This window comes from Bubalus kerabau, chromosome 8 (genome assembly GCF_029407905.1).
Source record: "Bubalus kerabau isolate K-KA32 ecotype Philippines breed swamp buffalo chromosome 8, PCC_UOA_SB_1v2, whole genome shotgun sequence".
Classification (NCBI taxonomy): domain Eukaryota; kingdom Metazoa; phylum Chordata; class Mammalia; order Artiodactyla; family Bovidae; genus Bubalus; species Bubalus kerabau.
The window spans coordinates 67,994,531-68,066,619 of NC_073631.1; the positions used below are offsets into that span (position 1 = coordinate 67,994,531).

The 72,089-nt window shown below is 41.0% G+C and overlaps 1 protein-coding gene across 1 annotated transcript; it reads right to left on the reverse strand.

The window, feature by feature from the left end:
* Positions 1–30,809: 30,809 nt before the first annotated feature.
* On the reverse strand, positions 30,810–49,092 carry PPP1R17 (protein phosphatase 1 regulatory subunit 17). The gene is made up of 4 exons (XM_055590474.1): positions 49,029–49,092; positions 43,341–43,447; positions 38,054–38,206; positions 30,810–30,889 (listed from the first exon to the last, which is right to left on the reverse strand). Exons 2-4 carry the CDS (start codon positions 43,420–43,422, stop codon positions 30,810–30,812), a joined length of 315 nt encoding a protein of 104 aa, XP_055446449.1. The 5' UTR covers positions 43,423–43,447; positions 49,029–49,092.
* Between the last annotated feature and the right edge of the window lie 22,997 nt (positions 49,093–72,089).

A 72,089-nucleotide genomic window follows, 5' to 3' on the forward strand; every position in this document is an offset into this window, starting at 1 on the left:
GTGCTCAGGAGGACTCCTGTACGTGCCCTGGCCTCCCTAGCACACCACCAGTATCAGAATATCTTCACTGCTCCTCAGTTTGTCAGCTTTATAACCTTGAACAAGTGACTTAATTCTTCAAGAAACCATTTCCTCTGAAAATGTGCTGTGTGTGTGTGTGCATGTGTGCGTGTGTGTGTGTGAGTGTGTGTATATTACTGTTGAGTGCTAGTCAATGGAATCAATGAACAGGAAATCTTTGAAAAAGAATCCTAAGAGATGTCAATAGATTATAGTACAGCATGAGCAGAAGGTTGCCACTGAGTTTGGAGGCCAATGATTTGAGGATGGCAGGCTGGCAGATGGGGCATCCATAGAGGTGAGCGATGAGGTGAAATATGCATTTATGTTTTGGGGGCTCGGGAGTGAGACCAGGGTTTGGGGAGACACCTGGTGTTTTCCAAAGAGGACAAACACATTTTGAACTCTTCCTGTAAGAAAGTCTCTATGGGACAGGATTTCACATGTTAGTTCATTATATCCTCACCTTGTCATGAGTAGGAATGACCATCCCTGTTCTACACAGGAGAAAACAAAGGCTCAGAGGATCCAGTGCCCTGCACGAGGCCACAGGATTGATGACAGCTGAACCCTGGCCTGTCTTAGCCCAAAGCCCTGGCTTCACCCCCTCCCCAGGGACCGGTGGATTTGATGTCTTCCTGGCCCTCTAAGGGCCTCTTCTGAAGTGCTTGGTGCCGTGGAAATTATTCCCCTTAGAGTGTATGTGTCAGTCGCTCAGTTGTGTCTGATTCTTTGTGACCCATGGGCTGTAGACCGCCAGGCTCCTCTGGCCATGGTATTCTCCAGGCAAGAAAACTGGAGTGGGTAGCCATTCCCTTTTCCAGGGGATTTTATCCTGGGTCTCTGGCATTGCACGCAGATTCTTTACTGTCTGAGCCACCAGGGAAGCCTCCTTAGAGTGGCCTTTCAGAAACGTCTCCTCTCCTGGCTCTGTTTCTTTTCAGGCAAAATCTATTTGAAATGAGATTACTTTTATCCTTGCTTTCCCTTACTCCTCAGCTCACACAATTCCTCCTCCCGACCTGCTTGGCTGAGTTGCTGGAAGAAATTGTGAACTGATAACTCCCTGGGACCCACCTCATCACCTGCGGCATCTAGTATGGCCTTGGCTTTCATGGTGGTGGCAGGGAGGCCATGGGGCCGCGATGGGGATGCAGAGAGAAATCCCAGCCCACTGAGAAAGCAAACAAATTTCTATGGAGCATCTACTATGTTTTTCAGGCTTTGAATTGTCTTATTTAACCAACATTACAGTTGTTTGATTCAGGCAAGGCTTAAGTCAACTGTTCATTGCTCTTCTTATTAATAATGACCAAAATCAGTATTTCAGAATAGTTGTGTCAGAAGAAAGAGATACAGGTTTAGACTTTAGAGTTTCTGTGGTACATTCTCATATCTTTGGAGAAGGGGTGACATTTTATTTGTGAGAAAATGAATTTAGGCTACTATTTAGGGGAGATCAGTTTGAGCTACTGGAAAGCTAAATTCTTAATTCTAGGCTTCAACAGGAATGGTTTTTATTGTACATGAAGACAAAGAGATCAAACTAGGTTAATGGTGGTGGGGTTCATTTAATTTTTTCCTGCAGCGATGTCTACAGTTAGAGGGGTTGTTATAAAGAACAAATAGTTAGTGATGAGAATGTCAGCTGCGTTAAATGACCACCTCTACAACGCGTGGAGGCTGACCTGGTTCGGTCTTGGCCTTGGTGTCCTTTCACACCATTCTCACCATTTGCATTGTTATCCTGGTTCTTTTTCTCTTGTACACAATTTTTGTGCAATCTAAATCTTAATTCTATTACATTTTGATCTCCCAGAAAAAAACTTGACAAAGCAGAAAATAAACCTCAGTCTTGTCTAAAGGATCACAAAAATCCGAATACTGTATTGCAAAATCAACGTTTGCTGAGTATCAAAGGCCCAGAAACTGCAATGTGACAGTTCTTCCAGCAGGTGGCAGTGCTGTGTAGGAAGAAAAGCTACCCTCTGGCTAGAGGTGGTTGGAGGCTGCTGCTGCTGCTAAGTCGCTTCAGTCGTGTCCGACTCTGTGCGACTCCATAGACAGCAACCCACTAGGCTCCTCTGTCCCTGGGATTCTCCAGGCAAGAACACTGGAGTGGGTTGCCATTTCCTTCTCCAAAGCATGAAAGTGAAAAGTGAAAGTGAAGTCGCTCTGTCGTGTCCGACTCCTAGCGACGCCATAGACGGCAGCCCACGAGGCTCCTCCGTCCATGGGATTTTCCAGGCAAGCCTACTGGAGTGGGGTGCCATTGCCTTCTCCGGCTGGCTGGAGACAATTCATGTAAATTGACAAATTAGCCTTCCCAGGCACTGTCCTAGGTGTGCAGTGGAGCCAGCCAGCAGGCGTGAGGCAGGCTGTCCCAGCGTGGGGAACTCCCAGTCTTAGGGGTCATCCTCAACTATCAGACTGGGCCATTCATTTGTGCTGCTCTCAGAAAAGAACTTAAAGAGTTTAAAACACAAACGCCACACCTTTTGTACTGTTGATAGGAATGTAACGTGGTGGCCAGCAGCAAGGTTGTTCCTCAAAATATTAAAAATAGAATTGCCGTACTACCCAGCAATTCCACTTCTGGGTATATACCTAAAAGAATTAAAAGTAGGGTCTTGAAGAGATGTTTGTACATCATGCTCATAGTACCACTAATCAAATAGCTAAAATGTGGAAACAACCCAACTGCCTATGGATGGGTGTATGGATAAACAAAATGTAGTATATGTGTATCAATTCAGTTCAGTTTAGTCGCTCAGTTGTGTCTGACTCTTTGCGACCCCATGAATCGCAGCACGCCAGGCCTCCCTGTCCATCACCAACTCCCGGAGTTACTGAGACTCACGTCCATCGAGTCAGTGATGCCATCCAGCCATCTCATCCTCTGTTATCCCCTTCTCCTTCTGCTCCCAATCCCTCCCAGCATCAGAATCTTTTCCAATGAGTCAACTCTTCACATGAGGTGGCCAAAGTATTGGAGTTTCAGCTTCAGCATCAGTCCTTCCAATGAACACCCAGGACTGATCTCCTTTAGGATGGACTGGTTGGATCTCCTTGCAGTTCAAAGGACTCTCAAGAGTCTTCTCCAACACCACAGTTCAAAAGTATCAGTTTTTCGGCACTCAGCTTTCTTCACAGTCCAACTCTCACGTCCATACATGACCGCTGGAAAAACCATAGCCTTGACTAGATGGACCTTTGTTGGCAAAGTAATGTCTCTGCTTTTGAATATGCTATCTAGGTTGGTCATAACTTTCCTTCCAAGGAGTAAGGATTTTAATTTCATAGCTGCAATCACCATCTGCAGTGATTTTGGAGCCCCCCAAAAATGAAGTATATGTGTATAATTCAGCCTGAAATAAAGGGTGAGCATTCTGATATATGCTGCAGCATGGATGAAGCTTGAAGGCACTATGCTGAGTGAAATAAGCCACTCACAAAAATACAACTGCTGTGTGATTCCACTTTTATGAAATACTTGGAGTCCTGGAATTCACTGAGACAGAAAATAGAAGGCAGTAGTTGCCAGAGAGTAGGGGAATGGGAAGTTAGCGTTTAGTTACAAAGTTTCAATTTTACAAGTTGAAAAGAGATCCAGGGATAGATGTTTGCACAAAATGAATATATTTAATACTATGAACTGTACAGTTAAACATGGTTAAGGTGGTAATTGCTGTTATGTGTAATTTACCACACACACAAAAACTCACCACAAGTTCTCTGCCCATGGGCCTGCCTGCAGTGTATACCCTCACTATAGGACACAGCAAAATCCCTAAGGCAAAACTACTCGTATTTTCAGGCAGCCTTCTGGGCTGGAGACCTGCCAAGAGAGTGTGTTTTTTCACTTGCTTGGCTATTATGGCAGGTGTGGTCATCAATCCAATGACCTCCTATGAAATTCCACTTCTCCCTCCCACAGTTGTGACCTTTCAAAGGTGCAGAAAAAGAAGACAATCGTCTGCCCTAGAGCCACAGACCCAGGAAGCAGAAAGAAACGACAGTTTATTGTTCTCCTCCGGGCCAGGCATCAGGGCCAGGCATTCTCTTTTGTAAGCATTGTCTCATTTAACCTTTATTTAATCACCTCAGAGAGTCAGGATCAGCCATCATTCTCACTTGGCGAGTAAGGAAATTGTGGCTCAAAGTTACAATGTTACCCAAGATCCATAACTAGAAAGTGTCAGGATCTGAATTCTGACTACATCGATGGATACTGTGTGGCCTGATGAGGGGAGAGCAGACCTGGGCTGCTTGCTTATACCGTACTGCCCTTATGATGCTTAAATACAGTGCTCTTCAAAAGTGAATCAAGTATGCATTTCTAATAAGCTCCCAGGGGAATGGAAGGTGCTGGTATCACTTTGACTAGCAAGACTTTAATCTGCACAATTTCCCAAACTTTCTCACTGTCTCAGCAGCTTTTTCTCAGAAACTTAGGTCAAAAGAAATTCTTATTCCATTTTTTGTTAGATCAAAACACCTTACTAAATATTATGTTCTAACAGCTGGGTAGCCATTAAGCAATTATGTATATAATAATTGAAGAAAACTATAATATTTTTATTTTATTCTTAAATAAGCACCATTACTTACAAGTGGGATTTATGCCTACCCCTGCCCTGCACAACTTCTCAAACCTTGAGATCATTGTGGATGCCACGGCCCTCCTTTCCTGTTTCATATTGATCTTTTATGATACTGGCTTCTTAGGACAGCAACACCCAGTTTCCAAAAGATATGACATCATCAAAAGAAATTCAGTGCACTGTTGAAATTGTGAACTACTGGAATTCATATTTCGCACAGAGACTGACAGATATCAAGCATTGCTGGATTTCCTTTGAAATCTATCCCAAGGCACTCCACAATTTGGGAACTGTGGCTTTTGGGCACCCTGCCTGTGTTAGAGAACAGCAGCAATCTAACATTGCTAGTCTGTGATAGGAGCTTAGAGACTCTTTCACTAAATCACTGTGAAAGGTTGCCAAGGTCTTGAGGCCTTTTTCTGACTAGAGAGGGGACCACATGAAGTGACCTCTAACATTTCAGATAGAATATCTGTGGTTCTTATGATCTGTATACATGTCTCAGCTCTCCTGTAAGATTAAGCTCTTAGAAGGCAGGGGCTGAGTCTTATTCAGAATCAAACCCCATATCACCTTCCTCATATGTTGTTGTTCAATAAAGACTTTTACAGTAAACGCCTTTTGAAAGTCTTGATCAATTCCCAGGGGGTTGGGAGTGGGGTGGGGTGGATGGAGATTTTATTAATTCTTTTATATCCAAAAAATTTTCAAGTTTGGTAAAAGCATTTTAGTGGCCAGTGTTTCATCAGTTATTTTATTTTTTTGTATTTTTGGCTGCACTGGGTCTTCGTTGTGGCACTCCGTCTTTCTCTAGTTGCAGAACATGGGCCCTAGAGCTCGCGGGCTCGGTAGTTGTGGTGTGTGGGCTTCTAGTTGAGGTGCAAACTTAGTTGCCCTGCAGCATGTGAGATCTTAGTTTTCCAACCAGAGATCAAACCCACGTCCCCTGCATTGGAAGGAGAATTTGTAACCACTGGACCACCAGGGAAGTCCCCACCAGTAATTTTAAAAGGAGAGACATATGTACCATGGGATTCCAGAAGGGTGGGAAGGGAAATAGCAATGGAGAAGGACAGGATTCCAATTCTAGAACAAGTGCTTACTACCTGTGTGGATTTGGGCAAGTCACTTGATTCCTGTACCTCAGTCTCTGTATCTGTTTAATGGGAACCACGACAGCTACTCTCTGCCTATGGAGTAATTGTGAATATTTTAACAGGTGCCGTGTGTGAGTGTGTTTTGTGAGTTAGGCATCCCCGTCATCCCACCATAGCCCACTCACTGCCCCCTCCACAGAAGAGTGACTACCGCTGTCCACTCTGTCCAGTAAATGCCAGCAGCTTCCCAAAACCATAACCAGGAGTAGAGCTCCCTGCCCAGCATCACTACTTTAATTACAGGGTTCAGATGTGATCCAGGTAATCAGAGAGCTATCATGAGGAGAAGCCAAGGGGACCCTCAGTCTCTATCCATGGGAGGGGTAACAAATAAGGCATTATAAGTCAATTTATTTCATATTTATGTGTCCTTTGAAATAGAATCTTAATGGACATCAGCAGAAGGTCAAATATTCTTATCCTTTCCTTGGAACAAATCAAAGTGTGGAATGGCTTTCCCGACACTGATGTATAGAACAGTCTTATGGACTCTGTGGGAGAGGGAGAGGGTGGGAAGATTTGGGAGAATGGCATTAAAACATGTAAAATATCATGTATGAAAAAAAAAAAAAAAATGAAAATTCCAAGCTCAGAACCTGATACTATTCCTTAAAACAATTGAACCATCTTCCAATCTCACCTCAGTATCAAGATGAATCCCTTTATCCATCCACATAAGTCAGTTGTCCTCCTGTCCCCTAATTGATGAGACCTCAGGGCTCTACTAACTCTCTTTTGGGAATCAGATTCAAGAACATCTGCCAGTGAATCCTCAAGGTGCCGCTTAGGTTTATAGTTCTTCATTATTGATTTTAGCTGTTGTTGTTGTGCTAGGCATTCTGTTCTGCTTGACTGTTTGCAACCCTGTGAATTGTAGCCCACCCTCTGTCCATGTAATTCTCTGGGCAGGAGTACTGGAGTGGATTGCCGTTCCCTTCTCCTGGGCATCTTCTGGACCCAGGACTCAAACTCAAGTCTGCTGCATTGCAAGCAGACTCTTGACCATTTCAGCCACCAGGGTGGCTCTGATTTTAGCTGTGTTGGTTATTAAATCTAAAATAGACCAGACACATTCTGTGGAAATGAAAAACTCTGTGTGTATGGGTACATTCATCAGAATTATTCAGAGAAATGGAACCAATAACACAGAGACAGAGAGAGAAGTTTTGAGGAATTAGCTCAAGCAACTGTGGGGTTTTGCAAATTTGAAATCTGCAGGGCAGGCTGGAAGCCTCTGAATTCAGACAGGGTTTCTATTTTGCAGCCTTGAAGCCAAATTTCTTCTTTGGGAAGCCTCTGTCTTTGTTTTCAGTGCCATCCACTGATTAGATGAGGCCCACCCACATGCTTTACTCAAAGTCTGCACATTTAAATGTGAGTGGCATCTAAAACTTACCCCCTAGTGCATCTAGACTGGTGTTTGAACAAAAAACTGAATATGTTAGCCTATCCAAGTTGACACATAAGTCAAGCATCAGAACTGGTGTCTAAAAATGACTAAGGCCATCCATAACAGCCTCAAAGTGGCTGTTTATTGTAATTCAACTGGTACCACCAGGAGATGAATAAAATCAAGTGGGAGAAAAGACTCAGGATAGAGGAGCTTTCCCAGGCAGCTGTCTTAGGAAAACGAAATACCAGTGTTCCTCCTCTAGCACCCCCTGTCTGTGTTTCCTGGCCCCACACACTGAATGGGAACATCTGGGTAGGTGTGGAAACATCTGCACAGGTGTGTTCACTGCAAGGCAATCAATCTTTGGGTTGATGCACCCTTTTCATCAACATTTCCTCCTCCACTGGGGTGAGTCCTTTCTGGGTAACACTGCTTTATCTGAACCAGAGGAGGGTTGGAACTCTGCTGAAATAAACAATGCAAAATTGTCACTCAGGGAAAGTAATGTCCTTCTACCCCACCCCCCACCCCACCTCCCCTCTCCCTCAGCCAGAACATGGGTTAGATCAGCCTAGTGGGAAGAGGTTAACTTGTTGGAAGGTTGACCGATGCCTGGAGTATTGTGGAAAAGCTACCCCTGGAAATATTTTGCCTGCTTATTGAAAAATGTAATTCCCTCTCCCCATCTCCCCCAAAATGTTGTGCTTGGTTGTACTAGGAGGTGACTTCTTTATTAAAAAATATGTATTTTCTTATTTTTGGCTGTGCGGGTCTTTGTGGCTGCAAGGACTTTTCTCTAATTGTGGTGAGCAGGGGCTACTCTTCTTGTGGTGTGAGGTTTTCTCAGTGTAGTAGCTTCTCTCGCTGTGGAACACAGATTCTAGGGTGCATGGCTTCAGTAGCTGTGGCACATGGCTCAGTAGTTGTGGTTCCCAGGCTCTCTAGCACAAACTCAGTAGGTGTGGCACACAGAATTATTTGCTCCATGGCACATGGGATCCTCCTATCCCAGGAATCAAACCCATGTCTTCTGTATTGGCAGGTGGATTCTTTACCACTGAGCCACCAGGGAAGCCTCTAGGAGGTGATTTCTAGCCAGTGACTAGATGGTGCTTCTGAGAAGAGCTAAAGGAACCCACCCATTGGTCCTCAGGCTCCCTTTCCATCCTTAAGGTCCTACAGGTTCCAGTGAGCTTAGCTTGCGAGCTGTGGTTCCTGATGTCCTTAACTGCCTCCCTTAGGCACTGACTCCCTGTCCACCCCCAGCATGCAGTGAGACACAAACCACACGGTGTCATCTTGTTCTGTAGTGCCATTCCACGGCTGACGGTCGAGGGGTGATGAAGGTCCACGTCCTGTACATGGTCTGCAAAGCCCTCCGTGGTCTGCCTCCATATTGTTTTCTCATCTTATTCTCCCTAATCTTCCATTTTCTGGTCTAGTTAGATTTTCTGACCGGCCAGGAGATTTGGGGGTCTCCTTTATTAATGTTGCTTCCTCCCTCCCTCTGCAGTGTCATTTTCTTTTTCTGTCCATCCTTCGTGGGGTTTCTTTGCCTGGTGAAGATGCTGAGAAGGAAGTAGAGTGAAGGGAACAGAGCTGGGAATGGAGAGCAGTGATCCTGAATTGTTTTGATTGAGCTGAAAGAATGATATGTGTGTGTGTTGAATGTGCACTTGTGCACACACACACGTGAGTTTGTGCAGCACAGTATCTGTTGGTGAACCACCTAACTGATGTAAACAAGGTCTCGGACACCAAGAGGAAAGTGATGGGAAAGAGAGGTGAACTAAGATTGAGTAAAAGTCTAGGGAAACCAGAGGCTTTAAATGCATTATCTGAACTACTTGTCACATCAACCTGGAAAGGTGGGATAGCCCAACTGTTTTCACAGATAAAGACACTGAAGCTAAGAAAGTTAGAGAAACTTGCCACATAGGCAAAGCTAGTAAATGACTGAGCAGTTAGTGATACCCCACAAGTCTGGTTCCAAAGCTCATTGTACCACACACCCTCCCCAGATGTGCATTTGTACTCTCAAATTATGTTTGCATGCTCTCTATGCAGAAAGTCCTGAGGACAGTTTAAAATATGTTGTCTCCCAAAGGTGACTCAATCAGAGAAACAGGTCTCATGTATCATCAGGGAAGACCCATGGCTCAGTGGTAATCCACCTGCAATGCAGGAGACTTGGGAGACACAGGTTCAATTCCTGGGTTGGGAAGATCCCTTGGATCAGGTAATGGCAACCCACTCTGGTATTCTTGCCTAAAGAATCCCATGGACAGAGGAGCCTGGCGGGCTATAGTCCATGGGATTGCAAAGAGTCAAACACAACTCAGCAACTGGTGGATCCTGGATTACATGGAGATGATCTCCTGAGATCCAAGCCCAAGCAACCTTCACTTGCCAGATCCTTTTTTCCTTACTGGACTGAGCATAACATGGACCTGGCCTCCTGTCAACAATCTGGGTGGGAATCATCTGGGAGGTAGCCCTGTCTTTTCTTCAACACTCTTGCTGTGAGCAGTTCTTCTCCAATGGAAACAGGGATGTCACCTACTGAGTGCTTTAGATTCAAAATCTGCCAGCATCTATGAGATTAAATTTACTACTATTGTTCAGTTTAAAAAGTATCCTGCAACAGGGAAAATCTTCAAAACTGCAAAACTTATCATACTCCTTTCTCTCACTGGTTGGGTCCTCACCAAGTGCCTACTCTGGGCAGCCGTGTGCTGCGTCAGGAGTTGAGTTTTTATGAAGTTTGTCATTCCTGCCGGAGCAAATCTTTTGAGACTGAACAAATAGAATCCACTGAACCCAAAGTAACCCCAGACAAGACCTGTCACTGTGTCATATTTCTAAGAAAGGCCCCCTGGAAACTTACTTGTACAGTGCACTGAAGACAGAAAATTCACTTTTGTCTTTCCTTCACATATGTTTTTATTTATTTACTTATTTGGCTGTGCCAGGTCTTAGTTGCAGCATTGTGGAAACTGCAATCTTCATTGCAGCACACAAACTTAGTTACTGCATGGGATATCGGGTTCCCTGATAAGGAATCAAATCTGGGCCCTCTGCACTGGGAGTGTGGAGTTTTAGCAATCACAGTCAGCCATTGGACCACCAGGGAAATCTCCACATATGTTTTTTACATTTAATCCTCACCAAAGCCTAACAAAGTCTGTATTTATCTTTTTTTTTTTTTTCCCAGTGAAGAAGCAAGATGCCCAAGGAAGTAAAGACTCAAGTCTAAGGTCAAATGTCAAGGCAGTGATGTGGGGCCTGACATTGAGCTAAGTCCACCTGATCACAGGCACAAATCACAGGCTCTAGATGGGAAAGATTTATCCCCATAGGAGATGGAATAGTCTTTTACTTCCATCTGTCTTTGTTTTCATTTAGGTGTCCTTAGATCTGGACACCTAAGTATTAAATGAACAAATAAAATCCATTGAACTCAAGGTAACTCCACACTCCCAATGCAGGGGGCCTGGGTTTGATCTCTGGCCAGGGAGCTAGATATCCCATACTGCAACTAAGAGTTCATGTGCTACAGTGAAGACTGAAGATTTCACAGCATTGCAGCTAAGACCTGGCACAGCCAAATAAATAAATTAAATAAATCAAGACTGACACCTAGTATTTCAAATGTTAGATCGAAATACTCTCTATTTTCCATGCTTTTTCAAAGCTTGGAAAAGTCTTTTCCAAATTTTACCTTCTTTATGAAATCTAAGATGCTCCTGGTAGCACTTAGCACCCCCTGCCCCCAACTCTTCTGGGCTCTGGGACTGACATTTATTTAGCACTGAACTTAGTAGGTCAGTATAATGCAGTATTATCCTACAGTATTATGTATGGTACTTGGGGGTGGTTCCCTCCCAGATGGTGTAAGCTCAGGGAAGCCTGAGACTGTGTCTGATTCTATCTCTGAAACTCCAGAGCTCAGAAAACAATGGATGGTCCACATACACCTGAATTAATATAAATTACCAAGCACCAGAACAGAAAATTGACAAGGATCGTGAAATAACTGCCAAAATAACACTGTAAAAAACCAGAACCAGATAAAAGCAATGCTGCATCTCTCTACTTGGTTGGCCTAGGATGACCCTTATTAGCAAATGGGAGAAACAGGTTGGTGGCCCCATGTGCCTTAGGAGATCTTCACCCAACAGAGAAGTGCTGGCTTATTTCCTTTCCCAGAGGACAGGTGGCAGCTCCAGGCTCTCCTGGGCCATTGGCTATAGGATTAATGCCAAAAATTCTTGTCCACCGTGGCCTGAGAGCCTGAGTACAAGACCATTCCAGAGAACATCAGCCTGACTGAGGACTTTACCCCTGTGATGGTCTCTACAATTTCAGTGGTTATGAGCCAGGCAAAATGGACAGGACCTGAAATGTTAAATTGATTGATTGTATGTGCTCAGTGTGTGTGTTTTGAGTTGTGCTCAGTTGTGTCTGACTCTTTGTGACCCCATGGACGACAGCCTACCAGGCTCTTCTGTCCATGGAATTTTCCAGGCAAGAATACTGGAGTGGGTTGTCATTTCCTTCTCTAGGGGATCTTCTCAACCCAGGGATTGAACCCATGTCTCTTGAGCCTCCTGCATTGGCCAGGGGCTTCTTCACCGCTTCACCACATGGGAAGCAATTGGTTATATACACATCTCTAGTTGTAATCTCAAAAAAATTTTTTTACAGCCTTCACTTACAAGAAACATAGGTCTTGAATCTGTTTGCATTTGGACAAGTCACTTTCTGTCTCTGTCCCTCAGTTTCCTTCTCCATAAAATGAAGAGACAGATAAAATGCATCAAGGACCTTAAAAACTTGCACGCTATTTGTCTCAGAAATTCTACTTCTATGCCTCTTACCTGAGGAAATGACCAGAAATATTTTTTTTTTTTTGACTTTTAATTAGTTTTTTTTTTTATTTTTTAAATTTTATTTTATTTTTAAACTTTATATAACTGTATTAGTTTTGCCAAATATCAAAATGAATCCGCCACAGGTATACATGTGTTCCCCATCCTGAACCCTCCTCCCTCCTCCCTCCCCATTCCATCCCTCTGGGTCGTCCCAGTGCACCAGCCCCAAGCATCCAGTATCGTGCATCGAACCTGGACTGGCAACTCATTTCATACATGATATTTTACATGTTTCAATGCCATTCTCCCAAATCTTCCCACCCTCTCCCTCTCCCACAGAGTCCATAAGACTGTTCTATACATCAGTGTCTCTTTTGCTGTCTCGTACACAGGGTTATTGTTACCATCTTTCTAAATTCCATATATATGCGTTAGTATACTGTATTGGTGTTTTTCTTTCTGGCTTACTTCACTCTGTATAATAGGCTCCAGTTTCATCCACCTCATTAGAACTGATTCAAATGTATTCATTTTAATGGCTGAATAATACTCCATTGTGTATATGTACCACAGCTTTCTTATCCATTCATCTGCTGATGGACATCTAGGTTGCTTCCATGTCCTGGCTATTATAAACAGTGCTGCGATGAACATTGGGGTACACGTGTCTCTTTCCCTTCTAGTTTCCTCAGTGTGTATGCCCAGCAGTGGGATTGCTGGATCATAAGGCAGGTCTATTTCCAGTTTTTTAAGGAATCTCCACACTGTTCTCCATAGTGGCTGTACTAGTTTGCATTCCCACCAACAGTGGAAGAGGGTTCCCTTTTCTCCACACCCTCTCCAGCATTTATTACTTGTAGACTTTTGGATCGCAGCCATTCTGACTGGTGTGAAATGGTACCTCATAGTGGTTTTGATTTGCATTTCTCTGATAATGAGTGATGTTGAGCATCTTTTCATGTGTTTGTTAGCCATCTGTATGTCTTCTTTGGAGAAATGTCTATTTAGTTCTTTGGCCCATTTTTTGATTGGGTCATTTATTTTTCTGGAGTTGAGATGTAGGAGTTGCTTGTATATTCTCGAGATTAGTTGTTTGTCAGTTGCTTCATTTGCTATTATCTTCTCCCATTCTGAAGGCTGTCTTTTCACCTTGCTAATAGTTTCCTTTGATGTGCAGAAGCTTTTAAGGTTAATTAGGTCCCATTTGTTTATTTTTGCTTTTATTTCCAATATTCTGGGAGGTGGGTCATAGAGGATCCTGCTGTGATGTATGTCAGAGAGTGTTTTGCCTATGTTCTCCTCTAGGAGTTTTATAGTTTCTGGTCTTACGTTGAGATCTTTAATCCATTTTGAGTTTATTTTTGTGTATGGTGTTAGAAAGTGTTCTAGTTTCATTCTTTTACAAGTGGTTGACCAGAGTTCCCAGCACCACTTGTTAAAGAGATTGTCTTTAATCCATTGTATATTCTTGCCTCCTATGTCAAAGATAAGGTGTCCATATGTGCGTGGATTTATCTCTGGGCTTTCTATTTTGTTCCATTGATCTATATTTCTGTCTTTGTGCCAGTACCATACTGTCTTGATAACTGTGGCTTTGTAGTAGAGCCTGAAGTCAGGTAGGTTGATTCCTCCAGTTCCATTCTTCTTTCTCAAGATCGCTTTGGCTATTCGAGGTTTTTTGTTTTTCCATACAAATTGTGAAATTATTTGTTCCAGCTCTGTGAAGAATGCTGTTGGTAGCTTGATAGGGATTGCATTGAATCTATAGATTGCTTTGGGTAGTATACTCATTTTCACTATATTGATTCTTCCAATCCATGAACATGGTATATGTCTCCATCTGTTAGTGTCCTCTTTGATTTCTTTCACCAGTGTTTTATAGTTTTCTATATATAGGTCTTTAGATTCTTTAGGTAGATATATTCCTAAGTATTTTATTCTTTCCTTTGCAATGGTGAATGGAATTGTTTCCTTAATTTCTCTTTCTGTTTTCTCATTATTAGTGTATAGGAATGCAAGGGATTTCTGTGTGTTGGTTTTATATCCTGCAACTTTACTATAGTCATTGATTAGTTCTAGTAATTTTCTGGTGGAGTCTTTAGGGTTTTCTATGTAGAGGATCATGTCATCTGCAAACAGTGAGAGCTTTACTTCTTCTTTTCCAATTTGGATTCCTTTTATTTCTTTTTCTGCTCTGATTGCTGTGGCCAAAACTTCCAAAACTATGTTGAATAGTAATGGTGAAAGTGGGCACCCTTGTCTTGTTCCTGACTTTAGAGGAAATGCTTTCAATTTTTCACCATTGAGGATAATGTTTGCTGTGGGTTTGTCATATATAGCTTTGATTATGTTGAGGTATGTTCCTTCTATTCCTGCTTTCTGGAGAGTTTTTATCATAAATGGATGTTGAATTTTGTCAAAGGCTTTCTCTGCATCTATTGAGATAATCATATGGTTTTTATTTTTCAATTTGTTAATATGGTGTATTACATTGATTGATTTGCGGATATTGAAGAATCCTTGCATCCCTGGGGTAAAGCCCACTTGGTCATGGTGTATGATCTTTTTAATGTGTTGTTGGATTCTGTTTGCTAGAATTTTGTTAAGGATTTTTGCATCTATGTTCATCAGTGATATTGGCCTGTAGTTTTCTTTTTTTGTGGGATCTTTGTCAGGTTTTGGTATTAGGGTGATGGTGGTCTCATAGAATGAGTTTGGAAGTTTACCATCCTCTGCAATTTTCTGGAAGAGTTTGAGCAGGATAGGTGTTAGCTCTTCTCTAAATTTTTGGTAGAATTCAGCTGTGAAGCCGTCTGGACCTGGGCTTTTGTTTGCTGGAAGATTTTTTATTACAGTTTCAATTTCCGCGCTTGTGATGGGTCTGTTAAGATTTTCTATTTCTTCCTGATCGAGTTTTGGAAAGTTGTACTTTTCTAAGAATTTGTCCATTTCTTCCTCGTTGTCCATTTTATTGGCATATAATTGTTGATAGTAGTCTCTTATGATCCTTTGTATTTCTGTGTTGTCTGTTGTGATCTCTCCATTTTCATTTCTAATTTTATTGATTTGATTTTTCTCCCTTTGTTTCTTGATGAGTCTGGCTAATGGTTTGTCAATTTTATTTATCCTTTCAAAGAACCAGCTTTTGGTTTTGTTGATTTTTGCTATGGTCTCTTTTGTTTCTTTTGCATTTATTTCTGCTCTAATTTTTAAGATTTCTTTCCTTCTACTAACCCTGGGGTTCTTCATTTCTTCCTTTTCTAGTTGCTTTAGGTGTAGAGTTAGGTTATTTATTTGACTTTTTTCTTGTTTCTTGAGGTGTGCCTGTATTGCTATGAACTTTCCCCTTAGGACTGCTTTTACTGTGTCCCACAGGTTTTGGGTTGTCGTGTTTTCATTTTCATTCGTTTCTATGCAAATTTTGATTTCTTTTTTGATTTCTTCTGTGATTTGTTGGTTATTCAGTAGCGTGTTGTTCAGCCTCCATATGTTGGATTTTTTAATAGTTTTTCTCCTGTAATTGAGATCTAATCTTACTGCATTGTGGTCAGAAAAGATGCTTGGAATGATTTCTATTTTTTTGCATTTACCAAGGCTAGCTTTATGGCCCAGGATGTGATCTATCCTGGAGAAGGTTCCATGTGCGCTTGAGAAGAAGGTGAAATTCATTGTTTTGGGATGAAATGTCCTATAGATATCAATTAGGTCTAACTGGTCTATTGTATCGTTTAAAGTTTGTGTTTCCTTGTTAATTTTCTGTTTAGTTGATCTATCCATAGGTGTGAGTGGGCTATTAAAGTCTCCCACTATTATTGTGTTATTGTTAATTTCTTCTTTCATACTTGTTAGCATTTGTCTTACATACTGCGGTGCTCCCGTGTTGGGTGCATATATATTTATAATTGTTATATCTTCTTCTTGGATTGATCCTTTGATCATTATGTAGTGCCCATCTTTGTCTCTTTTCACAGTCTTTGTTTTAAAGTCTATTTTATCTGATATGAGTATTGCTACTCCTGCTTTCTTTTGGTCCCTATTTGCATGGAAAATCTTTTTCCAGCCCTTCACTTTCAGTCTGTATGTGTCCCCTGTTTTGAGGTGGGTCTCTTGTAGACAACATATGTAGGGGCCTTGTTTTTGTATCCATTCAGCCAGTCTTTGTCTTTTGGTTGGGGCATTCAACCCATTTACGTTTAAGGTAATTACTGATAAGTATGACCCCGTTGCCATTTACTTTATTGTTTTGGGTTCGAATTTATACACCATTTTTGTGTTTCCTGTCTAGAGAATATCCTTTAGTATTTGTTGGAGAGCTGGTTTGGTGGTGCAGTATTCTCTCAGCTTTTGCTTGTCTGAAAAGCTTTTGATTTCTCCTTCATACTTGAATGAGATCCTTGCTGGGTACAATAATCTGGGCTGTAGGTTATTTTCTTTCATCATTTTAAGTATGTCTTGCCATTCCCTCCTGGCTTGAAGAGTTTCTATTGAAAGATCAGCTGTTATCCTTATGGGTATTCCCTTGTGTGTTATTTGTTGTTTTTCCCTTGCTGCTTTTAATATTTGTTCTTTGTGTTTGATCTTTGTTAATTTGATTACTATGTGTCTTGGGGTGTTTCGCCTTGGGTTTATCCTGTTTGGGACTCTCTGGGTTTCTTGGACTTGGGTGATTATTTCCTTCCCCATTTTAGGGAAGTTTTCAACTATTATCTCCTCAAGTATTTTCTCATGGTCTTTCTTTTTGTCTTCTTCTTCTGGGACCCCTATGATTCGAATGTTGTAGCGTTTAATATTGTCCTGGAGGTCTCTGAGATTGTCCTCATTTCTTTTAATTCGTTTTCTTTTATCCTCTCTGATTCATTTATTTCTACCATTCTATCTTCTAATTCACTAATCCTATCTTCTGCCTCTGTTATTCTACTATTTGTTGCCTCCAGAGTGTTTTTAATTTCACTTATTGCATTATTCATTATATATTGACTCTTTTTTATTTCTTCTAAGTCCTTGTTAAACCTTTCTTGCATCTTCTCAATCCTTGCCTCCAGGCTATTTATCTGTGATTCCATTTTAATTTCAAGATTTTGGATCAATTTCACTATCATTATTCGGAATTCTTTATCAGGTACATTCCCTATCTCTTCCTCTTTTGTTTGGTTTGGTGGGCATTTATCCTGTTCCTTTATCTGCTGGGTATTCCTCTGTCTCTTCATCTTGTTTAAATTGCTGAGTTTGGGGTGTCCTTTCTGTATTCTGGCAGTTTGTGGAGTTCTCTTTATTGTGGTGTTTCCTCGCTGTGTGTGGGTTTGTACAGGTGGCTTGTCAAGGTTTCCTGGTTAGGGAAGCTTGTGTCGATGTTCTGGTGCATGGAGCTGTATTTCTTCTCTCTGGAGTGTAATGAAATGTGCAGTAATGAGTTATGAGATGTCTATGGTTTTGGGGTGACTTTGGGCAGCCTGTATCTTGAAGCTCAGGGCTGTGTTCCTTTGTTGCTGGAGAATTTGCTTGGTATGTCTTTCCCTGGAACTTGTTGGCCCTTGTGTGGTGCTTGGTTTCTGAGTCGGTATGGAGGCGTTTGATGAGCTCCTGTCAATTAATGTTCCTTGGAGTCAGGAGTTCCCTGGAGTCAGGGTTTGGACTTAAGCCTCCTACTTCCAGTTATCGGTCTTAATTTTACAGTAGTTTCAAAACTTCTCCTTCTATACAGCACCACTGATAAAACATCTACGTTAAAGATGAAAAGTTTCTCTACTGTGAGGGACACTCAGAGAGGTTCACAGCGTTACATGGAGAAGAGAAGAGGGAGGAGGGAGTTAGAGGTGACCCAAATGAGATGAGGTGGAATCAATAGTGGAGAGAGTGGGCTAGCCAGTAGTCACTTCCTTATGTGCACTCCACAACTGGACCGCTCAGAGATGTTCACGGAGTTATACAGGGAAGAGAAGAAGGAGGCAGGAGACAGAGGTGGCCAGAAGGATAAAAGGGGGAAATGAAAAGGATGGAGACAGATCCAGCCAGTAATCAGTTCCTTAAGTGTTCTCCACCGTCTGGAACACACAGAAATTCACAGAGTTGGGTAGAGTAGAGAGGGGTTAGGGAGGAGATACAGGTGACCTGGTGGAGAAAATGGAGAGTCCAAAGGGAGAGAGAGCAGTCAAGCCAGTAATCTCGTACCCTAGTGAAAAATGGGTCCTGAAGATTGGGTTCTTAAAGGTACAAAATTGGTAACAAATACATAAAAGCAAAAATTAGAAATCTAGAGTAGAGTTTGGAATTTCAAAAATGCGATGTTAATGAAAAGAAGAAGGAAAAGAAAGAGAGAAAAAACGAACAAAGAAAAACAAACAAGGTCGTGAAAATTATAAAGAAACCACAGGTACAAAATTGATAACTAATACCAAAAAGCAAAAATTAAAAATCTAGAGTAGAGTTTGGAATTTCAAAAATACAACGTTAAAAAAAAAAAAAGAAGAAGAAAAATAAAGAGAGAAAACAAACAAACCAACAAAAACAATGTCGCAAAAATTATAAAGAAAATACAGGTACAAAATTGATATCAAATACCAAAAAGCATAAATTAAAAATCTTGAGTAGAGTTTGGAATTGCAGATATACGATGTTATATAAAAGAAGAAGTGGAAGAAACAGAGGAAAAAAAAAGTCACAGAAATTATGAAAAAAACTATAGGTACAAAATTGATAACATATATCAAAAGGCTAAAATTAAAAATCTAGAGTAGAGTTTGGAATTTCAAAAATACAATGTTAAAGAAAAGAAGAAAAAGAAAAAAGAAAAAAAAACACGGTCAAAAAATTATAAAATATATATATGAAGTTTGCTGAAGAAGAAAAAAAAAAATAGGGTCTTTTTTTTTTTTTTTTGCAAAGTAATAGTTATAAAAGTGAAAATTAAAGGACAATAGAGGACTTGAAAAAAAATTTTTTAATTAAAAAAAAAAGAAAGAAAGCTTGATCGTAAAAATAGTAAAAATATATCTAGGTCTTTCTCTGGTTTTGTTGTGAGTATTGTGGGTTCAGTTCATTTTTGGCAGTTCCTTAGTCCGACTTATATTTCTCAAGATCTATAGGCCCCTTCCTATGTAATCTGTAGTAACCACAGGGTTTTAATCTATGGCCTGTAGCTTCCAAGGCGTTTCCCTCTGTTATAGCTTCTTCTGTTTGCTGGTCTCTTCAGTGTCTGGTTCCCGCCCTGACACAAAGGGGATGGTTGAGGACACTATTTTTTTTTTTTTTTTTTTTTTTTTTAGGCTCACTTGTTCAGCCGCGCTGTGGGGAGGGAGGGAGGGATGCTGCAAACAGATAACACTGGCGTGTGCTCGCAGTGCCTCAGCCACACTGGGTCTGCCCCCGCTCACGGCGCGTGTAGCCTCCCTGCCCACACTGCTTGGGCTCTAGGTTGTTCCGCCGGGAGCAATCAGAGGCCGGCCCTGGGCTGAGCTCCCAGGTCCAAGCCGCTCAGGTTCAGGCACTCGGGTAGTCCTCAGAGGCGCAGACTCGGTTGGGCCTGCGTTTTGTGTTCTTCCCAGATCCGAGCAGCTCAGGTGATGAGGTGTTTGGCGGGCGCCAATGCTGCGACTTACTGCCTCCCCGCCACTTGGTTATCTGGGTGTAAAACCGGCGCACCTTCTCAGGCAGCTGTTGACCGTCCGGACCCCCAAGAAGTTTTAGTTAGCAAAGAAGCCTGCTTACAGTTTTATAGATAGTGTCTCTCTGGGGCTGCGATTGCCCCCTTCCGGCTCTGGCTGCCTGTCACCGGAGGGGGAAGGTCTGCAGCCGCCTATCTCTGTTCAGTCCTTTGTTCTGTGCGCGGGCCTGGCGGTGTCTTAGGTTAGGGCTTGCTTTTCACGTGGTAGATATCCCACAGTCTGGTTTGCTAGCCCAAATTATTTCGCTCAGATAGCGCTCAGGACATTCGGCCCGATTCTTACACTAAGGGACACAGCCCGCGCCGCACTTCCCTGCCCAGCCCCCGCTTGCTAATGCCGTGTGCAGGCGTCTGCGCTGCTTCTCCGCTGGGGGAGTTACCGTAGGGCTCACAATCCGCGATTTTTAATTGTTTATTTTTTTTTCCCCTCCCTTTTATGTTGCCCTCTGTGCTTCCAAAGCTCGGCACAGATTCGGCAGTGAGAGGGTTTCCTGGTGTTTGGAAACTTCTCTCTTTTTAAGACTCCCTTCCCTGGACGGAACTCCGTCCCTCCCTCTTTTGTCTCTTTTTTTGTCTTTTATATTTTTTCCTACCTCCTTTCGAAGAGTTGGGCTGCTTTTCTGGGTGCCTGAGGTCCTCTGCCGGCATTCAGAAGTTGTTTTGTGGAATTTACTCGACGTTTAAATGCTCTTTTGATGAATTTGTGGGGGAGAAAGTGTTCTCCCCGTCCTACTCCTCCGCCATCTTGGCTCCAGAAATATTTTTGTAACAAAGTGCACAATGGCACCCCACTCCAGTACTCTTGCCTGGAAAATCCCATGGACAGAGGAGTCTGGTAGGCTGTAGTCTATGGGGTCGCGAAGAGTCGGACATGACTGAGCGACTTCACTTTCACTTCTCACTTTCATGCATTGGAGAAGGAAATGGCAACCCACTCCAGTGTTCTTGCCTGGAGAATCCCAGGGACGGTGGAGCCTGGTGGGCTGATGTCTATGGGGTCGCACAGAGTCGGACACGACTGAAGCGACGCAGCAGCAGCAGCAGCACATCACAGTATTATGTATATTATGGAGAAACTGCAAAATAGCTAAGGTCCATTATTAGGGTCAAATGAATCACGATGCCTTAACTGAATGGAATATGTGCAGCTATTTGAAAGGAGAAGTGAAAGGCATGTGTGATAGAATAAGTGAATGCTCATAATAGAGCTTATCAGCGCCTTCCAGCAAAAGACCAACAGAAACACACTTATCGCTGGACAAGTCAGGCTTATCACTCATCGTGGTGAAGGGGCACACCCGCAGGTAACTGCTGGGCATCTCAGCACCAATATCAGGGGCTGCTTTCTATTTGTTTCTCAATTGCTGATTCTAAAAGCATAATATAAAATATAATACAAGGAGTCTTATTTTTAACTTTGTGAAAGCCATGTGAAATATTCACCATGTGGGTACTATCATCAAATTAATGAAGTGGGAATAAACATAATGTGTTTTTCCCCCTCACTTTTCAGGATTTCTCTTTTTCTCTCTCACATAAATCAGAGGTTGCTTCTATAAGAAAAATTCTGACCTGCAATAGGAAGTTGGATAAATTATACACTCAGTAAAAACAGATAAAGGGAAAATATTGACCTTGATGATCTTCAGTCCTTTATATTAAACTTTTATTTTGAGATCACTGTGAATTTACGTGGAGTTGTAAGAAGTGATATGGGAGAGATTTCACATACCCTTTACCCAGTTTCCCCCAACAGGTAACATTTTGCATAACTATAGTATATTATCATGCCAAGAAATGCAAGCAATCTGGTCCCTTTTGACACAGAGAAGTGGGACATAGATAAGGTAGAGCACATCAGATAGAAGAGGCAGGAGAAATTACAAGTCATTTCTCTCTGTAGCCCTTGGGTTCAGGTGGTTCACTAAACCAGTTACACTTGGAAAAGTAAAAAGCAGTAAAATGGTGATTCAGCAGGGACACTGGCCTCTTCCTCTAAACCTGATGCTAAAGAGGCCACAGAATGAAGAAAAAGGTAGAAGAACCTGAGAAAGCAATGCAAACATGGAGAGAACCCCTGCGAGAGACAGGTGATAGGTACCGGGTTGGTGCATAGATCTGTGTCTCTGTATTTGGAGGTTGGGAATGGATGGGAGCAGCTAGAGAGACCAGGATGCTGTGGATGAGAATAAGCTAGAGAAAAACCTCTATGTTGCATCTTTTTCTTCTGTCCTCCCACCCCATTATCCTGTATAAATTCTTACTCCATGACCATTTTGTGGCAGCCAAAAATCTGATGTGGAGGGAAAACAGAGCTCCGTGATCAAGCCTGGCCAAGACAAGGTACAGGAAATAACAGGTATAGACGGACCTGCCGCCCCTGCTAGTCCTTCTTTCCCAGGTGTGCCCACTGGTCCTCAGAGTGGCTCATTACATGTGGGTGGGGCACACAGCTCCTGCGATAAGAGGATTTCCTTGAGGCCCAGAGTCCCTTGGGATGGGCTAACTCACAGTAATCAAGAACAGAGGACCCCCACCTCCCCAGGCAGGTCCTTCCAATTCCCTAAATCATCAGGAGGGGACCAAATTAGGCTTACGTTTAACTTGTTCCTCAGGTACAAGTTTGTAGCTAAGGAAGCAGTTATATCCCAGGAAGTACGAGTTCGTACACAGTAAAAGAAGAAGATACCAGAGGAAGGTAAGCAAACAGGCATCAGGCTGGTAAACTTACAGAGATGAAGCATATCTACTGGACTAGGCAGAAGGAGATTTTAAAATAAGCTCATAAAGGAAGAGGATATTAGTATGAGGCAGGAGCAAGCAATTATCATAGTGTGTGGTCAAGCATCTCAGCAGGTGTTTACATAAGGGATGATGTTTCCTAACTAGAGCTTGCCCAAACTTTGCTGGAAATCTATGAAATCTCATTCTGTGGTTATTTAACCTCTAGCATTTAACCTGAAGTTCCTAAAGTCTTTGCAACATGTGGATGCTAAGATATATTCCAACTTAAAAGTCTTCACCCCATGTCCTCCATCTGACTGCTTGAATGGTTGATTCTACTTCCAACCACAGCCTCCTAATATCTTAACATTCCAAACCTGCATTGCCCAATACTGTAGCCACTAACCATATGTGACTATTTAAATACATCAAAATTAAATAAAATTAATCATTGTATTCCACAGTTTCACTAGACACATTTCAAGTGCTCAGTTGGCACAAGGGGCTTCCCAGGTGGTACTAGTGGTAAAGAAGCCATCTGCCAGTGCAGGATACATAAGAGACCTGGGTTCCCATCCTAGGTCAGGAAGATCCCCTGGAGGAGGACATGGCAACCCACCCACTCCAGTATTCTTGCCTAGAGAATCCCTATGGACAGAGGAGCCTGGAGGGCTGTAGTTCATGGGGTCACAAAGAGCCGGACATGACTGAAGTGACTTAACACACACACATGCCTACCATATTGGACAGCACAGACCACGAACATTCCATCATCGCAGGGAGTTCTATTGTCAAGTCCCGTTTCAAATAGTTGAGTATTATTTCCTAATTTGAGTATCATGGTAAAAGACCCCTATTGACATCCTATCATCTCTAGATGAGAAACAGGATCTTTGCTCTAGAATTCTCTTTCTGTTGGCTTCTCCTACTTCTTTCAGTCAGGGTTGAGATTGTAATGAAAAGGACCCCAGAATGGTCTGCCTCTTGACAAGCTACTGTGTACTTGACTTTTTGGCTAAATATTTTGGGTTAAGATTTATATGCATACACTCATATGCACATTCAAGCATTCTTGTTGGATTCTTTAAACCTCTTGGGATAGACCAAGAATACTCTTTTCTCTCTAAAATTAGTACCTGTGCCTGATAGAATTTTTTTTTTTTTTCTGGAGAGGCAGGGTTTGGTAAAGTTAAGCATTGATTCTCTGTAATTCCACTACATCTGAAACAATGGTTTAAAGTAGTAAAAAGGATAAATATTTGTACTGTTGGCAAATGAACATTGCTCTGTCACCAAATACCCAAATGGAGGGGGAAAAAATTAAAACTTCCTTTCTGCTTTGGGTCGTTAGAGCAAAGCTCTAGGAGGGGATTTATAACTACACAGTTACAAATTATGAATGTGCATTTGTTCAAGAACTACACCCTGTTGATTTGCTATTTAGTTTTTTTATTGCTGGCTTTTTGCTTTGCTCTATAGGAGAGCGACTGCAGATTTGGCCGCTGCTCAGACTGAGGAGTCGCCAGGGATGTTGTTCCTATTCAGAAATGCATGGGGTATATCAAAGATGGAGCTTGCAAACTTGTATATTAAAACCCATACATTACCAGCACAATGAAAATCCTCATCCCACTCCAAGTGGGAGGCCTGGGGCTGAGTGTGAATGGAGGGCTTTCACATTGGAGGCAGCTGAAGGAATGCTTGGCCTCCCTAATTATCTAATTACAGGGCTTCTGACCCTGCTTGGCAAAGTCCTATGAGTTCCTTAAAGACCACCAAGGGAAATGATGGAGAAGAGAAAGGAAGGAGGGGAGAAACGTGGGGCTTCCCACTAATACGCTACCCACTTAGTGCCTCATGTTCTACTTGTTCTATGTACTGGCCTTCTCAATATGATTTCCCTTCCACAAAAGCATCCCCCCAGTTGGTACAATGGATAAAAATCTGCCTTGCAGTGCAGGTTACACAGGTTTGATCCCTGGTCTGGGAAGATTCCACATGGTGTGGAGCAACTAAGCCCGTGGCCACAACTACTGAGCCCATGTGCTGCAACTACTGAAGCCTTTACATTCTAAAGTCTTGTTTCTGCAACCAGAGAAGCCACAGCAATGAGAAGCCCACACCCCACAACCAAGAGTAGCCCCCACTTGCTTCAACTGGAGAAAGCCCACACAAAGCAACAAAGATCCAGCACAACCAAGAAACTAAATATATAAAATTTTAAAAAGAAAAAAAAAATCATCCCCAAACACTGGATAATGGAAGCATGACACTTTTCTTTTTTAAAAAATTTTATTTATTTTTATTTATTTATTTTAATTGGAGGCTAATTACTTTACAATATTCTGGTGGTTTTTGCCATACATTGACATGAATCAGCCATGGGTGTACATGTGTTCCCCGTCCTGAACCCCCCTCTCACCTCCCTCCCCATCCCATCCCTCAGGGTCATCCCAGTGCACCAGCCCTGAGCACCCTGTATCATGCATTGAACCTGGATTGGCGATCTATTTCACATATGATAATATACATGTTTCAATGCTATCCTCTCAAATCATCCCACCTTCACCTTCTCCCACAGAGTCCAAAAGTCTGTTCTATACATCTGTGTCTCTTTTGCTGTCTCACATATAGGGTCATTGTTACCATCTTTCTAAATTCCACATATATGTGTTAGTACACTGTATTGTTGTTTTTCTTTCTGACTTACTTCACTCTGTATAATAGGCTCCAGTTTCATCGACCTCATTAGAACTGATTCAAATGCATTCTTTTTGATGGCCGAGTAATACTCCATTGTGTATATGTACCACAGCTTTCTTATCCATTTGTCTGCTGATGGGCATCTAGGTTGCTTCCATGTCCTGAGTATTGTAAACAGTGCTGTGGTGAACATTGGGGTACACGTGTCTCTTTCAATTCTGGTTTCCTTGGTGTGTATGCCCAGCAGTGGGATTGCTGGGTCATATGGCAGTTCTATTTCCAGTTTTTTAAGGAATCTCCACACTGTTCTCCATAGTGGCGGAACTAGTTTGCATTCCCACCAACAGTTTAAGAGGGTTCCCTTTTCTCCACACCATCTCCAGCATTATTATTTGTAGACTTTTTGATAGCAGCCATTCTGACTGGCGTGAGATGGTACCTCACTGTGGTTTTGATTTGCATTTCTCTGATAATGAGTGATGTTGAGCATCTTTTCATGTGTTTGTTAGCCATCTGTATGTCTTCTTTGGAGAAATGTCTGTTTAGTTCTTTGGCCCAATTTTTTATTGGGTCGCTTATTTTTCTGGAATTGAGCTGCAGGGGTTGCTTGTATATTTTTGAGATTAATTCATTGTCAGTTGGGAAGCATGCCACTTTTCTATGGGATTAAGGGGCTTAGGGAGAGCAGGATAGGCCATGGTACTTGTTTGCCTTAGAGCAATGGGTGTTGGCTGGTATGCCTTAAGCCCTTCCTATGTGTGATGGTTTGTTTCAGTGAATGTGAAATTCATTCTTGTTCCAGCTAATGTCTGTCAGACAGAGCACAGAGCCGCATGGTCATGCAGTGGGATAGGGAGGGAAAGCAACATGTAACTGGGGAGAGGATGGAGGAAACGGATCAAGGAAAGATCTGTGTTTTCTGGCACATGTGAGACCCTGGCATCATGAGATTATAATAGTGCTGATCAGCGGAGGAAGAGTTGTGCCAGTCACTCAGCAGTGAAGGACAACCTCGTCAGCATGAGAAGAACTGTGGGAAGTCTTCCTTTTTGAACTTCCTGAAATAGGTATTCTTGTGTTATTAATGTTCATCTTTTAATTCCAGCAATCAGTTTTAACTTTCAGGACTCTCAGTAGCATGTATCTTCTTGAGTGCTGGGGGTAACTGGGAGCCGCAGAATGTTCAGGGGGAAGGGAATGCCAGGCTGCCATAAGGAAGCCTTTCTGGTAAGATGTTAGAGAAATCACAGAAAAGAGGACTCAGATATTTAAGATTTCAGAACCTACATCTACCACTGGGCTCAGCCTCTCTCCAACTCCACATCCTCCCCACCTCATCCCCCGGTTTCACACACATTTCCAACTACTGTCTCCTAATCTGACTTTGTGTACATCATTACTGCTGTTCAGCAGCCCAAAGCTGGTAATTGAGGATCAGTTTGGTATAAAAACTCTGGTTATAGAACCTCAGGAGGGGCACAATCTTAACTCTACTTACGCCAGAGAGCATTTCAGACACTTTCCTTCTAAGGTGATCCCAGGACCCATGACAAGCCCGTAGGAGCTACCCTGGGTACCTGGCAGCTAGGAGCTGCAGAAGGTTGCACACAGCAGTCATTCTTCCATACCCAACTGCCAGGACCACAGCACACATGAGTACAGAGGCCCGAATTCCCATCCTGGCTCCTCCTCTATGTCAATTTCCTTGGTTGTTTAGTTTTCTTATAATTGCTTTTGAGGATCAAATGGGATGATAGAGGAAAATGATTGAACACATACGAGGGCACAGAGCACACTCTTCTTTTCATTAAGGACATTATTTAAGTAGTGACTAAATAATACATTTTGCATGTTTTTCTGAAGTTCTAACACTTAATTGCAAGGACATGAAAATTTGTGGTTCACTGTTTTTCATTCAACTCTCAAAGCTCACATTTGGCACCAGATTGGAAGAGTGATGTTGGTTTGGTTGAGCCCAATTATCTTCCATTTTCTGCTTCTTCTCAACAAGTCTCCTGAAAGATGAGGAATCTTATCTTGGAGGAAGGACATGCTACTGCAAGTTAGGAAATAACCTATCCTTCTCTTATTGAGTTTTCTGAGTAACTCACACTTAGAAACTACAAGTTTCAAGGGAGCTTCATTCACACTAGATGACAGAGAGTCTACACATCCATCCTGTAGCTAGGGAAAGTAATTGCTCCATCAACCTACTCTCACGGCCACATGCCATCTCAGTCTATCCCTGTTTTAAGAAAACAGTATGGACAACACAGGCTAGGGAGGGAAAATTCATTTAACGGTGTTTAAAAGGAAACTCTGCTTGAGTCCTTTGTGGTCCCAGCCACATCTTGTCAGCATCCGCCTCTGCCTTTCCAGGTGATAATTAAGCATTAGAAGCTGGCTATGTGAACTCATCACACATTCAATGGACATGAGTTTGAGCAAGCTCAGGTGTTGGTGATGGATAGGGAAGCCTGGCATGCTGCAATCCATGGGGTGGCAAAGAGTCGGACATGACTGAGCGACTGAACTGAACTGTGTGAACTCAGAAAGCAGCTTTTAAAGAAGATCTGGATAAATGCAGACACCAGTGCTGTGTGGGTTTTGTGAAAGACAGCTGAGAGTTTCCTGTCTAGTCCCTCCTCCTCTCAGGCAGCCTGGGCTTGGGATAGATGCCTTCAGAGTGAACAAAAGGCCAATTGATTTACCAATTCTGTTGGGATTGCCTTTAATTTGGGCCTTCTTTCTGAATAGGCTACCATGTAATGCTCCTATTTTCTTAATATGACAATTATTTAGCTGGAGGGAAGTTATTCAAAACGTGTTGAAAACTACTTTAATCCGAATGTAACTGTAATCATTAAACTTCTAATTTACCTGCTCAGAAAAGGGCCACATGAATCAAGGAAAGTGAGGGAGACTTGGCTTCAATCCAAATTGCCCAGTAACATCCAGAGTTGCTGAGATGTTCTGACTAGCATTGTCCCTCACCATTTCTGTGAGTGCTTCTTTGAGGCTGGGAGTATTACAAAGACCATCTTCCTGGAAAGAGGAGGACTAGTCTTTCAGTTAAGGGGACAGGATCTCCCTCTTGAAGTACTTCTTCAGAGGCTGTGATTAAAGTCCACATAACTGCTACTGACTTAAATACCAGGCAATGGGGATTTGGCAATAGAAAAGGTACAGTCCATATTCTGAATACATCTTAAAACTATCCTGTTACAGATGAATAGAGCTAACTATACCCTTTGCCATTTGTTATTAATACCTTATGTAATTCTCAGACTGTGAAGGTAAAGTGGGGATTATTGCCTTCATTTTCAAGATACAGAGACAGACTCAGAGAATTCTAAGGTCTTGCTCAATGTTGCACATTCAGGGCAAGAACTCAAGGCCTTTGTCTCTACAATTGCCAGTCTACTTTCCACCCCATTCCAGGAAGTCAGAAACGAGGAGGGCTTTTCTGAGCACCTGCAAGTTTATTGAGCACACCCTGTGGGCATGGCTTCAGGTATGCCAGGCATGTACAGAGAAGCTGACAGGATGATAGTTCATCTGTGTTTTCTTACTAAGAATCCCTTGGTGCTGATGTAATCCTATTTATCTAATACCTGTAATTGCATGTTGCTTTTGAAAGATGTTATGGTGGCTTGTTTCACCACTTATGCTTCAACTGGCATCCTGGCTGCAATTTTATTCCCCTCCTCCCAAAGCTGTGAAAGTGGAGTGACTACTGGGATCAAAGAGGGAGAGATCCTTAGGGACTCAAAGTAGGGATCATCACCAGGGGTTCCAGACTCAAATGTGAAGGCTGGAGGGTGAAGTCAGAGGGAGAAATACATGTGGTGGGGCAGATGGTGAGCTGGAGAATGTATTTTCTCCTAAAAGGACTGGTGCTTAGCACCCACTGACAGTCACTGTGCTTCTAAATCAGGCTCAGGTGGCCAGATCTTGAGGTGTTTTTTCAAGAGAATCTGGAAATCTAGGATTTTATGTAAATTCTCCTGATTGGATTATTAAATATTAATGGTTGGTTGAAACATTTTAAAATCTCTGTGAGTTAAAAACAAACATGACAATTCTCAAGTCTCTCTTGCAACCTCTTCTTCCTGTGGAAAAAAATAGGATATTTTAGGAGAAATGTGCACAGAGATGCATCCTGTTACCAGAAGCATCTTTATTACTAGCAGGGTCCTGCATCTTTTCCATGTTTGTGAGAAGGACAGAAAGACAGAAAGGATTAACAAACTGATAGAGTCAGAGTGTTGGAGAAGGCAATGGCACCCCACTCCAGTACTCTTGCCTGGAAAATCCCATGGGCGGAGGAGCCTGGTAGGCTGAAGTCCATGGGGTTGCGAAGAGTAGGACACGACTGAGCGACTTCACTTTGACTTTTCACTTTCATGCATTGGAGAAGGAAATGGCAACCCACTCCAGTGTTCTTGCCTGGAGAATCCCAGGGACAGGGGAGCCTGGTGGGCTGCCGTCTATGGAGTCGCACAGAGTCGGACACGACTGAAGTGACTTAGCAGCAGCAGCAGAGTCAGAGTGTAAACAAAACTTCCAAATGATTGCTTTCAGCCAGCATCTCTTTGAATATCCACCCTAATACGTTTGAATAATACCTTTCATCTTTCCTCATGTCCATCACCCAGAGGATGAGGCCCTTGGGCAGAAAGCCTTTCCACCGCATCCACAGACTGCAGGCTGCCACCAGGGTTATGCATCGACTCCTGCTTACTAGCCAGCACTACACCTTCCCCTCTCACCCATGAAAGCTCACTGAGGTCTAAACAAGTGAGACTGCCAGAAGTGCAGGAATGGCCTCCCATTGATCTTATTTAACTTTTTAAAAAGTAAATTCATCGTGAATATTGGTATTCTACCTATCGTTAGTAAAGGTTCATTTGTGACACAACACACAAAATTTCAGGTCAATATGGTTAAGTTTTTAAAAAATAACTAGGGTATATCGCTTAGCTCTCCAGATAGATGAACACTCTCTATGCGTGGTGTTTTCAGCCAAGGCATGGTTGCCTAGGTTGACTCTCCCAGCTCACATACTACTTACACCCTAAGGGGTATCAGTTACAAGGCTCTTAGTTAGGTATGTAAGCAGAGACACTTGGACTCTTGAGAGAGGATAAAAGAGATAAAAGACTATGTTCTCCAAAGCAATCAGTGGGTTAGAACCCAAACATTCTCTCCCCTAATTGGCACAAGGGAACCCCCACTTGAACTGGTGCTGAATGATGTGAGGTCAAGTCCATGTGGCAGCACAAACCAAAAAATATACAGTTCCCATGTTATCCATGTTCTTTGCTCCGTGAACTGATGCAGGGGCTGAGCACTAAAGCTTTCCCTATTATCTACTAAGTTTAAGATGATCTGCTTTCTTTCCACTTTTCATCAGAAAAATGAAAATTCAAGCAGTGGGATTGAAACTAGATCTAAGAAAGAAGAGACAAAGAGGTGACTGGCGATCTGATACAGTGTGCCTCCTGGGGAAAAGGTGCCTGGATGTTAAAGGTGGACTATGACAAAATGAGAGCATTCACAAGTCTATTTTTTGCTAGATTGCCGTAGGGAACCAATCTAACCTATTTACAAGTGGTCTCAGGGGAAATATCTTTAAATAGCTATCTTGTCACCATCTTTCTCATCATCTTCCATGATCACTTTGGGTCTCTCGTCCCTGAGCAGTGTCACACCTGAAAAACAAAGCACAGATCTGCAATTAAGTGCCTCTAATTAAAATATTAGATGACTTTACAGCATAGACAGTTCACAGGAGCATGGCAACCCCGAAAAGTTTTAGTGGCTGCAAAGCTAACTGCTAAAGATGCCAACAGAGAGAGAGAGAGAGAGGGCGCTGAGTGGCCTTATTTGGCTTTCCCAGAGGAGCTGTGGCTCAATGAGAATACTGCTCTGGTTAGAAGAGATGCTCAGCCTGGGAGCCACAGGCAACCTTCACCCACTTCTCTACATTCTGCAATTATGCTTGCAGCAATTAGGATGGAAAATGTACAAATTTGGGAGTCTAACCGCTTTGGATTTCTCATTCTACCACTCACTTAATCTGTACTGGGCCAGGTTACACTTTCAGACTGAAATTTTCTTGTATGTAAAATGAGGGCATTAATACTTATATTAAGGGTTATGGTGACAATTAGATAAGAAGTGTGAAATAATGCTTAGCCCAGTGCTACACCTGTGAGCAACTTAGTGTTTCCTTTGCTTGCACAATTTGCTAGTTTATTTTCCCTTAGAAAAGAACTGGTAAACCTCATGAAGTCAAACTACACATATTTTACTAACATCTGGGGAAAATACTGAACTGAGACTCTGAACATGCCATTTCCGAATGTCAGTGCTAGTCGACTGATAACGTTCATGTGGTTTAGAGCAAAATGAGAAAATAAGAAAAATGCAGTGAATTTTTTCATACAGCTCTATGGTTCTAGTTTAAAAAATTGTCCTTTTTTTAAAACAATTCTTTCTCTTCTTTAAGGGATCAAAATATTCTTTCTTTTATGAAGTTTTAGGGATATTCGATGGCTGTATTTTCAGCATCCTCACTAGGCAAAGCTCAAAGTTGTGATCCCTCTTTTAGACTCCACAATATCTTGCTTTAAAAGTTTACTGATCTGTGGAATTCAGAAGCCTGAGCACCATTTTCTGGACTGGTCAACCCAGAAAAGGCCATTCAAGGTCTGGGTGGTTCTGCTCATCCTGTGAGTTATGAAATGGGGTCATTTTAATAAAAGGGAAGGGAGCTGTGATCCAAGGCTAGTCCTCCACGCTTTCTATCATCTTACTCCATCTATCAGCTTTGTTTTCCCACCACTGCCTTGTACAATCCCCCACCCCTTTCCGTAATTAGAGACCTTTCCATTCATGAAACATTTCATAAAGATCTAAACTTAAGGGAGGAAAGCTGTGCACCACAAGAGGCCTTTTTACAACACTGGACTCCATTCAACAGTGGCAAATTAATGAAAACTATGCTTTGATCTTAATGACTATTCATTTGATTCAATCGCTAGTTTGTTCATATGGGTTCTTTACCAATTAGCTGATATTTATTGGAGGAGAAAAACAATTTCAGGAGTCTGGTTGAAACTAAGGCTTTTGCATAAATCACTTATGAAACACAGTGGGAGATATTTTCTCTTATATCAGCCACATAGAAGTTTGAATTTTTATTTGGAATGTATGCTCTCTTGGTAAGAGAACATAGAGTTAGCCATGCTGAGTTCCCAAGTATCCCATCCTTCTTGCCTTGATATTTCTTCATATTAATCCAATTTTGGGTAGATTCAAAGTGGACAGTCAGTTCAGTCACTCAGTCATGTCTGACTCTTTGAGACCTCATGAACTGTAGCACTTCAGGCTTCCCTGTCCATCACCAACTCCCAGAACATGCTCAAACTCATGTCCATTGAGTTGGTGATGCCATCCAACGATCTCATCCTCTGTCGTCCCCTTCTCCTCCTGCCTTCAATCTTTCCCAGCATCAGGGTCTTTTCAAATGAGTCAGCTCTTCGCATCAGGTGGCCAAAGTATTGGAGTTTCAGCTTCAGCATCAGTCCTTCCAATCAACACCCACGACTTATTTCCTTTAGGATGGACTGGTTGGATCTCCTTGCAGTCCCAGGGACTCACAAGAGTCTTCTCCAACACCATAGTTCAAAAGCATCAATTTTTTGGCGCTCAGCTTTCTTTATGGTCCAACTCTCACATCCATACATGACTACTAGAAAAACCATAGCTTTGACTAGATGGAACTCTGCAGACAAAGTAATGTCTCTGCTTTTTAGTATGTTGTCTAGGTTGGTCATAGCTTTTCTTCCAAGGAGCAAGAGTCTTTTAATTTCATGGCTGCAGTCACCATCTGCAGTGATTTTGGAGCCCCCCAAATAAAAGTCTCTCACTATTTCCTTTGTTTCCCCATCTATTTCCCATGAAGTTATGGGACCAGAGGCCATGATCTTTGTTTTCTGTTGAGCTTTAAGTCAACTTTTTCATTCTCCTCTTTCACTTTCATCAAGAGGCTCTTTAGTTCTTCACTTTCTGCCATAAAGGTGGTGTCATCTGCATACCTGAGGTTATTGATATTTCTCCCACCAATCTTGATTCTAGCTGTGCTTCATCCAGTCCAGCATTTCTCATGATGTACTCTGCATATAAGTTAAATAAGCATGGTGACAATATAAGCCTTGACATACTCCTTTCCGTATTTGGAAACAGTCTGTTGTTTCATGTCCAGTTCTAAGTATTGCTTCTTGACTTGCATGCAGATTTCTCAGGAGGCAGGTCAGGTGGTCTGGTATTCCCATCTCTTTAAGAATTTTCCACAGATTGTTGTGATCCACACAGTCAAAGGGTTTGGCATAGACAATAAAGCAGAAATAGATGTTTTTCTGGAACTCTCTTGATTTTTTAATGATCCGTTGGATGTTGGCATTTTGACCTCTGGTTCCTCTACATGTTCTAAATTCAACTTTCTGGTTATTTTTAGTATCCTTGACACCAAGTTATACAAGCATCTGGGCAGGGGGAAAAAGTACTGAGATTTCAGGGAAGGGAAGAGGTCAGCTCTTCCCAAAGTAGGCTAGGCTTTCCACAGGGACACAGGAGATAATTTCAAATGGAAAGTGAACTAACATTTATATTAGTGTAGTTAAGCATTCACTTTAATGTCTTAGAATGAAAAAAAAAATGTGGTAACTTGTCACAGTCTTGATTTCATGGATCTTTGCTTAGGATGAGGCTTAAATCAGTAGCATTTATATGTCATCTCTATGTTCTTACTCTTAATGCTTCATTTTATTGCCTTTGGTCATTTAAAGGTGAATGACTTTTGATAAACACTAGTCTGGTTTAACTGGCTTAACTCGATCATGATCCTCACATTTTCCTGTAGGAGCTAAGGTGTGTTATCAATGCAATGTGCTTTAGAGCTGGAAAACTTTGCTTTCAGTGGCCATTCATTCAGTTTGGAGCAGGTAACTCAACCTGTGTGAATTTCAGTTTATTTATCTGTAAAACTGGAGGAAACATACATTGTATCTACCACAGGAGGTGATCCCATCAATAAAGATCTAGTCCAACATTCTTTTTGGCTTCAACCACACCTTACATGAAGACTTCCTTGGTGGATCAGATGGTAAAGAATCTGCCTGCAGTGCAGGAAACCTGGGCTCGTTCCCTGGGTTGGGAATATCCCCCAGAGTAGGAAATGGCAACCCACTCCAGTATCCTTGCCTGGAGAATTCCATGGACAGAGGAGGCTGGTGGGCCACAGTCCATGGGGCCACAAAGAGTCAGACATGACTGAGTGACTAACACTTTCACTTTCACACCTTACATGAACCTCTGTTAAAATATTTTTCACATTGTAGGAATTGCTGGACAAGACATCTGTATGCCCACCAAATTATGAGAGTCTCAGAGGATATTCTAATATCCAGCACAAGACTTGGAATATAGTAGGGATTTAGAAAATGTTAACTCTTTCCCTTCCACTCTTTCTGTAGGCAAGTTTAGGGAACTTGGCTACTTCTCAGAATGTGATGTGCTTTTAAGGCTGAAGCTGTCAGTCCAAGATCTCTAAAGTGTCAATTAGCTCTGCAGCAACCTGTCTTCAGTTATGATCCCAGCCAGAGCACCATCCAAAGGTGGTCACCTGCATCACAGATGTGTGTGGATCTAAGGCAGTCAGACATAATATACCACCATTCCTGGTCAACCACACCAGAGAGAGTGCTCTATTCTCGGCAGGACAGAAGAGACATCAGTTTCAAAGGACACGTCTGTCTCCTTTCTACAAGCACAATATTGAGCTTTGATCTCCAAGTGTTCACAGTTCATGGGTCAGTTACCTAGGAGGCTTCTATTAAAGACTTTAAACCAAATTGTTCATTACTTTCTCTGGTTTCTTTTGCCACAGATCTCAACTAAAGATTCTTAAGCGGATCTTGGCTACTCAGATCTGACCAATCCCAACCCAATTCTCCCTGCCCCTCAGCTCTTTGGCCTTGGCAACCTCGGGTCACACTGAAAGCAAAGCTTGGGCTGGAGAGGAAGCCCAAGATGACTCCTTACTGCTCAGAGGAGTTGTCTGATGGTTGGAATCTGTCACAAAAGCTCGTTAACCTCCAGGAATGAAGGTAGTTAGCTGGAAATTTAAAGGAGAGAGTGAATCCTTGTCCAGCCTTCCCTTGCCAAGGGCTAATGAGAGGAGATGTCTCTGGAGAGCATTTTTCTGCAAATTCCTCTCAACATCCTTATTAAAACCAATGTGAGTCTCTCTAAACATCTGCTGAAGGCTCTATCCTTATCAGCTTAACTAACATTTTGATTACTGCCAAATCTTTAGATACTAAAAGGCTCTTCAAAAATAAAGTACTTTAGCTAATATGCTAATAAAAGCTGGGATCATAGAACACGATAATTGCAAATACTTGCAAGATAGAGATTTGCTGATTCAAGGAATTCAATAATGTGTATAGTCTATGAATATACAGCAACCCCTCCCCCAACACTCTTGTGTACTCTGCACAGTTTGATAAACATTTTTTATTTGTCCAGGAAGCTTGTTCTCTTAGAATATTGATTTTGGGATGTAGGGAGCCTCCACTGCCGGAGAAACAGAGCTCAACATTTTAGGAAGTTCCTTGAATCAGCAGCTTTCCATGGAGAGGTAAAACACTGAGGCTAGAAAAATTCTCACCTTTAGAGATGGTTTAACATCTCAAAGAATATAATGTTGAAAAGAGGATGGAGGCGAACTATTGTTTACGGAAGACTTTCAGTAAGCCAGGAAGTGTGCTAGGTGCTTTATACACTTTATTTAAGTTTTTTAACAATGTTGGGAGATGGGTTTTATGGTTTTTCTTTGAGAGATGGATAAAATAAAGGAGGCTCTTCTAGTTTATGTTAGCTGCCCAAAGTCATTAAGCTAGAATGAAGCAGAACCAGAGATCAAGCCTACACCTTTCTGACTCCAAAACTCAATGCTGTGTACTAAAGTAATTCTCTGCCCATAAACAGTTTTGTTCCTCTTCCAAGTCTTCCCCTAGAAGGACTTCAATAAAAGTAAATACAAGAATGAGCAGAAAATAGTCTCCTAATGGAGAACTTGAAATGCTGAATCATGATTGCCAAATAGAATACCAAATCAACAGATACTTATGGAGTGGGGGCTACATAGGAGGGACTGGACCAGATATCAAGGTCAATACCAGCAACATAAGGCAATCCCAGGCCATTTCTAATGACTTCATCAAAAAGTCTTAGATGTAAGTCAATTAAATAACAGCTACAGTAACAGCAACAAGAAAGATAAGGACAATACTAAAAGAGAGGGCAAAGTCTTGGTATTTGCATATCCAGCTCAAATTAAAAAAAAAAAAAAGGTTTAAAATTAAAAAGATTCATTCTGGACTTGGAGGTGTCTGTTGGTAGAGACCTAGAGCTGGCTGTCGTAAAAGGTGACTAGACATGGACAAAGGCAGAGCTTGGAGGAAACACGTGATGGATTTGAGGATCAAGGGACAGGTAGGGATGCATGAAAACTATGAGAAGCATGGCTAAGGCAGATTCACAGCCTACGGATGGGTCCTCGGTCCATTTCTCCAGATAAGTGTCTCCTCATGCTTCATGCCTCTTTGCCTGGCTTTTCTCAGAAATCAGTGACCGTCTGCTCCCCTGATTGCCTTTTTATGATGTCTTCTGAGCCATCTTTCAATTTTGTTATTAGATGAAATCATGGGAAAACACAGTCTTATAATAATGACTAAATCTCATCGTCTCCCAAAAGTGTCCCTTCTGGATTGCTGTAATGCTATAGGTCCAAACCATAGCATGATACAATGAAAAACTGCTCACAGATGAGACAAACCTGGACTGGAGCCCCAGCTCTGTCACATAACAGTGTTTGATCATGAGCATAATTTGATCCATTCATCAGTCCTTCTAATCATCCCACCATCAATTAGTTAATCAGCTATCCATCCATCAATTTCATCAACAAAAGATTTTAGAGTAGCTAAGTTACTTAAATCCTCTCTCAATTTCTGTATCTGTAAAGTGAGATGATATCTATTTCATTGTGTTATTCAGTTGATTTTTTGAAAATCTATGAGACATGCCAAATCCAGTACCTAACATTTAGTAGGCTTTCAATAAACGTTAGTGCATTTTCTCCTCTGCCATTCTCCCACCCCAGACTATCTATACAAAACAAACACACACACTCCCATCTTACACTGTGACCATGACTTACTCGTCTCATTCCCCAATTTCCCAACTTGTACCTAAAATTCTCAGGGACAAAACTATATCTCACACACTGGCTGCCCTATAGTGTGGGACTGTGCCCATAGTTCAGCAAGACTTTTGGTTTGATTTGACTCACATAGAGAGAGCTATCGTTATTTTTGCAGCTCTCTCTCTCTCCCTCCCTCTCCCTCTCTCTCTCTTCTTTTGAGGATTTGGTCAATATATCCAGGTGTTTTGGGAGAATCAACCATCAGTCATAGGATGCAAGATCCCTGGGTGACTGGGGAGGAGGGTATTTAAATTCTTTTCAAGGACCCACTGACATTTCTATTTTATTGACTCAGTGGATCTGACCAGTTCTGCTGAAGCATGAGTTATGCTCTGATCCTCACCCAGCTCCAAGCCAGCCCCAGGGAAACTGCCAAGGAAGGCAAACCTGAGAGGCAGCAGTAAATACTCCTCCCGTGAATGTTCCTGCGAGACACAGACTGCCGGGCCAGGACAGAGGCTGAGCCTGTGGCACTCCAGATGGTAAGGCTCTAGACCTGTTCCCATCACCCCTTGCAAATGCCCTGCACCAGCTCTTTTACCTGCTGCAAAGGGGGACACATGCAGGGCAGGTGTGTCTTTTCTCCTTGGCTTTTTCTGTTCCAGGTCAGTGTTATGAAGAACTGGACTCATTTTGCCCTTTGGTTGTATGTCTTGGACATCGTATCTTGTAATTAAATGTTCTGAAAGGACGTCTGCATAGTTAGGAGAGCAGAGGGAGAAACAGGGTGAAACACATATGTCTCAGAACACAAGGACAGTGTGTCCATATTTGCACATGCATCTGGTGATGTGCAAACATCTAATAATCAACTTTTCAAATATCTTAATAAAAGCAGGTTCTTTATCATAAGAATTCATATCTATGGAGGCTATACGAGATAACATGCTTTATACAAAGGGTTTTTACATGACTGATTTCATTTTAGCCTCACAAAACCATGAGGTTTTTTAATACTACCGCTGTTACTTTGCTGAAGAAAGTGAGGCAAAGATGTGCTGGAGGAATTGAGCTGGGTTTTGTCTGCTGCCGAAGCCTACCCTTGCTAGAACGATGGGGCATTTGCTGTTGCATAAGCTACTTGCTACTATGTTCTTCACTGGCTTAACTAGTTCTCTGCTTCCACCACCTGCCTCCTCTCCCCTCTTCTACACGTGAACGTTCTCTCCATTATGCACAAACTCTCTAAAAACAGCCTCCTCTAGAAAACCAGTCTACAGTTCATAGCCCAAACTGAGCTCCCAGGGTCCTTATCTGAGGCCCTCCTTTATGATGTTATCTCTTACTGCATATTTCAGCTGCTTATGTGTTTCTCTTATCTCCGTTTTATAAAATGGAAAGTTTCTTTCCAGAAAGGAAAAGTTCTATTTCTTTTGTCTCCCTAAGAGTAGGTTGTAAATAGAGAGGACATTAAATAAATGGCCTGGAAGGAAGGGGTAGAGGAAATAAGACAAAACTTTTGGAAACAAGAGAGTGTCACAAGTCACATGCATGGTTGTTACAGAGACTCATTAGCTGTTCCCAAGACTGTTTTGTTCTGCTCCTGGCTCAGACCTGGGCTGCATTTCTCAGCCTCCCTTGCAGTCAGGTGAGGAAGTGACTGAAGGAAGTGTGTGCGTCTGCCAACCCTCCATTCTGTCTGCCCTGGGTCTGCTGGATGCCCCTTATGGTGACTTTAGAAGCCAAGTGCTGATGGTGTTCATTGTCTTGAGTTCCTGAATGACTGTTTGGAGCAAAGCCTGCTTCTCCACTCCCCCCCAGCTTCCACTGATGAGAGAAAAGTAAACTTGTATTCTGTTATTCACTCATATTTTAGAATTTATGTGTTATAGTGACCCTCCTTAGAGTAACTAAGATAAACACAGAGACTGTACTAATGATTGAAAAATATCGAACTATTTAAGGGGGAAAAAAAAATGTAAGATCCATGTGATCTAGAAGCCAGTAGTTCCCTTTTACAGACATGCAAACTGACCTCATTGTCCATTACCTGGTATGAAAGGTGGAACATGCAGAGCTGGTGTGTCTTTTCTCCTTGGTTTTTTCTGGTCTGACTCAACATTCAGGGTAACTTGTACATTTTTCCCCTTTATAGGCTTCTTTTTGAGATCACAATCCTTAATAAACTGGTCTGAAAGATCATCTGATTTTGACAAGATACAAAGAAAAAAAAAAAGAATATGACATGAGCAAAGGTTCAGTCACAGACTGGTTGGTTTATAGTTAAATCTGATGGAAGGGAGGAATCTTTTGATCTGAAAAAGAAAAGCATTTATTGATTGTGGCCTCTTCTATGGAGGACTTTGCATGCACAGATATATGCAATAAAAGGGAAAAGTAGAATTTTGTAAAACTCCAAATGAAGGGAACTCAAATGGGATGGATAATCAGGGCAAAGAGGAACTTTAAAATACACTTAAGCAAGCCACAGAGTGGATTTAAGTTACATTTCAGATTGGGGAACAGATTCTCTGTGCCAGAATGCTCCTCCTGGATTTTCTTTACTCAAGCCTTGCTCTCTTTGGAAGGCCCAAGGGCCCGTAGGGAGCCTTATTCTCTCTTTGGTCTTACAGCAAGGTTCTGTCTATTCCTCACAGCTTTCATTTCTACGGCTGGTCAAGTCACACCAATGATTAAGGCTTGCACTTCAGCAGTGGTCTTTACACTGCCCCCTGGCTTTACAATTCCCCTATTTACTTATCCGAACCCAGGCCTTCTTATCTTCTTATTCATCTCCTTACACTCCCCACTCCCCAGCGTTACCTCACCAGAGCCTTTGAAGTCTGGATTCGGCATCAGGCCCGTCAGATGTCATTGTATACAGTTAATTCCATCTGATACCCCCGTTGCCCATTAAGGTATTTTCTCTGCTCTGTCTTACTCCTCTGTGCTTTGGTTTCTGTGGCTGTGCTTTGAGCTCCTCTGTCATTGTTTTAGCACTTCATTCCCTAATGATCTATCTCCTGAGCTGGATAGAGCCTTCTTGGAGGTTAAAGGTTATACATCCTTTCGATAATTTTATTCTTAGTTGTGTTTCCCACCAATAAATGCATGTTGAAACAATGATTAGGTGGAGTTAGACTGATATGAGTTAAAATTTTGACTCTGTTTCTTGTTAGTTCTGAGAACTTGGCAAGAATTTCCTTTTTTTTTTTTTTTTTGTGGCAGGGGAGTCTTAATACTTAGGAACTTTAATATTCTCTCAACTTGTAAGATGGGGATAATATTAAATAAATGCTTGTGTGTGTGTGAGATAGAGACAAAGACAGAGAGAATTAAATTTGTTGATGATGGTAGGTCATTTGATACATTTGATATATTTCAAATACTTAAAAAATGCTCACTCTGGCCATTGCTAACCCCCAATACTTTCCCAAAGGCTCAGAGGAAAGCCCAGGCCTCTCACCCCACCCCATCTTTATCTTACCTCACTAATTCTAGTCCTGCATGTCCTTTCTCATTTTATAAATATCCACAGCATTTTTACTCATGTAACACCTTTAAAGGATAATCTAGTTATTATTTATGCATATGTTTTCCCTGCCCTCTTTGATGACAGGTGTCTTGTGTTTTATCTCCTTAGTAACAATGAATAGATATTTGTTGAATGTATGCTTGGATGAATGAACTCAAATATATTTTGTATAAAGAGCTCTTCTGTTAGGATTCTAAGAAGCTGCAAAACAATGAAACTATCTGTTTTCTCTGGAAACTCACTATCACCTGGATATTGCCTGGCTAGATCTATAATTATGAATTAAGTTGGGGAAATTTAGGGAATAATTGGATCTTTTCAACCCCTCTTCCCTCCCTCCCTTCCTCTTATCTGTCTTTTCTTGCTTTCTCTTTCTTTTTTTAATGAAAATATTCAGGTGAGCATCTTTAAAATGTGGAGGATTAAATGTGCCAAACATTTTCACTTTAGTTTTATGGGTCTAGACAGAGCCTGTGTCATTCATTCATTTATTTATTCAACAAATGTTGATTAAGCTCCTACTATATATGCCAGACATTGAGCTAGGACTAAAACTAGAAGTAAAACATACTTTGTTTCCAAGTTACTTATGGTCTATTGGACATTATATCTGGATGACTCTTTGTTTTAGAAAACCCAAGGTGGCTCAGCAGTAAAGAATCCATGTGCAATGCAGATACCTCAGGCAACAAGGGTTCGATCCCTGTGTTGGGAAGATCCCCTGGAGGAGGAAATGGCAACCCACTCCAGTATTCTTGCCTGGGAAATCCCATGGACAGAGGAGCCTGGCGGGCTGCAGTCAATCCATAGGGTCGCAAAGAGTCGGACACAACGGGGTGACTGAGCACACACAAATATATGTGAGGAACGTATCACCAGACATATTTAGTAACCATACATCATTATGCCTGTACCATCAAAAGATCATAATACATAACCAAAAATGAAATAGCATCATTCTGTAGCCAATAGTAATAAATATTTCCTTCTACCTAGGAGATTTTAATAATTTCATCCAATCATTTCAATTTAATAAACACTTATTTAAATTGTACTATGTGTAAGGCATTGGCCTGTATGATTTTAAGTTTCTGTGCACACAGGAAAGGAGATGAAAGGGGGACTTTACTGAGTGCTACTTATCAACTTGGTGATTTCACCTCATTTTCATGTGTGGGATAGACCAGTACCTTCTCCTATTCATCAATGCCTGTGTTTTACTAGCTGTTAAATACTCTCACCATTCTAAATAAGTTATCTCATTTAGTTCTTATATCATGCCCACAAGGAAAGGTATTTTTAGCCATAATTTGTAATGAGGAAACAGGTTTAGAAGGCCAGCTAAAAGGCTAAAGATTCCACTGTTGGTAGGTTATGGCAACAGGGTTAAAACCAGATTCTAGAGACTATGTATTTCAATGCCTGGCTGAAAATGTAATTTCAAAACTTTATTACCACAGAGCACAGTTAATCTCCCCCCACATTATACATACTATAGACCTTTGCTGAATGAATGAAAGTAGCTCAGAATGGGTACTGCCCAGCTGTGGGGTCTCTGGAGGTACAGGCTGGCTATGGACCAGTCACGGGTCACCATTCAACCCCAGGGTGCCACTCATGGCCCCATACAGAGAGCAAGACATTTCCTTCAGTTTTAACTTTTACTTCAAATGCATTTCCCAGATTTTTGGAGAAATCCTGAGTACAACATATTTTGATAGTAAATGGGGAGAAGGGAGAGGTGGTGGGGGGCGCGGAGTCATAACCAGGCGAGGCATAAACAAAGACTATGAATATGCAAAAGGCCCATCCATCAAAAGTCTGAGTGTCTCATTTTTAGAAATGGGTAGAGGCAGAAACGTTTCTGGTATTTTCATTACAAAGGTTATGCAGAAATTCAGTTCTGGAAAGGAAACAGATTGACAATAAAGCAGAAAAAGGCTATTTAAAATTCTGTCTTGATAGGCAAAGAGAGATATTTGAAATATTTTATTGGCACTGCACGTGGGGTGTAAGTGTGTCGGGAAATACTGGAAACAAGCTAGACTGCCACTCTCCATTTATGGCCTCAAAAATGCTCTGCCTGGGACTCTGTCAGACCCGAAAAAGAGGACAATGCCTCTTCTCTCTTTTTTTAAATTCTAATGAACTTCTCTCCAGTGCTTCAGCTAATATTTACATGACAGACCCCACAGACCCATGAGCTATTTGCCTGTCCATCTGGTGCTGGCTGTCACCAGAAATCTCAAACTATCGGGTTTCAGGGAACCTCCCTCTGACTTGCTTGCAAACTGAATGGCAGAGACGCCCCCTTTCTGATTTTCACCACTGATATTCCCACTGTAGCATTTACCTAAGTGGCCGCAGCGAGGGTCTAGCTTGTCCAGTCTGTCTTCTGAGAGCTCCAGAGGCTGCATTTGCTCAGTAGACATCATCAAAGGAGAGCAGGTGTGTGGATTTCTTCTCCAGCACCACAGAAGTATAGAAACAAGACCATTAGTATGTCTTCTGCTTATTCACTCACTTATTAAATAAGTATATTTATTGAACATTTATTGCTATGCTCTCAATTCAATCCTATTTTTAAGTCTGCTTTTTCTACTTAGCTACTAGAAGTTCTAAACTTAACATTTAAGCCAAAATAAATGAATCACACACACACACACACACACACACGGATTTGTCAGTAATTGTCATGTATCAAATGTTCAATATTTGCCATCTTTCAGAAGTACTGTGCGAGTTTTAGAATGAACCCTTATAAAGTCTGAATTAGAAATCAGTTATCTGGGAGTTACAGGAAATCTTCATTAAATCTTGCCTGAATTTTTTTTTTTTTTTTGGGTGAGTTCTGCAAAGTAGGATTATGCCTACTTCACAGGTAAGAAAACTGAGGATCAGAAAATTAATTTATTCAGTTACACATTTATTAAATAGCCACTCTTGGATGTATCTCTATTTCTGCAAACTTCCACTAGTGACCCCAAGACTCTTGAAATAGTGGTTCCTTTGAATCCACATTGAACAAGGTTTCTGATTTTCTACCATTACATGCTTGTAACTATGAAGTACTGAGACTTCTTCCCTATTCATATTACAATTCTTGTAGGAAAATATCCAGGTCTCGAAATAGATCTTTATTATTTTCTCCCTAGAGATTTATGACATTAGAGCAAATCTGTTTCCTCTTCCCCCACCCCCCTGCCTTTGCCCATCTTTCCTAAACCGCAAATCCATTGAACTTTTCAGAGCTATTAGTTGTAGCCATTGTCTACGAGGAGTAGAAATTCAGAATGGACATATGTCAGGTCTGAATGAGGAATGCATTAGATGAGATTTATAGGAAATCTTCATTAGAGTCTGCCTATCTTCTATTTCTTTTGGATAATTTATTACTCATGTTCTACCATAGCAATAATGGTTGGAGAGGAATACTATTTAAATGACCCAGTTTGTCCTCTTTTCTTGAGATTCTTGGATCACCGGTATGCAGAAGAATACACACACCAACTGTGTTAACATTTCAAGCTCATAGAATTAGTTCAACTCAGTTGTCTTCTGAGGAATAAGCCAATGTTCTCTGGGAAGGCTAGAGGGCTTCTCCCCCTACAAGCTGAGATCATTGTGGAGCAGATGGAGCCATTAACAGATTACTTGAGCCAGCTTTTAGTGTCATTCTGAGAAGACTGACTGCTCTGAGTGACTTCAGCAGAAATCAATTCGGGCCATTGTTTTTAGTGTTTGTATGGAGACTGCCAATTCCCTGGAACCATAAGGAAGTACACTGCTAACTTGGGAGGCCGGTTCCTACCCGCTTTCCTGAAGAAGAAAGCTATGGGACCGTCATTCGGGATGAGGGGACTTAGGGCTGAGGTCTGGAGGCAAAGTCATCAAATATGGACTGTGCACCTACTCAATCAATCTTTCATCTCTTTGGGCAGAAATTTATGGGCTCTTTCATAGACTTTGGGCTGAAGGTCACCCCATGCAGGATCTAGTTAAAATATTCATTTTCTAGAAAAAGGAATGGAGACTCAAAGAGCTTAAAATGACTTACAATTAATTACATACTTAGAGTCAGAATCATCACTTGAACCCAGACCTCCTACCTTCTACTCTAGGTCCTCTCTGGCGGGAGTACCCGCTCTTCTCCAATCTATGGTAAGCTGGTCTTTTCACTTGGATCATATGGCTGCTCCTATGTGCTCAATAACTGGTTATTTAAGTTGAATCTGAGCTTTCAAGCCAAATAGATCTAGGTTAAATCTCAGTCTTTTAACTAAAAGCTATATGACTTTGATGAAGTGACTAAATCATCATGATGTCATGAGGATAGATGAAGCCCAAGTGCAATACAATCATTTCTGCCCTTTCTCCCTACAGGCTGCAGCTTCTGTGGTAGAATTTGCCAAAGTCAGCATCTTACTGGGGTACCCACAGACTGGTACGTGGGGACGTATGTTCCTCTCTGTCTCCCATTCTTAGCCTCAGTTTTCTTGTCTGTAGAATAGACTTAATAGTAATGATCCTGTAGAGTTACTGTGATAATTAAACAGTAGCTCTGTGCTGTAGGCATTGAATTGATGGCAGTCACTGTAACATAACATTGTCTATACCTTCCTAGATATCTAGCTAAGGAAGACCTGCTGAGGAACTGAAAAAATTCGAAAAATCATTGACTCATTTTCATCTGGATGTTGAACCATGGGATGGCCAGATCTCATCTGAGAAAACTGGCTCTCACAGTACAGGACTTGAGAAAGAGGAGGCTGCCCTAGGCGGGTGAACTGTGTGAAGTTCAGAAGTCCCTGGACAAGGCAAGGCTCCCTGGTGATTAGTCATAAAACTGACACATGATTGCTCCTCAAGACAGCACCTAGTATCTATGGGGGAAAACATCACTATTTTAAATCAGTGTGAGTGAAAGAATGATGGTAAGCCTCTGTTTGCAGGGGTCTGAGAGATGATTTTTCACATTTGGGATTTTACATCACAAAACTACCCCGTGCTGGGCAGGGATGTGTTTTGCCCATGGAATTAGAAGTTACTTTTATTGTGGATGATGTCACTACAATCTTCTTGGCAGAAAACCTTCACAAAAAGAAAGGAACAAATACACAGAAGAGAGATTTGGAGTTAAGCAACCCCTTGACTGAGGATTGTCATTTTTTGTGCCTGTTTAGTACATAATAGAAGATGTTCTCCATCTCTTTATTCCCTCTGCTTTTCTACCCTCAGTGAGAAGGGGTGCTCCAGATAATTGAGCTGCTGTGAATCAGGAGCTGGCCTCATTCTCAAACTAGGAAATGGAACATTTCTACTTCCTATTCCTGACTGTGCCCATGCATTCCTCTCTTGAATTCAGTCCCCACACCAAGCATGACAAATGGATGTTGCCTTTGTCATGCTGTCCAGGAAAGCTTTCAGCAGCTCCCTCAGCAGCTCCCTGTTATTTGGGAACTTTCTGAAGCATCAGCTCTTTCTTTCATACCTAAGCACCCGGTGGGCTAGGGACTGAAGACATGCCTTAAGGGCATTTTATAAACTGTTTTCTAGTCAAAGATTTGCAATTCTTTAGCATTCTTTTCCAGTTTTTGGTTCAGCGTGGTCTCTGAATTTTAATACTCACACAGTGACAACTCTAACTACCACTGTGATTGTCAATATCGGCCCTCACCTTCTTCTGAAAAGCTGGGGCTACCTGTGTGGTGGAAATCAGGAAACTATGATTATGTAGCCTGTCCAGAGGGGTCACAGGAAGTCCCAAACCACAGGCATTACTTCTGCAGGAAAAATGCGAGCATTCATGCTAAACTATAAAATCATTTATCTTTCATGTCAGATTTTGCTACAGAATGAATTTATGTTGACTTTAACAACAACAACAATTTGGTTTTTAGATTTTCCCATTAGAGAAGAAAGCATGGGTCTGTCTGACTTTTCTCCTTGCTGTTTGAGAGAATGTGGTTGGATTGGTGTAGCATGTGCAAGAGACCAGGTGACGGTATTTCAGGGGTTTGAGGAGGTTTTCAGGACCCTGACCACTCAACGGTTGTAATTCCTCTTGCTAATTCTCACATTGTTCTTCTCAGAGACACACTTGTAACTACAAATGCAATTGAGAGGAGCTACATTAACTGATGTCATTACCTAGGGGTTATTCATGACAATGATGTCTTTCTCTTTTGAGAACAGAAACAGAAAGGTCTAGGGAACTGAGTGGCAGGGAAGGAAGTGCATGGTTGCAGGACAGGCATGCCAGAGCAGCCTGCGGAAGCCGAGGATGCCTGGAGGGACCCTAACTCCACCAGCTCAGGTGTGTGTGAACAGTCGCTCAGTTGTGTCTGACTCTTGTGACCTCATGGGCTGTAGTCTGCCAGATTCCTCTGTCCACGGGATTCTCCATGCAAGAATGCTGGAGTGGATTGTCATTTCCTTCTCCAGGGGATCTTCCCTACCCAGGGATCAAACCCACATCTGCATCTCCTGCATTGGCAGGTGAATTCATTACTTCTGAGCCACCTGGGAAGCCCACTAGCTCAGAGCTGATTCCTATTTCAGGAGGACAGTCATGCTATTTCTGTAGCTAAACAGATCGGTTGAGTATGAGGTCAGAAAAGGCTCTGGGCATTTTGACCTTAACAATGAGTGGATTCTCAGGTGGATGTTAGAATATGTGGTTTAATTCATAGACAGAAAATCCCTCACTGACTGTAAGCATTTGGTGCTGTCAGGTAATATGCTGCTGCTGCTGCTGCTAAGTCGCTTGAGGTAGAAACAAATGCTTGGTCTCACTCTCTAGCTGGGTGAACTTGGGAAAGTTATAAGTCCTCTTGGAAACTTAGTTTCCACATCTGTGAAATGGGCAGGGTAGTGGCTCTTCTCCAGGGCTATTGAAAGTAATAATACAATGTCTGTCAAGCTCCCAGTGTATGCTACCATTTCAAGAATGTGAGTTGTTTTCTTTGCCCTTTTAGTCTGCTTCTTGTAATTACAACATGTACATCAAAATTGAACCACTGGAACCATTTTCTTGTCCCATTTCTGGCCTTTTCTGAAGCTATGATGAGATAAGAACAATCCAAAGCAGAACATACTGTACACCACAGGAAACTCTACTTGATGCACTGTGGCGACCTGAATGGGAAGGAAGTCCAGAAAGGGAGGGGATATATGTATATGTATTGCTGACTCATTTCTCTATACAATAGAAACTAACATGACATAGTAAACCAACAATACTCCAATACAAATCAATTAATTAAAAAAATACACTTTTATTTTTCAAAGCAAAACAAAAAAAAAGGGAGAGAGAGAGAAAGATAAAAACGAACTACAGCACACCCTTTTCCAGGCCTTGGGAACATGCTAACACTGATTCTGAGGAGCCAGGTGACACTTAGCTAAGTCATGTGATATTCTAAAGAATTTCCCTATATTAGTCAGGCTTGGATTTATTTGACGGAATAAAAAGTTAGAAGGTTATGTCCACAGCCCAATGTGATATCTGATTAATGTACCCTCTGGTTATATAAAAATTCATATCTTTTATCAAACCTATTTTTAACCTGAGGGCTGAATTCAGGTCAAAAATACCACATTTTTAAAATCAAATTTGTTCCTTTAGAAGACCTAAATTTGCAGTATTCCTCGAGGAATGACTGTTACTCAAAGTAGGGCATAGAAAGGTTTTTTGATTAGGACACTCTCAGCTTTGGAAGACAAGCCTCCCCACACTGTTGTGTGAATACACAGATATACTTGTGTTTATGGGAAACTTCGCAATTTAATTTGTGAGGGCTCTAGTTTTTACAGAACTTAGGATTCCACTTCTCTTGGAAAAATGATTTGAAAGTGGTAACTTTCCCAGGTCCCCATCTAGCCCCGGCTTAGTTTTGCTCCAGAAAGTACCCTTATCCCTCACACCCCCTGTACCACCAGCTGCAGCCTTCTTTGTCTTAGCAACCACAAAACAGTAACTTACTGGAAACTTGCTTTTCTCGCCCTAAATGTTCTCAGAGTAAAGACCTGAAGCACTTACCAGGCAGTGCAGGTGCTGAGATGAGAAGGCAAGGGATGGGAAGGAAGCGCTTCCTCTCTGAAGCTGGGCCGGCTCCTCAGTGGCAGTGGCTGCTGCTGCCCGTCTCCAGCTCCTCTTATCAAGGGACCAGCTGCCGCTGTTGCCATGGGGATGCTCTGTTTCTCAGGCGCCAGGGTAAGGGGGATGGAGAGGGAAAGAGGACTCATCTCACAGCCACTGCTCCCAATTGTAATAATTGTCCATTACGAAAACAATGCACAGAATAGTGCTTTGAGTACCTGGTGTGCAAGAAGTCCAGACTAACCATCTAGGTCCTTTAATCCCCGTAACAACCCTGCATGTGCATGCTCAGTCATGTCCAACTCTTTGTGACCCCATGGACTGTAGCCTGCAAGGTTCTTTTGTCCATAGGATTATCCAGGCAAGAATACTAGAGTGGGTTGCCATTTCCTCCGTCAGGGGATCTTCCTGACCCAGGGATTGAACCCATGTCTTTTGCATTGGCAGGCAGGTTCTTTACCCCTGAGGCAACGACAACAATAACAACCCCATGCATAAGAATGTTTTGACCTGACTTTACAAATATGGAAGTTTAGGCACAGAGAGTTTAAGTGACTTGCCTCCAGATCCATGGACCCTGGAATCCATTTGAATTTAAATTCAGAGTACTCTCACTACCAGCTGTTGCATCTTAAGAAGAATAGTAGCAATTGCTTTGCATAAGGCTTCCCACTGCCAGGCACTCCAGGCATATCAACTCTAACCCTCATAACAACCTTGCAAGATAAGTTGCTGCTGTCATGCCCAGTTGCTGTCATCATGCCCATCCTACTGATGTGAAACCCAGGGCCCATGTTCTCACTTCTAGTACAGGGTGAGGCTAGGGTTTGAACTAGGCATTGACTGCTAGAGTCCATGCTCTAAATCAGTTTGCAGTCCTGTTCACCAATGAGAGTGTTTTAGAAAGAAACAGAACATAACAAAGAATGCAGCCCTCACTCTACAGGTGGGGTGTGGAGGGCAGGGCAAATCTGCTCCTTCAAAGGAACTAAACCATATGTTCTAGTGTTAGGAATCCACACTCACTCCAGAGAAGGCTTAGGGTCAAAGGGCATTTAAGCCAGTGTGTGTTGGGGGGTGATGCACTGTCAGATGGAAAGGAAGAGTCCATGTTTTCCATTAGCTCACTGTAGGAAGGTCCTGTGCTGGTCGGAGGAACAGAAGGATCAGGGGTTCAGTCTGGGAGGTCACATAGGGGTCAGCACAGCCTGGAAGGGCTTGAGATCCCTGAGGGCACTCAGGAGGCTATCCACCAATGTGGCCCGAAAAATGGTTTCTCACAGAAGAGGTCTGGTTGCTTTCCATGCACGTTGTTTTCTTTCCTTCCTGAGGATGCATGTGGCACGGGGTCCTGAGAAGCCCCTTGTTGGCTTCATCTACCTGTTAGCTACCAGTATTGAGCTAGTCAATGTCTCTGATATTTGCCAGCATCCCAGTCACAGAGCAAGAACCATAGTAAATTCGTTCTGAGGTTGGCTCCTAGACTGAGAATTTCTTCACATGCATGGTAATGAATCAGTAGACAGTAGGCTTCCCTGTTTGATCCAGCTTGTCTTGGCCCTTACGGGAAGCTAGGAGAGAGAAGAAGGCTGCCGAAGAGTAATGCTCCTGGCTAGGAAAGGAGATCCCCCTGGATGCTGGGGAAAGTCTCTAAAAGCAGTTCTTGGTTCTGAACTGCCTGCTTTATCTTCTTACCAACAGCCTTGTTGGCCAGTGGGTTAGCAGTATCTTCATCTGCAAACCTAAGTGGAAAAATTATACTTTCTTCCTATCTTTTCAATTCTTATTTAAAATTAAACTCTTTTTTGGATTTAATTGTAACTTCACATGCAGTCATAAGAAATAATACAGAAATATCTGTGACCTTTTATCAATTTCCTTCAGTGTTACTATCTTGCAAAACTATAGTACAATGTCTCAACCAGTGTACTGTTATGGGTACAGCTGAGATACAGAACAATTTCATCATCCCAAGGCTGCTTCATGTTAGCTATCCCTCCCCTTCTCTTCCTCACTCTTCCTGCCTTAACCTACTCCTTATCCCTGGCAACCATTAGCCTACTTTCTATTATTTTGTCATTTCAAAAATGTTATGCAGCTAGAACCATACTGTATGCAAATTTTTGAGTTTTTTATTTATTTATTTTTAACTTAGCATTGTTCCTAGGGATTCATTTAAGTTATTTCATGCATCAGTTATTTATTCCTTTTTATCATTGAGTAGTATTCCATGGTATTCACCTGTTGTAGAATATCAGGATTCTACCTGGTGTTTGTGTGTGTGTGTTAGTTGCTTAGTTGTGTCTGACTCTTGGTAACCCCATGGACTGTAGCTCACCAGGCTCCTCTGTCCCAGGAATTCTCCAGGCAAGAATACTGGAGTGGGTTGCCATTCCCTTCTCCAGGGGAATGCTGGGCTATTAAAAATAAATCTATTATGAACATAGATGTACAGGCTTTGGTAAGTGTTCATTTATCTGAAACAAAGCCCAAGAGTACAATTCCTAGCTCATATGGCAATTGCATGTTTCATTTTATGAGAAATGGACAAACTGTTTTCCAGAGTGGCTGCAGCATTTCATGTTTCCACCAGTCATTTATGAATGATCCAGTACCTCTACATGCTTGTCAGCATTTGGTGTTTGATTTTTTTTTAAGTAATTCTTATAGGTGTGTAACATTATCTCATCATCATTTTATTTGCATTCCCCTAATGAGTAATGCTGTTGAACCTCTTTTCATATGCTTGTTTGCTATCTTAATGTTTCTTTGGTGAAATTTGTCTTCATGTCTTTCACCCAATTTCTAATTATGTTGTTTGATTTTTTTTTTAACTGTTGAGCTTTGAAAATTCTTTATACGTTTTAAATACTAATCCTTCTTTATCAGAAATATATTTTTGCAAATGTTTCCTCCATCTATAGCTTGTCTTTTCAATTTTTAGCACAGTCTATTGTAGAGCAAAAGTTTTAATTTTTACCATCGTATATATCATTAGATTAGCTATAAAGCATAAGTTGAGATGATTTCTGGGGGCCTTCAGTGAAGCTGAACAATGTTAGGAATTTTAAAACAGTCTTTTGTCCCTCAATTTCCCAAGTTCAAAGGGAATATTTTCAAAGAGAGAAGAGAGTATGAATTCTTTATTTCCCCTTTGGATAGACATCTATTTCTCCCAAGTTCAGGTTGTTGGTGGTGATGATTTTTTTTCCCCAGGGCTTTCTATGCATACTTTAATTGATTATGCCCAACCCCCGCTTAAGGCAGATGTAAACAGCAACTGAGATGGCAGATGGTAATGTAAATCTATACCTCGGAGAGTTCGAAATAACAGCCACATATGTGCAGTGTTGAAGTCATGGACCCTTGGCCTACAGTGTTCCCAGTGTAAGTGCAAGGAGCCATTGTTATCTGTGACATGATTTGTGGATCCAGGAGCCCTCTGATGTGTGGCTGAATTGGCTTCTGGCTTCATTCCTGATGAATGCCTAACGGTAAATAGCTTTAAATGAATGTATTTTTATTTTAATCACAAATGTTCAATCTTTATGAATAAGAGTGGTCACAGTGATAGACATTTTCAGACAGTTTATTTCAGTCAATAGCCAATAAAATGGGCACTTGAAATATTTGCCTTCCAAAAGCAATCTAAGGCAGCTCTGTGTTGATGGGTGTTGGGGCTCCAGCTTTTCAATTAAGAGAAAGAGAGGGAAAGAGAGAGAGCACTGAACATTTGTAGGCTGGTGTTTAATCCCAGAGATCTGGCTGGATCACTTTGGTTATCTCTTTAACCCTCAGAGAGGAGAATTACGGTTTTAGATCAATATCTTCTGGTAAATAGTGTCTGTGGGAAGCTTTGAATATAACTTTAACTCTTTATAATGGAGGATGATTTGAGATAATCTATAAGAAAATGCTGATATCATTTATTCTCATCTGAAATAAAAATATAGACTGTATTTAACTTTCTAGAAATTGCCAAATACTTAGTAAGTACTTATTGAAATTAGAGGTAATATTATTAATCCACTTGAGATAATTATAGCTTCACATGAAATTATAAGAAATGCTACAGAAAGATAGATCCTTTCTATATTGTGCTCAGTTTCTCCCAGGGGTGACATTTTGTAAGACTATATCACAATATCACAATCAGATATTGATACCCATGCAATTCACCTACCTTATTCCAATTTCTCCAGCTGTATGTATGTATTAAGTTTTATGCAGTTTTATCACCAGTGTAGGTTTGTGTATCTACAACCACAGTTGAGGTACTGAATATATCCACTGCCAGGAAGATCCCTCTCGCTCTTCTATAACCACACCCTTCTCCCTACTTTCCACTCCTGTGGTCTCTGTTCCATCACTATATTATCTCTGGCCCTCTGGTAGCCACTAATCTGTTCTCCATTTCTGTGATTTTGTCATTTCCCGAATGTTATATAAATGGAATCATATAGTATATAACCTTTGGTACTGGGGTTTTTCCTCTTGGCATAATTCTCTGGAGATTATTCATGTTATCAGTAGTTCATGTTATTTTTTTATTGCTGAGTATTCTGTTGTATGCATATACCCCAGCTTGCTTAACCATTCACCTGTTGAAGGCTATTTGGGCTGAATTCAGTTACCATTTATTACAAATAAAACTGCTGTGTACATTTATGTACAGGCTTTTGTGTGAGCCTAAGTTTTCATTTCTCTGGGATTAAGGCAAAGGGGTGCAACTGTTGTTCTGTATAGCAATTGAATATCTGATTTTTTAAAAATGTGCAACACTTTTTATTCCAATCACTTCTCAAAACAGATTTCAGTATGATGAGAACAAAATTCAGTGAACACATGGGAACAAGGTAATGCATTATTTAATTTTCTAAAAAGTCACCAAGCCATTTTCTAGAGTGGTTATATCTGTTTATATTCCCACTAGCAATGTCTGAGCAATCTGGTTTCTCTGCATCTTTACCAGCAATTGACGTTCACACTAGTTTTTATTTTAGCCATTATAATAGGTGTGCAGTGATATTGGCTGTCTGAGGAGGCCTTACAAATAGCTGTGAAAAGAAGAGAAGCGAAAAGCAAAGGAGAAAAGGAAAGATATTCCCATTTGAACGCAGAATTCCAAAGAATAGCAAGGAGAGATAAGAAAGCCTTCCTCAGCGATCAATGCAAAGAAATAGAGGAAAACAACAGAATGGGAAAGACTAGAGATCTCTTCAAGAAATTAAGAGATACCAAGAGAACATTTCATGCAAAGATAGGCATGATAAAGGACAGAAATGGTATGGACCTAACAGAAGCAGAGATATAACGAAGAGGTGGCAAGAATACACAGAAGAACAGTACAAAAAAGATCTTCACAACCCAAATAATCATAATGGTGTGATTACTCACCTAGAGCCAGACATCCTGGAATGTGAAGTCAAGTGGGCCTTAGAAAGCATCACTACTAACAAAGCTAGTGGAGATGATGGAATTCCAGTTGAGCTATTTCAAATCCTGAAAGATGATGCTGTGAAAGTGCTGCACTCAATATGCCAGCAAATTTGGAAAACTCAGCAGTGGCCACAGCAATGGAAAAGGTCAGTTTTCACTCCAATCCCAAAGGAAGGCAATGCCAAAGAATGCTCAAACTACTGCACAATTGCACTCATCTCACATGCTAGTAAAGTAATGCTCAAAATTCTCCAAGCCAGGCTTCAGTAATACACGAACTGTGAACTTCCAGATGTTCAAGCTGGTTTTAGAAAAGGCAGAGGAACCAGAGATCAAATTGCCAACATCCTCTGGATCATGGAAAAAGCAAGAGAGTTCCAGAAAAACATCTATTTCTGCTTTATTGACTATGCCAAAGCCTTTGACTGTGTGGATCACAAGAAACTGTGGAAAATACTTCAAGAGATGGGAATACCAGACTACCTGACCTATCTCTTGAGAGACCTCTATGCAGGTCAGGAAGCAACAGTTAGAACTGGACATGGAACAGACTGGTTCCAAATATGAAAAGGAATGCATCAAAGCTGTATATTGTCACCCTGCTTATTTAACTTCTATGCAGAGTACATCATGAGAAATGCTGAGCTGGAAGAAACACAAGCTGGAGTCAAGATTGCCGGGAGAAATATCAATAATCTCAGATATGCAGATGACACCACCCTTATGGCAGAAAGTGAAGAGGAACTCAAAAATCTCTTGATGAAAGTGAAAGAGGAGACTGAAAAAGTTGGCTTAAAGCTCAACATTCAGAATGGGGAGGGAGGAGGGAGGAGGGTTCAGGGTGGGGAACACATGTATACCTGTGGCGGATTCATTTTGATATTTGGCAAAACTAATACAATTATGTAAAGTTTAAAAATAAAATAAAATTTAAAAAAAAGAAAAAAAAAAGAAGATCATGGCATCCGGTCCCATCACTTCATGGGAAGTAGATGGGGAAACAGTGGAAACAGTGTCAGACTTTATTTTTTTGGGCTCCAAAATCACTGCAGATGGTGATTGCAGCCATGAAATTAAAAGATGCTTACTCCTTGGAAGGAAAGTTATGACCAACTTAGATAGCATATTCAAAAGCAGAGACATTATTTTGCCAACAAAGGTCCGTCCAGTCAAGGCTATAGTTTTTCCAGTGGTCATGTATGGATGTGAGAGTTGGACTGTGAAGAAGGCTGAGTGCCGAAGAATTGATGCTTTTGAACTGTGGTGTTGGAGAAGACTCTTGAGAGTCCCTTGGACTGCAAGGAGATCCAATCAGTCCATACTAAAGGAGACCAGACCTGGGTGTTCATCGGAAGGACTGATGCTGAAGCTGAAACTCCAGTACTTTGGCCACCTCATGTGAAGAGTTGACTCATTGGAAAAGACCCTGATGCTGGGAGGGATTGGGGGCAGGAGGAGAAGGGGACGACAGAGGATGAGATGGCTGGATGGCATCACCGACTGGATGGACGTGAGTTTGAGTGAACTCCGGGAGTTGGTGATGGACAGGGAGGCCTGGCGTGCTGCGATTCGTGGGGTCACAAAGAGTCAGACACGACTGAATGATTGAACTGAACTGAACTGAACTATGGCTAATGATGTTGAACATTTTTTCATGTATTTAGTTTGCTGTTTATCCTCTTCAATGAAGTGTCTACATGTGCCGTTTGCTTATTGTCTAATTGTCCAATGTTTACTGTTTAGAGAATTATTTATATATTCCAGATATTAATCTTTTGTTGGATATGTGGTTTGAAAAGATATTCTTGTAGTATGTAGTTTATCTTTTTATCTTCTTCACATGAGTTTCACAGAGCAAAATTTTAAATTTCATGAGTCTTATTTAAAGATTTTCCATTGAAACCATCTAGGACTAGACATTTCCTTTGAGGGCTTTCAAATTACAGTTGCAATTTATTTACAGGTTCTAGGTTTATACAGATGACTTGTTTCCTGTGGGTTAAATTTTGATAGTTGGTTTTCAAGGATTGGTGGTTCATTTCTTCTAAATTACTGAATTCTGAGCATAAAGTTATTACCTTGTTATCTTTTAAGTGGGTGTAGGATACAGAGTAATATTCCTTGTTTCATGCTTGATATTGGTGATTGGTCATCTTCTCTCTATTTTGTCAGTCTTGCTAATGGTATATCAATTTTACTGATTTTTTTCCCCAATGAATAAGCTATTTGTTTCATTGACTTTTTTTTTCTGTTGTTCTGTTATTTCAATTTCATTGACTTCTACTTTTATCTGTATTATTTTCTTTTTTTCTACCTGATTTGGATTTATTTTGTCTTTCTTTTATTGGTTTCTTGGAATAGGAAATTAGGTTATTGATTTTCTTCATTTCTCTCTTCATTTTAAATATATTAATGATATAAATTCCCCTCTCAGAATTGCCTTAACAGCATGCTACAGAGTTTGATGTGTTGTATTTTCATTTGCATTTAATTCTAGGTGTTTTCAAATTTCCTTTGAACCTTCCTTCCGACACAATGTTAGGTACAGCAGATACAATAGTGAATAAAATACAGTGTCACTATAATTTCAAAGTCCTTTGCATGAAATATGGTTCAGGCAGATAGCCAAGAACAGTTGAATTTTGGAGGTTGTAAGACTACAGCAACTATTTACCTACCCTTTTGAAAAAGAACAAAAAATGACATTCTTTCAGGAGGGACAGGGTTACACCATTTTAAGGACTGTCAAATTTTAGATGAAACTTTGAATTATTGTGATGTTTTGGCCTCAGGATGACATCTCCCCAGGAATGTGGGTGACTGCCTTTAAGTGACAGTGGTGTCCCTATTCTCTGATGTCAGCTGACCCGCTTGAATATCTCATAGGATGGGCCCGTCATCTGTCAGGACCTGACACTGCAGCTTTCCAAGACCTGACTGGGTATTTGATCTGTGATATACCCATGTTTTCCATGCACACCCCATCTTTTATCTCACTGTCATCTCTACATTGATTTTCTCTCATTCCTGCAGCTGATTCTGTTCCAAGTTTTGCCCCACTTATGTGCCTTTCTCTCTAGACTCCAGGCCCTGGCCTATACTGGTTTGTCTTATCCAGTTGAGATCTAGAACCATGAGGTTCTGAGCATCATTTTGACCAAAGAGGGCACAGTCCCAGTGACCTTAAGTGCCATTTTGACCCAGAGAATCACAATCACACTAATTGTTCTTGAGCACTCTTCTGATCCAAACGGACATCGTCGCCCTGCCCTACTGCCTTTTATTAAGTTCTCATTTCAATCTAAGTATATTCCAATGAATTCTCATCACAACCCACTAGGTATGTGTTCTTTTATGTTATAGATTTGAAACTTGATTATCAGAGATCTAGGTCACTTGTCAATGCTGAATAGCTGCTAAGGAGCAAGGGAGTGGCTTGAACCCACATCTCTCTTCCCCAGTCAATGTTCTTTTCTCTATCTTGCCTGTAATGCATGTGACACTGTCCCCAGTTGTCTCTACATTGGTGGTCTTCCCATGCTTCATTCTCTTGCATCAATGAAGCAAACAGATACAACCCATACTTTGCTTCCTCGTAAAACCAAGTGTTTTATTCTTTTTGAGTAACATGCTCTGAAAGCTGGACATCTGGCTATTGTATAAAATGGTGATCACCACTCAGTAGAACAGCAAGAGAGCCATGCAGCTTTTCTTCAGTTACTAATCCAAAGCTTTGTTCAAATATTAATTCTATCGTGGCTTCTCTGATGCTTGATTAAGTCACTGTACTAAAGATGAGATACATGCTGAAAATATGCTAAGGCAACTCTAAGTCATTCAGGCACTTCAGTTCAGTCGCTCAGTCGTGTCCGACTCTTTGTGACCCCATGAATCGCAGGACACCAGGCCTCCCTGTCCATCACCAACTTCCAGAGTTCACGCAGACACGTCCATCGAGTTGGTGATGCCATCCAGCCATCTCATCCTCTGTCGTCCCCTTTTCCTCCTGCCCCCAATCCCTCCCAGCATCAGGGTCTTTTCCAATGAGTCAACTCTTCGCATGAGGTGACCAAAGTATTGGAGTTTCAGCTTTAGCATCATTCCTTCCAAAGAACACCCAGGACTGATCTCCTTTAGAAGGGACTGGTTGAATCTCCTTGCGGTCCAAGGGACTCTCAAGAGTTTTCTCCAATACCACAGTTCAAAAGCATCAATTCTTCAGTGCTCAGCTTTCTTCACAGTCCAACTCTCACATCCATACATGACCACTGGAAAAACCATAGCCTGGACTAAACAGACCTTTGTTGGCAAAGTAATGTCTCTGCTTTTCAATATGCTATTTAGGTTGGTCATAACTTTCCTTCCAAGGAGTAAGTGTCTTTTAATTTCATGGCTGCAATCACCATCTACAGTGATTTTGGAGTCCCCCCAAAATAAAGTCTGACACTGTTTCCACTGTTTCCCCATCTATTTCCCATGAGGTGAGGGACCAGATGCCATGATCTTTGTTTTCTGAATGTTGAGCTTTAAGTCAACTTTTTCACTCTCCACTTTCACTTTCATCAAGAGGCTTTTGAGTTCCTCTTCACTTTCTGCCATAAGGGTGGTGTCATCTGCATATCTGAGGTTATTGATAGTTCTCCTGGCAATCTTGATTCCAGCTGTGCTTCTTCCAGTCCAGCGTTTCTCATGATGTACTCTGCATAGAAGTTAAATAAGCAGGGTGACAATATACAGCCTTAACATACTCCTTTTCCTATTTGGAACCAGTCTGTTGTTCCATGTCCAGTTCTAACTGTTGCTTCCTGACCTGCATATAGGTTTCTCAAGAGGCAGGTCAGGTGGTCTGGTATCCCCAACTCTTTCAGAATTTTCCACAGTTTCTTGTGATCCACACAGTGAAAGGCTTTGGCATAGTCAGTAAAGCAGAAATAGATGTTTTTCTGGAACTCTCTTGCTTTTTCCATGATCCAGCAGATGTTGGCAATTTGATCTCTGGTTCCGCTGCCTTTCCTAAAACCAGCTTGAAGATTGGTGGAAAGATTTGGGAGAATGGCATTGAAACATGTAAAATATCATGTATGAAAAAAATAAATAAATCTACTGAGGGATGCCTGTGATAAGTGAAAAAAAAAAAAAAGGAAGTTCACAGTTCACATATTGCTGAAGCCTGGCTTAGAGAATTTTGAGCATTACTTTACTAGCATGTGAGATGAGTGCAATTGTGCGGTAGTTTGAGCATTCTTTGGTATTGCCTTTCTTTGGGATTGGAATGAAAACTGACCTTTTCCATTGCTGTGGCCACTGCTGAGTTTTCCAAATTTGCTGGCATATTGAGTGCAGCATTTTCACAGCATCATCTTTCAGGATTTGAAATAGCTCAACTGGAATTCCATCACCTCCACTAGCTTTGTTCGCAGTGATGCTTTCTAAGGCCCACTTGACTTCACATTCCAGGATGTCTGGCTCTAGGTGAGTGATCACACCATGGTGATTATCTGGGTCATGAAGGGCACCCAAATGCTCTCTGGTTACTGGTTATCTCTCTGGTATGAACATGCCTGTGGAGAATTAATTCATAGTCCTTTTCCATGCTTGCTTCCTTCTAGCTAAGCTATCAGTGTTTTCCAAATCTGAGACTTGTTCAGATTCTGAGAAATTTCCACTAGAGGCAACACAATGAGGGAACTGAGCCTAATTCCCACTGCATCACCAAAACCTTTCAAACATTACTGCAAGCATTCATATGAGGCTGCCTGGTTGGAGGAAACCAGCGAGGGAATTGATGTCAGCTACCAGATGGTAATGGCAGTGCAACACGCTGCATTGTTTATGGGGCTTCTAAACACAGAGGGAGCCAGCACGTATATTTTCCCAAAGGGCACATGGAATTTTAAGGTATGTGCCATGTGGTTTAAAGCTTTTGTTGCTCAGAAAGAAGTAGTTAAATGAGGGGTTATCACATTTGAATCATGCTACAAAAATATTAATAAGTAAGTTCATTAACTTTCTGTGAGCATGCGAAAGTGTTGACTAAGGTTTTCAGGATATGGAAAAAATCTTTTAAAGTTTTAGGACTTGGCCTCTTTAGTTTCAGTGTCATGAAAAATGACACACCATTTAGGAATATGTGAAAGCAAATTTTAAACCCAGCATGTATTGAAAAAAGCGGCTATAACTTCTGCACTTGATTTCAAGGAAATTACACACCTCATATTACCACACACATAAAGCCCAGTGGGAAACTCTCTTGCCTTTTGCCAGTGAGAAGGTCAGCGCCTCAGTCTCTGGCAAGGGCCTCTGTCTATGCAGAAGTCTGGCCCTGCTTCCTGTCTGTCCAGGACACCCTGGCCTGGCAGCTGTAGCATGCTGATAGAGGAGCAGCCCCAGGGTGCACTGTGGTTGGAAGGGGAGGTTACAGGCTCTGCCTCAAAGTTGCACTTGCAAAGCAAGGCATGGTTATTACTAGATTGCATGTTCATTGGGGTTTGGATTGGTTATACACACTATGGGGAGGCTAAGTCAACCAGCCCCTTGTCTCTGCCAGTGCTTCCAAAGGAGTTTTTCTTACATTCTCATCACCATCCAGGAAGTTGAAATGATACCAATTGCCTTTAAGGTCAATTGTGAACATCTTCATCTCGGATCAAGGCTGACTTGATCTGATCCTATCTCACCTCTCCCACTAGGTTAACACTACTGTCTAAATGATTTCCTCCGTGTTCCCCACATATTCTTGTCCCAAGCATATAATATACTGGAAAAGAAAGCTCATGGTTTCAAATTATAGAGAACTGGGGCTAAATCTGTATCATGTCTGGTGACACTCTGGGTGACTACAGGCAGTTTAATCTTGAGACCTCATTTTCCCACCTATAAACAGGGATAGTAATACCCATATTATACAGTTGGGATAAGTACTAAGAGAGATGACTACATAAAAGTATCTGATGCAGTGCCTTGGCTCATAACAGTTCCCTAATAAATACTCATCCTCTTCCCTTGTCCTTTGCTTTATTTTTTATTCTCCAATCCCCATAAATGATAAAATCAAGTTTAATTTTGTCAAATAAAAACCTCATGGATCAACTTAGACAAAAATGTGTATTTGGAGGGTCAGTAGAACTTTGAAAACCATGCATGAGAACAACCAGTAAGAGGTAAAGCTCCATGACTATCTATCCTCTGTACAATCCCATTTCTAAATATTCACTTAAAAAACAAAACTGAAACAAGAATTTTCTAACAGAAAAAAATTTCAAACTAGTAACAGCTCTAATGTCCATCAATAGGAAAATGGATGAAAAAAATGTGTAGCATCCTACATAGTGGAATGCTATACTACAATGAAAAGTAGTACACAACTATTACAACAACAGTGTAAATGAATCTCAAAACATTTTGTTGAGTGAAAAAATCCAGATACTTATTGCATGATTATATGAAATTCAAGAATAGAAAAATGCAATTTATGGTGAAAGAAATCAGAAGAGTAGCTGCTTGCATAGATAGTTAACTAAAATAGACACAAGGGAACTTTCTGAAATTGATGTAAATATTCTACATCTTATTTGGGAACAGATTCCTAGAAGTGGCATAGTTAAAGAGCGAAAATATATGCCATTGTCCACTGTTCACACTGTTAGTGTTGAGAGAATGTTTCCTCATAGCCAATAACAGAATAGTTGTCAAACATACAGGTTTTGCCAAAATGATATCTCAATATACTTCTGATTTCTTTCATTTGGGTGAGGTCGAACATTCTTTCATACAGTAAAGAGCCAACTGCGTTTCTTTTCTGTGAATAATCCATTCATACTTCTGACCCTTTTCTCAGTAGCTCTTCTATGTTAGTGTTATGCCTTTGTCTATGATAGAAGTTGCACACACTTTCCTGAAGCCTGCTATTTATGTAGACAGTTCCTTCTCATTTTGAAGTGCAGAAATTTTAAAAAATTATATAATTAAATATATCATTTTCCCCAGTTGCATCTGGAATTTATATCATTGAAAAGATTTTTCTACTTCTACATTACAGAGGAATTTGTCCATGTTTTCTGGTATTTTTGTGGTTTCATTTTCTAACATTTAAACATAGAGTTGACTTAGAAATGGCTATATCATGAAAGAAATGGATTCAATTTCATCTTTTCTACATGACTATCTAGTTATCTCACCTATTTAAAAGTTCACTCCCTCTCTTCACCCTTAAGATGTCACTTTTATCATATTCTAAATTTCTATTTGCATTTGGGTCTATTTCTGCAATTTCTGTTCTGTTCCATTGGTCTGTTCCAGCTATTGAAGTGCGAGTATCAAACTGATTTAACTATGGAGGATTTATTATATATAATAAGACTATTCCCTTCTCTCATTGCTTTTGTTTTTCGGGGATCTTCTGGCTATCTTTGTCTCAAATTTACTTATTTTTTGTCCTTCAGGACTGTTTTATAGTTTTTCTCATGTAGTTTTTGAATATTCCTTATTAAGTTTGTGCCTAGGTTTGTGACTTTATCTTTTTTTGCCATTGTAAATGGGGAATTTTCCCATTATGTTTCTAGCTAGTTTTTGTTTATAAATATGAGAGCTACAATTTTTACATATTGATTTTAAAATCTGCTATTTTATCAAATTCTTGTGGTTTTCAGCAGTTTTCCCATGATTCTTTGAATTTCTCAGATATATGATTATTTCATCTATAAGTAGAGATCATTCTACCTCTTTCCTCTCAGTTGATATGTCTGTTTTCTCTTTATGAATAGTACTGGATGATACAGCATGATAACAATTCTTAATAGTTGAGGAGATAGTGGGCATTCTTGTTCCTGACTAGAAGAAAAGTCTGGAAGTTTTCCAAATATGTATTTGGCTTTCCAGGTGGCACAATGGTGAAGAATCTGCCTGTCAACACAAGAGATGAAAGGGAGTTCAATTCCTAGGTCGGGAAGATCCCCTGGAGTACTAAATGGCAACCCATTCCAGTATTCTTGCCTGGACAATTCCACAGAAAGAGGAGATGGATGGGCTACAGTCCATGAGGTTGCAAAGAGTCAGACACAACTGAGCATGCGCACATGCCCCACCCCCAAAGTACTATACTAACTTGGGCTACATTATTAAGAAAGTATCATTAATTCTTTTATTATTGAGTATTTTTAATATGATGGGTTCTAAATTTTATCAAATATCTCTTTTGGAGGTAAAAATATACTCTTTTTCTTTATTTTTATTAGTATGCTGGATTAATTTTAAAGCCTTTCTAATAATTAACAAGTGTTATATTCCTAGGGGCACTCACTATATTTGATTTTTCATTGTGCCATCTAATTCTATTTGCTAATAGGTTAAGATTTTTGCAGTGATGTTCATAAGTGAGAATGATTGTGTAGTACCATTAGTATCATAAGTGAGAATGGTTGTATAGTTTTCTAGTTTTCTTTTTGGTGTTAATCTTTTTCAAATTTTGGTGTCAGTGTACACTTCCCAGATGGCTCAGTGGTAAAGAATCTGTCTACCAATGCAGGAAGCTCAAGAAACATGGGTTCGATCCCTGGGTCAGAAAGATCCCCTGACGGGAATAATGGCAACCCACTCCAGTATGCTTGACGGGAAAATCCCACGGACAGAAGAGCCTGGCAGGCTACAGTTCATGGGATCAAGAATCAGGTATGATTCAGCATGCACACACCCTACTCTTTTTACAAACTGAATTTGGAAGGTTTTTTCTTCCTTTTTACTGTGTTCTGGAGTAGTTTAAGTTATACTAGTATTATTTTATCTGTAAAAAGTTTGGTAGAATTTCCCTGAAACTTCCTGGTCCTGGTTCTTATTTTGTTGGGAATCCGTAAAACTATTTTCTCTTTATCTTCTACAGTAGTTGTCCTGTTAGATTTTCTGTCTCTGCTGTGATTAATTTTGCATCTGCATTTTTCTACAAAATTATTCATTTAAATTTGTGTCCAAATTTATATATAGAGTTGTGCAAAATTTGTTGTTGTTGTTTAGTCACTAAGTCGTGTCTGACTCTTTGTGACCCCATGGACTGTAGCCCATCAGGCTCCTCTGTTCATGGAATTCTCCAGGCAAGAAGAGTGAAGTGGGTTGCCATTTCCTACTCCAGGAGATCTTCCTGACCCAAGGATCAAACCCATGTCTCTTGTATCTCCTGCATTGGCAGGCATATTCTTTATCACTGCACCACCTGGGAAGCCATGCAAAACTAGGGTGACACAAAAAATCACTTTGCAATTGAGAACTAAAGAATGTGATAACTGGATGGGATGCTGGGACAACAGTGTGCCCATGATAAATTATTGTAGGTAATCCAGACTCTTTTCCAAAGTGGCTGCAGCAAAATATATTCTTATTAGGGGCGTTCTAGAATTCTGTTTTTTTTTTCCATATCCTAATATGTTGAAGCTAAAGCTTCAATACTTTGGCTACTTGACATGAAGAGTTGACTCATTGGAAAAGACCCTTGCTAGGAAAGATTGAAGGCAAAAGGAGAAGTGGGCAGTACAGGATGTGATGGTTAGATAGAATCCGACTCAGTGGACATGAATCTGAGCAAACTAGAGGAGATAGTGGAGGACAGGGAGCATGGTGTGCTGCAGTCTATGGGGTTGCAAAGTGTTGGACACGAGTTACTGACTGAACAATATAATTTTGTATTATTCACTTTTTAAATGTTTACCAATCTGATGAGATTTTATCTTGTGGTTTTAATTTGGATTTTGTTGATTTCCAGTGAGGTTAAATATAGTTTAAGTGTTTTGTTGTTGTTGTTCAGTCACTAAGTTGTGTCTGGCTATTTGCAACCCTATGAACTGCAGCCTGCCAGGCTTCCCTTTCCTTCACTATCTCCCAGAGTTTGCTCAAACTCATCTCCACTGAGTTGGTGATGTCATCCAGCCATCTCATCCTCTGTCGCCCCCTTTTCCTCCTACCCTCAATCTTTCCCAGCATCTTTTCCAGTGAGTTGACTCTTCGCATCAAATGGCCAAAGTATTGGAGCTTAAGCTTCAGCATCAGTCCTTCCAGTGAATATTCAGAGTTGATTTCCTTTAGGATTGACTGGTTTGATCTCCTTGCTGTCCAAGGGACTCTCAAGTGTCTTCTTCAGCACCACAATTTGAAAGCATCAATTCTTGGGTGCTCAGCCTTCTTTATGGTCCAACTCTCAAATCTGTACATGATATTAATTAGACTTTCCTCTTGTTTCTGCATTTTTAACCATCCTCCTTTCTATTATTGATTCATATTAGTTTAAAATATCTATTTTTGATTATAATCTGTATCAAGAATACATGTAGCAAAAACTATCAACTCTATTGTGAATTTTTTTCCTCTGCTTATGGTGTCTTTTGTTGAACAGAAATTAAACATGAATTATTGGATTGGTCAAAAAGTTTGTTCAGGTCTTTCCATAGCATCTTATGGAAAAATCCAAATGAACTTTTTGGCCAATCCAATACTTTGATTTATGGCTTGTTCAGTACATCTTTAAGAAATACTTTCCCACAAAATAAAAGGCAATAGGGTATTTAATACAGGCAACAATAATACAAGTATTTTAACAGAGAAGTGTTCAAAAGAGGGAGTTCTAATAAAATCTAGATCCATGATGATGAAATGAAATGAAATGAAATGAAATCCATGATGTAGGAGGAAGTCATAATCACATAGCTGTCATGGCCACCAAATCCACCACATCTCAACAACTCTGAAACTGGTGACTGAAGGCTGGGACAGAGCCCAGCTACCACTGCCATTGCAACTGGCCCTCCACTAGGTGGGCAGGAGGCCTGCTCCCTTTGCCATGGTCTTGCTTGAGTAGAAAACAACCTAAAGCAGCAGGTGGGTGGCCTTGGCCTCATTGCCACCTTCTAAATCTCGTGTGAGCACACCTATTTGATGAGACCTAATTTGTATCCTGGGTCTTAGCTACTGGGAGTTTAAGAAATGTCTTTTTTTTTTTTCTTTTTTAAAGATTTCTGCAGTGCAGGGATATACATCAGAAGAAAGTAGGAATGGTTTCTGAGCATCGGTCAACTGCATCTCTCACCTCCTCTAAAACTATTACAGCTTTGCCTTCCCATTTAAGTCTTTCATCCATTTGGTATTATGCTGTCAGAAACGAATCTTGTTTTATTTTTCCACATGGATAACTGATTGTCCAAGTACTATTTCTTGAAAAGATTGCTCTTCCTCCATCAATCCAAGATGCTGTTTCCATGAGTAGAGTTTCTGCTACTTACGAGCTTGTTTGGGGTTCTCTATTCTGTTGTTGGTTAGTTTTTTATATTTTTCTGGATATTTATCAGTATTCCTTGATCTTGATCTTCTGCAGAAGTGTTTCAGACCTTGAGTTTTTGCTTTTCTTCCCCTAACATTTTATTATGTAAATGTCCAACCATAAAATGTTGCAAGTATTTTACAGGGAATAAATGTATAACTACAACCCAGTTTTAATCATTAACAGTTTACTATATTTGCTTATTGTATAGCTATCCATCTACTCATTCCTCTGTCTTTTACTTTTTGATGTATTTCAAAGTATGTTGTAGAGGATAACAGGAAAAACAGATGAATGATGGGAAAAAATCAGAGCAGTGTTGGCCTCTGTAGGGTGGGGCAGGGCTGACTGGGGAAGAACATGAGGGAACTTCTGAAGTGATGTGATGTTCATTATTTTGATAGTATCTTGAGTGGCACAGGTGTACCCATTTGTCAAAAGCTGTTGAATGATATATTTAAGATTGGTACATTTCATTTTATGTTTAAAGGAAAAAAAATGTGAACACAGCTTTTGTGAATGAGATGCACCCTCCTACAACAATTAGTTCTGGATTTTCTTTTAAATTGCCCACAGTGGTATTTATTCCCTGCCCTTCCCTCATATTAGACTCTTACCCTTTAAAGCTCTGTGAGGCACTTCATAAGCTTAGAATTTAATTAAAAATTCACAGGCTGATACTATAATTTAATCAAAACCAAAACTATTGGTGGGAATCTATTGATGGGCACCAAATGAATTTATTAATAAGTGACATTGAGGCAACTACACATTAAGTTGGAGAAAAACTAGTTTTCTACCACCTACCTTACACCAATATAAATTCCAAATACATTAAAAGCTTAAAAAGATAGTATAAATATTAAAAGAACATGTCAGTGAATATTGTATAATATCTGAATGTGAAGAATCTTCCTAGCTAACTAAAGCAGAGGTTATGAAAAGTATTAGTTTATATAAAATTTAAAAATTGATATAATATAAACACATTTAAACAAATTCAAAACTCAAGAATGATGTGCAACATTTATGTCAAAGATTGAATCTCCTTATCCTATAAAGAGCTCTTACATATCAAAGAGAAAGAGATATTTTCCCCCTCCCCAAAGACTGAATATACAAACCAACAACATATGTAAAAAAAAAAAAAAAGGAATTCTGACTCACAGTTCCTGCAACAATCAGCCCCAAATGGCCCTAAGTTGATAATTACTGCCATCTTCCTTAATTTTTACCCCACTTCCAACTTAGGACCAACCAGAAAAATTAACTATGATCCCCAAACCAATCATCCAAACTAGTTCCTTTCCAGTTAGCTCATTTCCAGCTTCCCCATGCCAACAACTTTCAATCACAGTGTTCTTGGAGGCCTCCACTCATTTCACTACAAAGCTTTCCCACTCCCCTGCTTGCCCTACAGCCACTGCCAAACACAGTGCTGCTGGCTGACTCCATCATTATAGGAAGCTCTGAAATGAATAGTCTCTGCTTGTTCTCATTTGAGTGATCTTCACTTCTTTCCACATTCCGAAACATGTGCTAAGAATATGAATAAACAATTGAAATGAAAAAAGAAAAAAAGAGAATAAAGGAAAAAATGAGTCAGAAATGTATGTAAATATGTTTGATCTCACTAATATTCAGATAATGCGAACCAAACTCATTTATCAGATTGGTGGAGTTGAATGATAATGATTTATGAAGAGTATGTAATAAAGGTCTTTGCTGGTGAGTTTATTTTGAAATGGGGATAGTTTGGTAATATGTATCTAAAGCTTTAAAAATGTTCACATTTTGGTCTGGATATCCCACTTTTATTACTTTAATCTATCAAAACTGTCTGGCCTATGTTCAAAGATATCTTTTCATTGTTAATAAGAAGGAAACATGAGAAGCTATCTATGTATCAACATGGAAAATTACCAGTATTGGAAAATAATTATAATGACTGATGCAGTCATGAAATGATGTTCATGTCTGCAATTGTGTAATTTTTTGAAAGCTCATTTAATATATTCTTGGTAAAGTTTACCTCCTGCCCCCTTGCCACACATTTTTTCTTTTTTTTTGACATAAACACCTGGTCCTAACTTTGAGGATTCTTGCCCCAGGAGAGGGCAGAACTGATAGTGTTTAGAATGTAGAAGTCATAGCTTAGCTTTGAGCACTGTAACATCCCTATCAAGGTAAAAATCATAAAAACAGGGCTTTAGGAAAGAAAAAAGATAATTTTCTAGAAAATTCCAAAACTGTTTTTATTTTTTTCCTCCACAAATCAAGAACCAATCTTTGGACCATGAAATAATGTAAGTTATGATAAAAGGAACATTCTCGCCACACAAGCACAAAAGCCCTTGCAGAGTCAGGAGTAGGAGAAGCTAGGAAAGAGATAAACGGGGAAAAATAATTTCAGATTCAGTGGGTTTTGTGTCCTGTTTCTGCTGTGCTACTAGAGCCCTGTGAGATCTCTGGGATTCCCTGACAGACGTATGGGAATCTCAGAGCTCAGGGGATTTATACCATGCTTCCTATGTGATCTTCTGGTTGAGCACCTCTGTATCTGCCACGTGGCTATATGGTATGGGCACATCAGAAATGCTGGCATGGTGGATCTTGGTGGAGAAAGGGTCTGAGACAGGGTTCCAGGGTTCCCCACAGCCTGGGTATGATGTTGAGGAGAGTCAGGCATTCCAGTGTACCCCAGTCTGGAGATGAGGGTAGAGGTGTGGAGTGGGGAATGCACAGCAGCTAGCTGACCATTAGAGACCCAGACGACATGTGAGGCTATCACCACGGAACAGGGCAATAAGTGACCAGTGAGGGACAATGAGACTTTGTAACACAGGTGGTTGGATAATCCCATAGCAGCTATAGGCAGGGCTTGAACCTGAAGTTCTAAAGTTATCTGCCCGTCTACTTTAAGGCATAATTTGACTTTCCTAGAATCTATGCTATTATGAGACAAGAGTTGCCAGTTAGAGAGATTAGGAGCAAAACAAATTTCACAGGAGGATGCGCAGTATCACAAAGACGAAAAGCTGGAAGAAAACTGCACCGAAGCAGGGGCAGGTTTAGAATTGATAAACAAGCTCTGAAATGACTGATAAGATCACCAGTGCATGGGTGTAGCTCAGTTTTATGGAGAAGTGGGCATGTGGTATATGAATGCTTGGAGCTGGCTGAAACACAAGGTATCAGATCACTCATACTTTCAAGGTGGATTGGCTCCTGACATAGAAATAACTGGGTCAAGTGAAGAGATACCTTGGGACCTGTCACGAGACAGGAGGAGGGCTGGAGGAGTCCCAGAGGAGAGTGACACATTCCAAGATTGAGCACAGTACACTGCTGAGCAAACCTCTTCTAGGAGAAAAACGAACGAATTTGAAAGGATGGGGGCTGGAGGCGTTTTGTACGCTTTTATTTTTAAATTATATTTGCTAATCAAAACATCTGTAGGCTGCAATTTAGCCCTGGGGAAAGTGCCCATTGAAAATTGTGTTGAATAGCAGACCTCAGATCTCATTATGTGAGTAATGGTCTCACAAAGCCTGCCTATTCTTTGCCACCCACTTGAGCTTGCTCCATGGAAATAACCCCTTAGGCAAGAAGAGGAGTCAAATGCAAACAGTTTTCTACAGATGCCTTATTGTTCCTTTGCCAAATATAGCACTAAAGGCTGCAGTTTGTTTGTGATGCAGGAAAATCATTTAGCTGCTGTGAGCTAGAAAACTGGTGTGGAAAGAGTTGTCATGGACAAATTAAGTGACCTATGTTTTACTTTGACAGTGCTATTTGGAGTGAAAGGTAGGTTTTGATACTAAATTGGGATAATACCTTCTTTATGAGGATTAATTATATAAGAGTTTATACTTTTCATTATAAATAGATTGTTCTCTTGTCGAGTGATGTATAATTTTTTGAAGTACTAAAGGTTAACAGTGGGTCAAATATTCTGGCTAAGTAGTCCTTTTCTGGGACAACTCATGAGAATTGTTCTGCTAAATATAAAGTCACCTTGCTGTTTGTTTATGATAAAGAGCAGAGAAAAGAAAGGAAGGGAAGGGAACTGAAAGGAAGGAAAGGGAAGGAATCTATGACTTGTCTGAGTATTGCCCAAACTACTATAATAGGTCCTGGCAGCTCTGTCTGCTTCCTTTCACTCCCCATGAGTCGATAACCCACAAGACAGACTAATCTTCTTAGTGTGTATTACATTTGGTCACTATCCTATTTCAAATCCTTCGATGGCTTCCCATTCACTCGAAATTAAACTCAAAAAGGTCCTACCATGGCTTGAGACCCTTCTGACCTGTTCCCTACTTACTTCTCCCTCTTTGACTGCTCCAGCCTTACTCTGTTCCTTATATAGGGCAAATTCATCCCCAGCTTAGGTAATGTTCTTGCTGTTGCCTCCTTGGAAACACTGCCTCAAGTGTTTTATGATTGCTTTGTTTTTATTGATTTTGCATTGCTATTTTTAAACACTTCATTGAGATATAATTTATGTACATTTAAAGTGAAAAATTTAATGGCATTTAATATATTTATAGAATTGTGCACCATAATCTGGGGGCTTTCCAGGTGGCACAGGGGTAAAGAATCCCCCTGCAATGCAGGAGATGTAGGTTGCAATCCCTGGGTGGGGAAGATCCCCTGGAGTAGGAAATGGCAACCCACTCCAGTATTCTTGCCTGGAAAGTGGACAGAGGCGCCTGGCGGGCTACAGTCCATGGGCACACAAAGATTGGACACAACTGAGTGACTGAGCATGCATGCATACATAATCTAATTTCAGAATATTTTCATCACCCCCAAAAGAAATCTTATACTCATTAGCAGGCACTTTCACTTCCACACCTCTTTCTCCAGCTCTGCTGCTGCTGCTGCTTCTGCTAAGTCACTTCAGTCGTGTCCAACTCTGTGCGACCCCATAGACGGCCGCTTACCAGACTCCACCGTCCCTGGGATTCTCCAGGCAAGAACACTGGAGTGGGTTGCCATTTCCTTCTCCAATGCATGAAAGTGAAAAGTGAACGTGAAGTCGCTCAGTCGTGTCCGATTCTTAGTGACCCCATGGACTGCAGCCTACCAGGCTCCTCCGTCCATGGCATTTTCCAGGCAAGAGTACTGGAGTGGGCTGCCATTGCCTTCTCCCTCTCCAGCTCTAGACAACCATTAATCTACATTCTGTGTCTATAGATTCAATAATTCTGGACAATTTATATGCATGAGAATAAAATACAGAATAAAATATATAGTCTTTT

What these genes read in the sequence shown, in the direction of transcription:
- PPP1R17 (XM_055590474.1), bottom strand. Translation starts at nt 43,422, where the DNA reads ATGATGTCTACTGAGCAAATGCAGCCTCTGGAGCTCTCAGAAGACAGA. An exon ending in CCCTCGCTGCGGCCACTTAG is followed by an intron (nt 38,207 to 43,340) that starts GTAAATGCTACA and finishes CTAACTATGCAG; the next exon opens with ACGTCCTTTCAGAACATTTA. An exon ending in TGTGTCCCCCTTTGCAGCAG is followed by an intron (nt 30,890 to 38,053) that starts GTAAAAGAGCTG and finishes TTTGTTTTTCAG; the next exon opens with GTGTGACACTGCTCAGGGAC.